This window comes from Simochromis diagramma, unplaced genomic scaffold, assembly GCF_900408965.1.
Source record: "Simochromis diagramma unplaced genomic scaffold, fSimDia1.1 OVJJ01000304.1, whole genome shotgun sequence".
In the NCBI taxonomy this organism is placed as follows: Eukaryota; Metazoa; Chordata; class Actinopteri; order Cichliformes; family Cichlidae; genus Simochromis; species Simochromis diagramma.
Genome location: NW_024387030.1, coordinates 7040320 through 7098792, shown reverse-complemented (window position 1 = coordinate 7098792; position 58473 = coordinate 7040320). Strand labels below are relative to the sequence as shown.

The window sequence follows — 58473 nt, the reverse complement described above, 5'->3', positions numbered from 1 at the left end:
AAAACTTTTGGAGATAACACTTCAAACACAGTGGCCTTTTTACAAGTCAGTACGCACTAAGCACTAATGTTAAAATCATCATAACGGGCCTGCAAAGGTTATAACAAGTGCTGACACCACTAATGTGTTGTGCATCACAAAGACAAATTACTGTTGATTAAATACATATGTGACAAATATCATTTTTACAATACTTCCAACCACAGTATTACAGAGGATCACTCTCTTAATTTCCTGGAAAAAGGCCACGTTAAAGTGAAGTGTTACACTCACTTATTGATGTATTGGTGACATATTGTACCTGTTTTTAGCATATTTCACTGTTCTTCTCTATTTTCATTCCACAGTAAAAAAAACAAAAACAAAAAAAGAAAAACATTTTGAAATAAAGAGCCAGTTATGCTCAAGCAAGGTGTGCAGCACGAATAAAATAACAATATTTCTACATCTAGGCAAATACCATACATGAGCAAGTATATACAGCAAAATAACAAAATTGTCAGCATTTTCTCCACCCGCCTTGAGTGTTTAAATTAAGTTTGCCACTGCTGATTTATCTATACAGACGCACAAGCATTAGAAATCCCACACCAAGGGAGATCATATCCACAAACCTGATTTTTGGGGAGGAAATGCTGATTCACGCAGTAGGAAGTGACTTCAGACCTTCATTGGAAGTGAAAAGATCTTAATTTACCAACAAGGATTATAGAGGAATTATATATGATTCTCTTTTCTTTAGGTTTGATTTTAAGTGCTGTACACTGTTATTACTTTATATCCAGGTGGTTTTCGAGTGCTTTGCCTTGGAAACAAGTCAGGTTGATTTATATAAAGTATAATTCAAAAATCACTCTATATCTTCTTACTAAAACTATACATGTTCATTTCTAGTTCTTAAATCTGAGTGTGTTCAGTAATAAAAGTACAGTTTCATATAAAATAGTTACTGTAAGTTGCATTTCCCTGCCACATGTGCATAAATGCCAAATAGGAGGTACTCTACATCAAATGATTATTATTAGCGCCCTTTTTCTTCTTTTTCTTCTTCTTTTTTTGCTGTTAAACCATAACTGATTAGGACCAATAATAAAAAGTGTCAGTCTAAAGCACAACAGTCATTATGTTCTAAAAAAAATAGCAACATTCATTTTCCCTCCTCAAAAAAAACAAAAAGAAAAAAAAAAAAACTAGACGCATATATATATTTTAAAAAATATATCACACTAATCTAGCCAAGTGCAAACACTGCCAGTTTTCATTTCTCACATATCTGACAACATTTGATTGAAAATGGATTGGCATTTCTATGACACAATTGCACAAAACAACTTTTCTTAGATGTTAGTGGAAAAACAAGACCATCCAGTGTAAATCCTTGCCTTTCCCACAACGAACCGATGCTAGAGCCGTTTTCTCCAGAGTGTGACTTAACACGTTTCAGCCTATTATGCACTGATTCTAAAACACTTGCTTCTGCTTTGTGCTGTGACAATACAACTCTAACCATTTTTTTGTTACTGTTAATTTAATATCATCGTACCACTAAACACGAGACACATAGTTTTGAGGGGCCTATGCAGTCATCATGGCAAAAAGCTCCACACCCCTTGCACATGATCATTGCCTTCAGTCGGCAGTAGCATTTAGACTGGACGTCCTCCATGTTGGAGCCCTCAATGAATGACTGTTCAGGTGAGGGCTCGCCCTGGTGGCCGTGGTCTAATGAGTGACCAGCAGGTATGGTGGTGACAGTCACTGAGAAGGACATAACGCTCCCGTGGATGCCACCACCATCAGCTTCTGATGAGGATGTGGAAGAGCCGGTGCCTGCAGTGCTGCGGTTCAAAGTGTGAGGTACGGACATGCTGATAGTGCCACCGTAGCATGACGCTACCGGGGGTTCCTGATTATCGAGTGTTCTCTGGGATTGAAAGGCAGTCGGCCGCTGGTGACTGGGATCCACGTGGGTAAGATATGGCTCGGAGTTTCCTTGATTACTATTGCAGAGTTCGAGGTGCCTTCGGTGTGACTGAGAAAAGGGGCTGGTGTCTTTGGTGGTTGCGCTGGTGTTATTGTTATCACCACCAGCTTCAATATACTCTGATCCAGGCTCAGTCTTTATGTTATAGTGATGCTGAAAGCCCGCTGGTTCATTAGACTTGCCTACTGAGCATCTTTGCTGCTCTGTTTTGACCCCAGAAGGAAACAGAAAAACCTTCCTGGCTGGTTGGCCCTCCTTGGCTGCATCCTCTGCTTCTGTGGTTTCCCTTTTTGTGCTGGTTACAGTTGTGTTTGGAATGGCAGACAGGTGAAGTCTCCTGCTCTCTGATCCTCTGCCATACGTGGAGACATTGAGCAGGTAATGTCCTGTCATGGCAGGCCTTGGCATCCTCCTTCGACCCAAAAAACCAACAGAAATCCTGGATTGATCCTGTCGCTCTTCTGCGTGCATCAGTTGCTGAACTTTGTACTGAGGTGACTGAGGCCCTACACCCCCTCCATAAGGCTGACTTTGTTGGACTTTCCTCTGCATTAGAGCCTGTAGGATCTGCTCCTGAGTCTCCTTGTCAGGAAGTTCCCTGTGATGTTTTGTGTTTTCTGAGAAAACACCAGCTCGGCCTGATGTATTGAACTTCTCAGCCCTGTGCTCAGCAGAATGTGACGCCTTTCCCATACTACCAGAGGAGAAGTTTGACATCTTTACTTCCACCTTGGATAGCGGTTTTGGGAGGATCTGCTCCAGTGGAACTTCTTTGCCCTGCAGAAGCTGAGTGACCAGCGGGTTGTTTGCAGGGATGCAGGAGCTGATTCTGGTTGTTGATCCAGCAGTTAATGGGATTTCCTGTTCCTTTGAAGCATGCACCAATGATGGTTGTGCTGATACACTTGAACTCTTTTGGACGCTATGGATTCCTGTACTGACAGTACCAGCAGAAAGACTTGTATGTTTTTCTTCAGTTTTGCTTAAGTACTTCTGAGACTGGTTTGGGCTACATGGACCAAAAGAGTCCACTTGGCAAGGAGAAGATATACTAAACTGTGTGGCTGCTAACCTAGCAGATCCCTGTGGGGATGTCGGGCTGGATAAGTGGTGTATCTGCTCACTACTGCCTCCACCTGGCCCTGGGCCTGGCACCGCTCCCTTTGAAGCAGATGATGCTGCTGCTGCTGCTGCACGTTGTGCTCGGGCAAGCTGAGCTTTGGCTTTGATATCTGCCAAAGTGCGAGCACCAGTACGGCATGGGCTACTAAGTGGGCTTGGGAGGGGAGTCCTCGGTGAGATCTGGCTAGGTGACACAGGCAAGGGAAGAATTCGTGATACTGGGATCTGCAAAATGGGAAAAAAAACAAAACGGAGATGAATTCCCATTTGTATATCTAAAAAATATAAATAAAAAAAAACATATAACAATATAAATAGGCTTCAAGCTGTATCCTATTTTATTTTCCCACACGTACAAAACAACAAACTCTGGGATTTACTGGGAAAACTCTAAGTCTTTGGAGCATAGTGAGACTAACAATATACTCAGCAAGTATAGTTTCCCAACTCTGAAAAGATAAAGCTACAGACCTGTCAGGTCCGCTCAGAAAATAGAGTGATCTGAGCAGACTTTGAGCTGCCACATTTATTCCTACCTTTAGTGGTGGAACCCTCTGACTTGTTGTTGAAGTTGGTGTAGCAGGGCTGGATATGGATGATGCTGAGGGAGACGCAGATGAGAATGAAGACACTGAAGAAACTGAAGACATGCGGGGTCTTTTCTCTGGTGTTAATTCACCCTCTATCTCACTGAGAGACTTCCTTTTCAGTGGCTCTGAGGAGCCACTGGGCTCAGAGATGACCTCTTCGCTCTCTGCAGCAGGCTTAACCATAGACACCGACTGAACTTCTTTCAACTCTGAACTAGCCTTTGGTGGAGGGCTGCTGTCCACAGACAACTGGGAGCGTTCAGTTTTCTCCTCCTTCATGTCTTCCTTGCGCTCCTTTTCTGGCATTGTACATGCTGCACTCCATTCACCACGTTTCTCAACCTCTGGTGCTCTCACTGCAGCCGCCAGTCCAGTATTTGCAGTTGTATTCATCTTCCGATCCTCAGCATACTGTGAGCGTCGCGTCTTCATGGGTTCTGCAGTAAAGACAGGCTCTTTTTGAGCAGGCAGTGCTTTCAGAGGCTCCTGTGACGATGTCTGCGCTGGCTTTACGTCTTTTGCAGGAGCATCAGTCAGGCTGCTGTCCTTGGTGCACTTAGATTCCTCTAGTGCTTGAGCGACAGGTCCTGTCTGATGAGAGGGGGACTGAGGCCTGGCAGACTCCTGATTCAAATCAGCCTTTGTCAGCTCTTTGGATTCCTCATAGCTGAGCCCCGAACTGTACAATAGAAAGGGAGACAAAGAAAAAGGGAGAAAACCCCCCCCATAAATCTATGAATTAAGTCTTTCTTGAATGAGGAAAAAGTCATTAAACACTTATCTTTTAAATTCTTTTTTAAAAAATACACAAGAAGAGTTTTGAAAATGACAATAGCCCAAACAAACTAAAAACTATTAATCAGCTAGTATTGTTTTATTCATTGTAGTATTTTACTTTTCAATCTGTTCTTTTTCTTATGAATTGCTTAATTTTTAACAACAAACTTGACAACAAATGACAAATCTTTGAATCACAGAATCTAATCTGAAGTTGTGCATTAAAAGTGAAACTGTTGGAAAAAATTCATACATCCATAAAACTAATGACACTTATGAGCGCTATCTGGGCATTGCACTGACATGCTATTTTGCCCTGTTTGGTTAATCTGTTCCAATATGTTATACAGAAAGTAAATATCCTTTAGAAACAGATATTCAATCAATATTCTTAAGAAAAGTGACTGTTCCATTTTCCTTTTGTAAATACTACAAGTACTAAGATTTTAGTCTTTTTTGATATTTAAGAAAAAAATACTACACTGCAAGCTAAGGGAGAGTGTAACCTAGGCCAGTTTTTGTAGATATAATTTCCTGATGTCCCCTAAAGTTCCCCTAGAGGATGATGGAAAAGATGACAGCTGTAAAAGTGAACTAACTGAAGGTGTGTGTGACTGTGCCATGGCTGGTTAGACCAGGCATGAGTGACTGATGTCATTTGATACAGGACACCAAGGACAGTATATAAAGAAAATTAAATAAAACCTGTCCTGATATCTTATTAAAAACTCTGCCAGGTCAGGATTAGATGACCTTTGGTAAGACTGAGAACTCTTTTTGGCTCTCATTTTCTTTGAAAGCCTTCAAAGGGCTTTCTGAGAGTGAAGACATGGGGTTTTTTACAGTTAAAGTAAGAAGTTGGTTTAGGTTAAGGTTTGGATAAAGATGTCACACTTATTTGTGATGGTTAAACTTGGGATTAGGTGGGGTTAGAGTCTCGGGAAAGCAATAACACCAATACATGTCCTCACAAGAAAAGCCAAGCAAACATGCCTCATACTCATTCTCCCTGAACACAGAAATTCTAAAATTTTAGCTAAAATATTAGAATTGGTCATCTAAACAACCCCAAACCTACGACACACTTATTCGGGGCTAAAGATCTTCACCTGCCAAGTGGAGACCGAACAGCTGGACTGACAGATTAGCAAGATACTGTATGATGTCCAAGTTCATGAGAACTAGGTAGGATTAGTGGATCAAGAAATTATAAATGAAACAGAGAACCTACTTCTCCCCATAATAGTTTTCAAAGAAGGCTTCCTTCCAGTGCTCAACTTTCTTTTCCTTCTCAATTTCTTGGCGCATTCGGAGCTGCAATTCAGGAGTGAATTCCCCTAAAAATGGAAGAGTCACAAAAGAGCAAATGTAAACCTTGGTGTTGTGCTTTTTTTTTAATGTGAATTGAATTTTGCAGTTATGAACTGAAAGCTTTTGAACTAACCCTCAGCCAGCCTGTCTTTCCAAGACTGAGCTGCTGATGTGAAAAACTCATTGTTTAAGGCAGAGCTAGTGACCTTCAGAAGGCCGTCCATGCAAGCCTGAGGAGAGAAGGCACAATGTTATGACTAACAGCATGACGATCAACATCACTGCATCGGTACATTGACCTTATTTGGATTCTGCCTATGATATAGAATTTGCATCAAGAATCATACAAATGTTTTACAGAGATTAAAAAGATATTTTATGAGGCATATATCAAATAATGACTGACAGATACTGCACACAGCAACAATTTTACTTACACATTTACATTTAATGTAATATAAATAGCAAACGTTATAACATATGTATAATTTTAGGGCTACCTGGCGGTCTACTTCTGGCAGAAGTTTGACCAGCCTTTGCTGGCAGTCTGGAGGCAAGACAGAGAAAGTGTGCTTGTTGATGATTGCTCGCAGGTTGGTGTTAACCAAAATAGAGTCTGGCGTCTCCACGTCTATTTTATACTTGGCACGTTTTATCTGCCCTGCGATACAAACAAAACAGGAAACAGATGTAAACCAAGGGAGATTCAATAATGCAAAGAAACAACTGTGAATTATGTAGTTCACTTTTAAATGTAGTAAAATAATTTGTTTTACTTAACTGTTTTCTGTCAAAGTAGAATAATTTTACTTACACCTAAGAAATAACTATGCAGACAATTAATTCTAGATTACAAGCAGACACAGAAAAGCTGAACATATAAAGTTAAACCCAACTGTCAGATTATTCTTAACACTCGAAACAAAAATTCTTACTGTAAATAATTTGGTTAACCCGATGTTAGAAAATTTCACTCACATATGAATTAATAGTGCGTGTGTGACTGTTTGTGGCATACTAATGGATATTTGTGCTATCAGGCTGATTAATGTGGGAGTGATTTAAAATACACTAAGAGGTTCTTATTGTGTGCCATTGTGCTCCTAACTGTCCTAAAGAGTATTTTTATTTGCTTCTTAAAAACAAAGCAGGACTACAGGGAAACTTAATTTTGTTAGTGTGATCTACTAATTGCTAACTTTTTTCTGTTAAATATTATAATTAAATCATAAACATTTCCACACAACTGATTTAAATAAAAGCAGTTGTCTGAATTACCTGCACTGAGGCGACTGGACCTTTGGGGAACCTTTCTGGGTACGACTGGGTGGCATAAATCTGTTTGGAAAGAAGAAGAGGAGCTAAAGGAAATGCTCTGAGAAATGAAAGCCAGAGATCTGACTGCTTCAGTTTCCACATTAAAGCTGCCAATTATATGAGTCATGTTTGGATGATGATGATACATAACCTTTTGTAGTCTAGCTATAAAAACCTGCAATAATAAACAGGATAATTCCCAGAACTACATCACTATCCATCATCTATCTACAAAACTGTGAGTAATATCATGCAATTACCATCAGTAAACTATCCAACAATTTGGCAATGTAAGAGTTACCACCTACCAGTTTTTGTTGTAATGTTATCTGCCATGTCTTTAAGGGTTTTCAGAAGCAGTCTTGGACTGGAGGAGGTTGGCATTCCCCCCTGTCTACGCTGGTTTCTCTGCTGCTGCTGCTTTAGGGCCTTAAAATGAACAACACAGAAAGATGCAAATAGCCAGCAGTATGAGAAAAACAGAGTGTGAATATGTGTAACCCTCTGTTTCCCTGCAATTGCTCCCCAAGGGCCACTTGCCTGGTTAAATAACAGCTAAATAACAGCAGAGCAATGGAACATAGGTTGCATAACAGAGGCATAAATCATCGCCTTGCTGTAAATCTGAGAACAAGTCAGATCAAATTTGTCACAAATTTCTCTACACATTTAAAGAAGCAAAGAAAGGAGGTCCACCACAATAAGATATAAAATAGGAAACAATAAACAGATCCGTCCAGTAATGTTTCAGTAGTGTTACCTACGCCCAAATAATGAATACAAATTCACACCAGCACAGATGGAGTGAATTACAATGTGTGCAATCAAATTAAATCTAATTAAATGGAACACAAAAGGCAAAAGACAGCCAATGGGAAATGGGTTCTTTGAAAACATTAATACTGTAAAAACAACAAAAAAAACAGCTACAGGCATTTCTCCCTGATGTTTGAAATAATCAGCAAGATGTCAGACAGAGAACAAAAAAAACAAATAACACCAGCTGAAACACTACCATTGAGTTATGTGGTGCCAATTAAAACAATTTAATTGCTCATTGTAGCCCAAAAAGAGCCCAAGTCTAAGACTCCACACTCTGTATACCAATGTAAAAACAAAAGGGTGGATTTGCATAGTGCAGAACACAGAGGGAGTGATTTATATGGGAGTGGGGTGTGGCAGGAACTCATGTTACTCATCTGAGTAGGGAGGATAAGTTAACAACTTAAATGTATGTTTAAAAAAGAAAAACAACAAGAAATATATGTTGTTTGCTGTACCTGTTTCAAAGCTTTCTTGCTGTGTTTCTGCGAGGGAGAGATGAGCTTACTGGTGGGGACAGACGGCGACGAGCATCGAGGCTGTGGAGACGACGGCTGTGACTGCAGCTTGGAGGGAACTATGAAATACAGAAGCACAAAACAGATGTTACCAAATACATTTCCTGAGGGCGGTGTGCAGACTTTATAACATTGTGCTTTTGTTTTGGGGAAACTGAAACCAATTCTGTAGACAAAGAAGCAGATTACATTACCTTACTAAAATATCATATTGTTAAAAATGAGCTCAACTTCAGAACAATCCCCCTCCTACTATCTGCCTTCTGTTTCTTACAGAACATCTTTCTACATTCTGCAGCAGTTCCTTCCCAGTGCTGCCTAATTTGCATTTGACTTTGCAGTCCTTTGCATCGATTATTTCAAAAATAAAGCAATATCAGAGCCCTCCTACTCAGCTGTAAACCAAGGTTATTTGCTTGGTACTTTTAAGTTGTGCATAATGAGGAAGTGGTCACGGGTCATACTGAGAAAATTCAGTTTCCTGTTTTAACCGTCACTTAAGTTATTCAAGTGGCAGTGAGAAATAATAAGAATCGGTAAGACCACAACCTGAGAAAACAAAATAATTGGCACTTGATGAAAAGCTCCCTCTCTCAAACTGCATTGCAATCAGGCACAATCAGGTGTTCATTTCACAATAAAGCAATATCTTAACCCCACAGAATCACAAAAGATCAGAAACCGTTGTAATGTGGCTTTTGTGCGCTGCCAGCAGGCTCTCGGTGAACAATTATCAGACAGCATTAAGGACAAAGTAAAGCTCAAAGATAAAACCCACCTTTCGCTATCATCATGTTCAGTGCTGTGTGTATTCCAGGAAATGTTTTTGATGAGGTGGTGTATTTTATGTTTGTGGTAAAGCCACTTTCCAACTTGGCATGTCTAGTGCGACTTGAGCTAGTTTCCGGTGTTTCCACAATAACCTACATCATCAGCTGACAGGGGGGTGTTAACTCTAACTGGCATAACCAATCAGCTACAATCACCTAAAAAAAAAAAAAAAGCCAAACATTATTGCATTATGATCTGTTGATGGGGTTTTTTCCTTCTCTGTTGACTGATGAACAGTGATGACACTTCAGCAAAAAACACACGCTTACTCTTTAATAAACGTTAACAGGGGTTGCATCTAAAGGTGTTTAAGGAGTTAGTAAAGACATATTTCAGTGCTTTATTAAGTAGTATTCACTGTTAATCTACATAGGTGGTCTGGAAGTTAGATAATGGTGATATATTTCAAATCTATATAAGTGTTTTGGTACTTTTTCAAAATTTACTTTTTGACCCCAAATCTGAAAACAATTTTCATCTGGTTAAGCCATTCCAAGTACTGGACAACTGGGATGACTGAACACACACAGCAATGTGTTTCAACATTTAAGATGTAAGTTTGGTCTCGAGAAAAGTGAAGCCAAAATCAACAAAGATGTTTTTGTTAGTCCTGAAATCCGTGAACTGATGGTTGACGATGAGTTTGAAAGGAAATTGTAGCCAGCTGGATCAGCAGCACAGGAAACATTTGTGGAAGTAGCCAGAATTTTCTTGGCAATCTCAGAGCAGAGAACTTGTGTTTAACATGCTCAAATCATATCAGTTAATAATATGATGTTATTGTTTTCTCAACGTTCTTTCCATCAAATCTGAGCGATGTCAGTGATGAGCATGGTGAAAAATTTAATCAAGATATTAAAGTGATGGAAAACTGATATCAGGAAAAATTTGATCTGAGGATGAAGGGTGATTACTGTTAATTCTTGCAAGGAGAGACAGATATACAAGCAAAAAACCAAGTGCCTCGAACATTTTTAAGTGCGCTGAAAATGTGCTTTATTGTGTCTCTCATATCACCTTCTTGTTTATTTTCAGAAAAAAACCACATAAAAACTGTTTTAATGGGAAATAGTTAACATTCCAGAGATTGCACTGATACATTATAATGATATTCAAGTGTTAAAAGAATATGGTGGGTACTTCCAAAATCTTATGCGCAAACGTTAATTAGATTTCATATCTAAAATCAGCTTCTCACTGCAAACTCCAGCTTCCTTCCATAGTCCAAAGACATGCAACTAAAACTAGCTTAACCAGGTTAGCTAGTTTGAGTTAGTTCTACTGGAAATCTAAGGTGTAATGTTGAATGTGAGCACAAATGGTTGTGTGGCTCCATCAACTAGCTCTGCGATAGACTGGCAACCTGTTTAGGGTGTACCCAACCTTTCATCTGTAATAGCTGGATTAGGTTCCAGCCCCACTGCAACCCGAAATTGGATAAGCAGAGGAAGATGGGTGGATAATTTTGTTTGAAATCTGCAGGAAATATAAGCTAAATATGTAATCGAGCTATTAAGAATGAGACCCTTTCTTCATGGCAGACAATCTGACTGTTCAAACTGCCCATTTATTCACTCTGTAGTATACTATTCAGTAGAGTAAATCAGCCATTCTGCAGTGCATTTCAAAATTACAGCTGCAAATTTCATCTACTACAAGTATACACTGGCACAGTTCATACACTGACTTGGACCATAATGTCTGAGCAGTCTGCTGTCACAAGTTAAAAAACAAATACTCATTAAATATTGATAGAATATGATTTTCTTACCCTCTGAGAATTCCTGGTGAACACTTAAAACTAAAAAACCTACCAAAACTGTATTTGAGACATCAGGTACAACTAAATTTTTGGCATGTCTGAAATGTGATGCTAAGTAGCCTGCTTATCAAATATTTACTTTAACGGAATTTACTGCTTTACATCAATTATGTTCATTCACAGTTACAGCTAAAATCTTCATCATTCTTAGCTAAATAAAAAATACTTTATATAAAGCACACATTTTTGTGTTATGAAGTATTTCAATGCAATGGTAAGTTATGATAATTACAATGAGTACTTTTTTTTTTTTTTAAAAAGTCATAATTACAAATTAGATTACAAACAGACAGCACATATTAATGTTGTGGCAGTAAAGGTAGGACCAAATTATCTTGCAACAAAGAAATGTCTGGAAACTCATTCCAAACAAGTGACTTTAAAATTTATGGTCATGTGTAAGTTAATTAAAGAACCTGTATGCAAGGGCACAATACCTCTTCGCATCCACCTTCCTCTCCTGCCCTCTTGACTGATAGCACTACTGTTGTTTTCTGAGCTTCGAGAGTCAGAAAGATTGTCACTGCTCTCCTCAGAGCCCTCTTCAGACAGCTCCTTCACCACATCTGAGATGTCCTTCTATATGAAAAACAGAGCAAAAGACTCCATGTTATTTTTATGCAGCAAACAGAGTGGAGGAACAGTTAAGCAGAAGTAAATAAGAAAATGACCAGCTACGGCATGTATATTCATAACTTAATTTGTGTCCAGGTACCCGAAAAGCTGCAATTAGCAAAGAAAAACATGTGCTAGTTCTTTTTTCCTGTATTGGCTGAGTAATAAACAGTGCCTTGTGTCTCACAAACCTTTAATGTGTAGACTCCCATTCTGCCCGGAACTTTGTAGAAGATTCCCTCCTCACCACGAGAGTTCGTGTGCAGCATTGCATTCAGACACGCCAGCGGTGAAGTTCCGCTGGATCACAAGAGGAAAAACACAGTTTACACATCTGTTCCCCCATAAATCAGATGGCTGGGAAAAGACGAAGGAAGGGGAGAGGTTGGTCTGGTAACTTGGGAGAAGCTGCTATCATGCATCAGGAAAACATGTGTGAGTTTAGGTCAGATTTGCATCAGTGCTGTTAGAGGGGAAATTTGCTCTGTGCTTTATGAGAAATCAGCTGCAGAAAACTGATCCAATGCTCATCTAATTAAAGTGATGGACCGATATTCACAGAATAAAGGGGTCTGACATAAAAATGCCTGTTGCAAAAAAATTAATCTGTCAAGCTTTGCTTAAGTCATGCACAAATCTAGACTGACAAATTGAACCTTACTTTTTTTTTTTTGTCAAATTGCATTTGTGCTGCTTTACACAGTATAACACATAAGGCTTTGAACAATATAATTACTAGAAAAAACAAAAGTCTATTTTTAATTTTTGGGAAATTACTCTAGTTATGCTTAAATATTTCTAATTTTTATTTTGTTAATTACTCGGAAAAAAAAATGAAAATGTAATTTTTATGCAACAGGTGGCTGTGGAAGCTCAAACTATGAACGTAGCATTGCATTTTTATGCAACCTCACCTAGAACATGTTATTCCTATTAACATGCAAAAAGGCAACTCCAAACAAACCTGCATTGCTGTGAGTTTGTTAAGATAAGCGGTGGGGGCTACTTTTTCTTACCTTCTGGATGAGAATAGTGTAAGTGAAACAAAAAGAAATAAAACAATTATTAATTGAGTAAAGTAACTGTGACTATGTGAATAACAAAAAGGCACATGATATGAGCAGCTGAGAAATGACAGATGACACCTGTTGTGCTCTCATGAAAATGTCTCAGATATGAAGTGTATCTGCAGCTCCAAAGCTATGACAACAAGGACCTGTGTACCTTATTTCCTTAAGTCTTTCTCTTTGGATCACTTGCAAGATCTCTTTATGGCTCATAGGTGTATTAGGGTACTTCTCCAGAACCTAGAAAATAAAAATGCAGATGATTATATTTTGCTGATAGATTATTTAAAGGAAAAATATTCAGAAATTAAGAGGCAGCCCAAAGGTTACTTCATTAAAGATATTTTTTACACATCAGTAAAATTAAATTAAAATAAATAACCATAGGAACAACACTCCTCACTCCCCAAGATATTTCTGTACTGTTCGGCAAGCTAACAGGATTTTATCTGTAGTAGGAGGTACAGGCTCCCCTTATGTAAGTATAACCACTATAAATATCCATTTGTTTCTCTGTCAGTTAAACTGCAAAGTGCTCATGACTGACTGACAGAGAAGTGGCAAAGGTTTTGAAGCTTTTTTTTAATCTACTAATTGTTATTTGTTCTAATGACTGTGTGCCTTTTTAGGGTTTTTGTCTTGATTTTTATTGATTTTCGATGCAAGACTTGCCTGATCCAGGACGATTTCCTCAATCTTAGCTTAAAGCCTGAGCAATTTATGCAAAAACTCAACTAGTTTGTACTATGGTTAAAATGATCCAGTCAACAAGCACAGCACAGTTGTGTTTTGTATTTCTTTCTTTTTTCCACTATTAGAAATATATTTGGCATGAATATTTTGCAGTCTCTGGAGAAAATGCACAGAATCCGTCTAGTAATAAATAAGGGGTGGTAAATTATTAGGCTGTAAGTTTCATTTGGGTTTGAAGTGGATGCACCACCTTATGCTGTAACATCTCACTTCTCTGAATGTTGGCTGAAAAAAAACATGACAATAAAAGCTTCTCATAACAGTATAATAATAATAATAATAATAATAATAATAATAATAATAATAATAACATCATATCAGCAACTTTAAATCGGTAATTTAAAAATATACTATGGGTGACCTTAAGATGTAGCGCTTACACTTTTTACCTTGAATTACTTTAGCTAGTGTTTTGAGCACTGCAATGAAACATAACTTTATGAGTCCTACAAACGTTATCGCTATTTATTTTCTATGCAGTTAGCATACTACACGCTGTGCGCAAACTATTAAGTGTAAATACCTGTATGAAGCTAACGCAACGCGTTACAGCCGATTGCAATGTGCTTAAATTATAAATTACTATTGGACGTTTTGATAATTTTATACTCGTTAGCATGCTATGCTGTCAGCTAGCTCAATGCTAACAACATATATTGTACTCTTGCAAAACGCTGGCATGACTAGACGGACTTTGTCATCGATTTTGTAGTTAAGTAGTTTGCTCTTGGGTTGCTTTAACTACGGAAACAGGAGGTTTTGTAGTGGTTTATTTCCAAATAATACAAATCAAACTTGTTGACGAACAGAGTTGCGTTAGCAGGCGTTAGCCCATGCTAGTCGCGCTAGCGCGCAACATTGGCGTGATTACTTCACGGTTACTTCATTGGACTTAATATCCTACGAGACCTGTCAGCCTTACTATCCCCACAAAACACATACAGTGGGTTCAGAGGCATGCTTGGGTGCACATGACTTATATTTATTTCGCTGTATTTATGCTTTGAGGTGCCACTTGATAAAAGCTACAAGGCTAGTAGTGACAGCGGTCTTTCCAAATGTCGAACCGTCAACACAGGCCTTGCGCGGTGCACGCAACATTTCATCTTCACCAGCAGGTCGTGAACTCATAAACACAGTTGTACAAGTGGGAGCGTTCAAGGAAAACAACCACAACAAACGCTACATAAAACACCAAGAATACCGTTTTCGCTGCTTCCGCCCACGTCCTCCCCTTCTTCTTCTTCTGTCTCTCCCTCATTGCGAATGTCCTGTTGCAGAGTAGTCTTCAATTTCTGTTTCAGTTAAAATGTTGCTTTAGTTACCGCGTAAGATCCACTCCGTCTGCCATGTTGGACTTACTGTAAAAGAGTCATGTGACTCTAAAAGAAACGTCATCTTACTGTATGTAGCTGTCATTCCAAGTCCTCAACTTTCCCACATGTATTTACACATTTGCCAGCTGCAATTATGACGAGTAAGGAGGATATATATATATATATATAATAATGAGTTTAAGACTGTTTAAGTCTCTTTATTTTCATGTGTAAGCAAATGGACTTTGCACAATTTCACAACTATGAAAAAATAAGGCAGCTGATATAGAGAGCACTGCAAGCTTTCTTCACATTTTTGGCTTACAATTACACTGGCTACAAACTGAAGCAACAATTCATCAAGCATACAGGCTAAACCAAAGTGGTCTTGCAGACACTCCCCACCTCCATTACCCTTCAGTGTTTTGGCAAAGACTGATATATGGCTAAACAGAAAAAAATAAGTATTTAAGTCTTCTTATTGGGGGGGGGGACGACAGATTCAGTAAATACAAACTGGACTAAAATACACCCCTATTAGCTGAAAAAAGCCTGGAAGCCTCGTCTGTGCTATTTTGATAGGGCAGTGTAAGCCAAGAAAATTGCATGGCTTAGGCAACAAAGAAATAAGCCAAATCTTATTAAGCCAGACAGCAAACTATCACTTTTAAGAGTCAGGCATTTGAAAAAAATCAATAAAGGTTAACTTCTGGGTTAAGCTGAACACATGCTTACTTCACCGTTTTGCATAAGAGAACTTAAAGCAATCTAAAGTCAAGACATATAGCCCCCGCCCCCCCATCTCTCCCAGACGTTACTGGTGCCACCATTAATTAAGGCCGGCCCTACAGTACAGGTGTAATCGACATAAATCAGGGGCTTGTCTGAGTTGGACTTCCCAGTGGAAGATAGGCAGCTGAGGAAGGTCTTTGTCGCTGAGACGGAGAGAAGTTCTGAAGTTCTGATGTCAGAGTGGTGGACGAAGAAGATGATGTGACAGATGCTGCTTGTGGTGCCTGATACCTGCAAACCATTGCAAAAACCACTGACTATATTTTAATCTTTAATATCACAGAATGATGCACAAGATTTAATAGGTGAGATATAAAAAAACAAAACAAAATATGTGACTTGTATTTAAAGCAGAATGGTGCAATGTATGGTAAAGTGCATGGACATGTTTTCAGGAAATCCAATTTATTAAAGAGGAAAACTGAAGACAAAATTACAAAATTATTCTTCTAAAATTTTGCTGCAAAATTCAGTTAGAGCCATAAATAAAGAAATTATCTACTTGCTGTTCTCTTACCAGGACTTGGATTTCCTGACCCTTGGTGATGCAGTCCTTTCTCTAAAGAAAACATTTGCCAGGGGATCGTGTATTAGCCTCGGTGTAAAGGCTCTCTCCAGGTGAGTACCATCAAGATTTAACGTGAACATGGTTGGGGGAGACATGTCTAACTCCAAAAGCATGATGTTCTCAGCCTGTAAGGACATACAACAATAAAAATGTAGTTAAAAAACACATTTACTTGCACAAAAAACCCCAGCCTCCACTCTAAGCCAGTTTCCATGGAGAAGCACATTAGATTTAATCTGAACAGTCACAAGAGACCAAGATATCCCAGCTCAGTCTAATGTTGGGTTACCTTGACACTGATGCAATCCTTATAAAAATATTCGTTTTGCTGGATATAAGGATATCAATATGATCCCTATGGTGGTTATTACTCCTTGGTTGTGCTGCACAGCCTGAAATCAGTGTTAGACTCTTCCATGGTGCTGACTGGTCTTCCCTGCCGTGAGTGTATTTGAACTGAGAACCCAGTGTTAAAGACCACTGCTGTAAAATACCTGTCTATATTTAAAGAAGATGGCTATCAGGTAATCAGATATTTCTAACAGTCTGTTAGTACACTTAATCAGACAGCTATAATATTTACCAGACAACTGCATTAAAAAGACTCCATAAAACACCAACGCCACAGACATAGATCCAATCCAGTGACATGAATTAGCTGAAGTGATGCCTAGATGCAGAGTTAAAAGTTTGGACCCAGCCAAATTCTTTGCGATTCAAAAATGGTCTGCAACTGTTGCACACCAAAAACCTTCCATCATTTTATGCAAATAGTTTTCTCCCTTTCCAGTAAAGGCTTCTGTTGTAAAGCTTCTGCTCTTTAATGTCTTATTAACAGTATCTTAACACTGATAAAACATGGAACATTAAACAGCCATAGAGTGATGAGTGATTCTTCTGAAATGTAAACTGTATGCTTTCTTACAATAATGGCTCACTGGCTAAAGATGCGAAAGTTAAATCTGTGAATAGTTTCCATGGCTACAATGGTCTCCGCATCCTTCAGCAAAGGTTGGTGGTTGTGAACATGAAAATGGAAATTAGATCACAACTTCCCTGTTTCGCTGCTGTTTCTGCCAACTGGCCTTGTGAATTTCCAAACACTGACCTGGTATCGAGATGGGGCCCCGGTAGCTGTGGCAACAGCCATTTGTGCATATTGGCTGACTGGCCTCTTGTAACCCAAAGCTGAGAGAGGCCTTCTCCTGACCTGAGTGGGTGTACTGGAAAAAAAAAAACCATAGGAAAGGATGAATTTCTGCAGTTAAATACACTTAGGGTGGATGTCACCTGAGATGTAAACCTTTTTGAGACCCATGTTCCCCATAGATAGCCAGCTAATTAGCTTGTAGCAATATTTCTCAACATGGCAAATGTCCCAGGTTAGGAAATAAAAATACACCACATTCATGAGAATTCATAATATATCATTATCTGTAATCCTTAAGACCAGAGCCATTGTCATGTGAAGGATTTTTTTTTTACTTTAGTGACTCCCAGTGGTAGCTAAAATTATTGTGGCTGAAAAATACCAGATATGCTGTTAGATGTTATAATTTAGACACAAATTCTATCAATATAGTCAGTATATGAAGTGCTAAAATATCTTTTGGCCAGATCCACTTTTCTGGTTATGTGCTTCTGTTACTTAATTCCTATATTTTCCAGGGGGTTGAATGAGAGCCCATAGGAAAGAAATGTGCAGGTGCATTTAAGTGTAAAGCATGCAGATCAAAAGAACTCTAATAGCTACAGTAGAAAAAGCACATGTATATCCCTTATTTAAAACCTTACACATTCCAGGTACACAGCGGCTGGTGTTTTTCTGTTTCAGTGATGGATTTCTTGCGTGCTCACAATTTCTTTATGAGAATGTTCTTTCTTTAATGTACCATTTACAGATACAGATATTTAATTTACTGACCTCTCTGATGGAATAACTGGTCGGAGTCTCCACTGGTCCTCCTCGCTGTCAAAGTACAGCCTATTTATAATTTTGTTCTTTTCCTCGGGAGGTATAAAATTCTCAATCAAGAGATATCTGTAATACAGAAGACAAGCGGGTGCAAATTGAAATCAGCCAAAATAATACAAATTAAATTCCTGTATAAAATGGTGTAAAATGGAAACAAAAACTTGGGCATATGTGTGTTTCATTAGGATAGTCTTAGAGTACCTTTAGATAATTGTTGTTTTGAATGAAGGTGAGACATCTGTTTAACTTGATATATATTAATGATATTATAGTGATACAGTATAACAGGAAGACACCTCAATGATGGCGTAAAATTTAAAAGCTTAGATTGTATATCTCCAGGTGAGGTCTAAAACAAGTTGCACCAATGAACAACAAAAAATATTATCTTGGTTACAAGCATGCATGAATAATTTGCATTCCTGATGACTAAGAAAGAACAACGCTAAAGGCCCCAACTCATGAAAAAGTTTATTAGTTTATCAAATAAAACTTGCCAAATAAAAATGCATTATAGCCAAAATTGGGTGGATTTCTTTCTTCTTTCTTTCTAAAAAGAAAAATTCCATCATGTATGTTTTATGTACTACTTACTTGTACTTGAGCTCTCGGGTGAGCTCATTCTGCGTCTGTTCAAGTTCCTGTCTTGTTGTGATGTGTTCGTCAATGATTTCTTTCATCTCTCTCTTCAGTATCTGTAGTTTGGTACACAACTGTACAGAAAGGACAGAACAGAGGTCTGCATCACGAAACCTGGAGTAGCAAAATGTTTGCATGAAAACAGTGATGGTTTATGCAAATGTAAAATACCCCCGCACAAGAAAAGTCATTAAAACCTCAAATTTAAGTGCACAATAACAATGGCTAATCTGTACTAAGTATTTTACTGACATTGCCTGTGTAAAAAGGATTGTTTATAGTAAATAAGACTAATAGTTAATTGATTTTCCAATAATGCCATTGGGACGCATTAGTGGGTGAGTCATCTTACTCTTTTCAGCTTCTTTGTCTTAAGTTCGATCTCCTGCTGCAGGGAGGAGTATGTTTCTTTCATTTCCACGGTCTCCTCATCCTGCAGCATCATCTGCTGTTGGATCTCTCGCTCTTGTCTTATCTGCAAATTAAACATTCCAAGCTGAATAAAAGCAACAAAAAAGTTTCTTTATTATTGATTTGATTTTAGACGCAATTAATAACCTGTTCTGCAATTTCTTGTCTCTTCTGCTCAAGCATTTTTTGTTGTTCATTGGTGTGATCGATTATAGTCTTTCCCCCAACTAACAGTTTGCTCTCCATGGCCTGTGAACAAAGATGCAATTAATTATTTATGCAGATTTCTTTTGTTCCACCAGTGTCTCGTTAATCTGAAATTTTACTGATTAATTCACTGGTTTCACACTTACAATACCTTATATTTCTCTATGATCTTCTCCACAGAATCTTGATCCCACTGCATGTCCTCCACGCTTCTTCTGTTTTCATTCAGGTGCTTTAGCTTTTCACTGCTTCCCTGGCAAGCCAGGACTATTGGGATGTCACCTGCATCTTTCAAGTTCCCATCTGGTTCCTCTTCAACAGTCTTCCACACATCAGCATCCCTCTCTCTAAGGACGTCCTCCTCCATGCCAGCCAAACTTTTACTCAATCTTTTGCTATTCCTCCTCCTTCTTCTCTCTTTTGCGAGCATCCCCCGCTCCTCTAGCTGAGCTTTCAAGCGTGCGATCTCCTCCTGAAACTCCCTCAGCAGGGCATCTTTGGGGTCCTCATTAATCCGTGGTTTGTTCTTTATTTTCTTGGCTCTGCTGGCGTATCTCAGCGTGGCCTGGGATTCATCAAAATTCTTGTGCGAAGGCCCCACTGTTGCTATCATGACAGTCTTTGCATTGCCACCCAGGGAGTCCTGGAGCAAGCGGGTCAGTTTGGAGTCTCTGTACGGGACATGGGTGCTCTTCCCATCCACCAGAGCTGAAATGACATTCCCCAGCGCAGAAAGGGACAGGTTGATTTTGGCAGCTTCCTTCAGACGCTTCCCCTTGGCGCCTGTCTTGCTCTGGCGCTCGCTGCCAGCCAGGTCAACCATGTTCAGCTTCCCAACTCGGATGTGGTCCTCACCGTCTGGCCCTACTTCGCTGCACTCCACAGTGATGACAAAAATTGCATGAGACCTAGAGCTGCGTTCATTCATGTTGGTGAATCCCACAGACCTGGACTGGTTGCCTATGTTCATCACATGTTCAATCTCTGTGGCATTCTTGGTCACCACTGAAGACAGGTCTTTAACATACACGCCAAAGTCTGGGCTTTCTTTAAGTTCCAGTTTCCTGTTGTTATCTTTGCACAGCAGGTCTCGGATTTCCTCCTGGTAGATCTCGAGATAGGATGACCTCACCAGGTATTTCTGATTCTGGGTTCTGGATATTTGTGTGAAAATGTGCTGAAATGAATTAGGTATGACACCTCTCCTCTCTGGGTCGTTTGAAACCCCTTGCATGGTGTGGGTTTTACCTGTCCCAGTTTGTCCGTAAGCAAATATAGTCCCGTTGAAGCCTTGGAGGACGGACTCCACCAAAGGTCTCACCGCATCGTCATAAATGTCGCTTTGCTTTGAATTCCATCCGTAAACAGAATCAAACGTGAATACTTTCATTGGCTCATCAGGTGGTGCCTTCGGGTTCCTGATGGTGATCTGCCCCAGTTTGTCATCAATCTCTAAAATGTTTTCAGACCCCCCTATCTCTTCTCTCCTGCTGAACGGCCGGCAGCGGACCACTACCCTGACCGCCTCACAATGTTTGGTTTTGGACATTTTATCTTAAAAAAAAGCTAACATCCCCTCACCACGTTAAAAAAGCAATTATCTCGCGCTGAGTCCACATAATTTCTCTTCTCCGTACAGGTGCAGCAACTCCCATTTTATTTAGTGAAGAAAGGCAAACAAGTCAGACACGCCTTATGTGAGCCGCTTTCATCACCCACCGATGACCGCAGCGTCTCCTCCGCCCCGAGCATCTCTCAGAAAAGAGGCGATGTCACAAGCTTGTAGAGGAGGCTGATGAAGAGGGGAAAAAACCCCACAGAATATCCATCCATCCAGACCCAGCCCACACGTCCCCGGTACACACCCTGCTCTGCGGACAATGGAAATAAGACATGTGACTTGCGCAACGAATTAGATTTCAGTAAACCTTGTGGCCCACAGACGCGGCTCGTTTCCCATCTAAGCAGGACGTGAACGCACCTTGCAAAAGACAACGCAGGTTTATTTCATTCAAGCTTTTATTTCACATCACATTGTCCAGACCAAACCAGAAAATCTTCCACGTAGAAAAAAGAATGAAAAGGCATTCGCTGAAACATACTTGTAGACATTCATTATAGAGGAATTTCATTGTTACCATTTGGAGCAGTTTATTTTACATCTACAGTGTTTTTACATATGCAATGTGTAAATAATTAGCCCCTATCACACCTATGCAATTTTTTTTGTTAATGATAAAAAACAACTTCAATTTTAGATCATCCGTTGCCAGTTTATTAGATAGACCTAACAAAAACCAATGCAGTCTGATCTCCATGAAGATGGAAATTTTCCAGTTTTTCTGACCGTTTTAAAGAGGTATTGATTGTGTTTTATGATCATTTGGGATGCTTTTGTGCACACACACACCGTGGGAAAGAATTCAACACACCTCAGATTGCATCCTGTCAAATAATCACAAAACTACACCACTTTAAAACACATTAAAAAAACCAAAACATTACAAATTTCATGAAGGCAGAATTTACTGTAGGACTATTACATTAAACAGCATTACTTAAGGTTAGGTCAAGGTTTACACTCAGTGCGTTTCCCCACCCTATACCGATATAAATGTTAGGCACATTCAAATGGCAGGCTGGAGTTTTTACTATGAGCTACTGGCACAGCATGGTGATTCGGTCACTTGTGAAATTTCTTGCTGGAATCTTTTGCATGGTCCAGTAGAAGCTGGCATGGTGCAAACTGATTCCCGTAGACGGCCTCGTATTGCCTCATCTTGTTCACCAGTTTGTCAGCACCAAAGCTGTCCACAAAACGGAAAGGTCCTGGAAGCAGCAAGATGTATGAGAAATATTAGTATTACATACATTAAACAGGAGTAACTGCAAGATGAGTATTCAGTTGTGAAGTGTCTTTGTAATCAAATCTGACCTCCAAGGCAGGGGGGGAATCCAAGACCAAACACTGCTCCGATGTCTCCTTCCAAGGGGTTGTTCAAAATACCTTCTTGCAAACACATCACAGCTTCGTTGACAAATCGAGAGACAAGTCTGTACTGCACTTCAGAGTCTGATGAACTGTGAGAAACAGGAGTGGTTAAACATTCCAAACTCAAGAAGCAAGTAGAGCACTGCATGAACTTTTAGATTTAGACCTGCAATGATAGCACTTTCTCTCCCCCCCCCCCTTTTTTTTTTAATAAGAAAAGTCTGAACTGAATGTCCTTTTTACTACTACTACTACTACCTCTATAACTGTCAACTTACACAGAAGGGTTTGGTGTCAACTTATATTTCTCAAGAATGTCTCCAATATCCGGGTTCACATCTCTGACTTTAGTTCCTGGCTGGTAGACGTAGCAACCCTTTCCTGATTTGCGGCCTTGAGAATAATAAAGAAAACATTAACACAATTGATAATCAAGTAAAATTAAAACTTAAGCCCTTAAGTCACTCACCATATTTCAGTAAGAAGTGAAGTACATACCCTTGAATCCAAGGTCCACCATAGTCTTCAAAACCTCCACATTTCCACCACCAAAGCGGGAGCCAAAAGCTTTCCCAAGGTCCTCTGCCACATGGGCTGCAACGTCAATGCCAACTTCATCAGCCAGTGTGGCCAAACCCACGGGGAACCCAAAACCTGTGGTGAGTGCATCCAGTTTCTTGGGGCCAACACCTTCCTGTAAATGCGGAAAGATAAATTAACATATTCTCTATTAAATATTGATGCTGTTACATCATTTACAGCAGTCAGCACTGAACTCCGAGCTGGAATTTGTTACTGGAACAACACTAACCTGAAGTAATCGCACTGCCTCAGCCAACATGGGAGCCAGGCATCTTGTTGTGTAGAATCCGGGTCCATCCTGCAAAAACATGTTACATTTTAAGTTAAACCGTTGTTAGTTTTAGTTTAAACTAAGAGGGGAAAGAACACACATGGCGCCAAATCTCACCCCAACAACTATGATGACTTTTCCTTGCTTCAGGCCAACTGCCACAGCGGAGGCAGTGGTGTCCTTTGATGTCTTATCAGTGGTTATAATCTCAAGGAGCTGCATCTTGTCCACTGGAGAGAAGTAGTGCATTCCAATCACCTAAGAATGGAGAAATAAAACAAATCAAAACTTTCTGATTTCAGGTTAGGTCAACATCAGCACCATTTTTATGGATTTTTGTATACAGGATTATTTGAAAGGTGGATCTTAGGAAGTTAAACTCAAGTACAGACCTTTTCTGGTCTTTTGCTGGCAGCTGCGATGTCCTTTATGGGCAGAGCAGATGTGTTGCTGGCAAATATGCAGTGAGGGGGGATCACCTGAGGACAAAAGCAAGATCACAGCTCAAAGTTACAGTTAGTGCTACAAATGCTTACAAACCAAGTATAAATCACATGGTTTAAAAAAAAAAATTATACTCACAGCTTCCACCTCCTTTATAACTTTATGCTTGATGTTTATGTCTTCAAACACAGCTTCAATAACCATGTCGGCCTTTTCAAAACCCTTGTACTCCAACTGGCCAGTCAGGTTAGACAGTATAGAGTCTCTCTCAAACGATGTAATGCTCTTCTTTTTAGTCTTATCATTGAGCCTTGTTTTAAAAGAAAGAAGTCATACGAGTCAGCAAAAAAAGCTATAACATTACCAGAGGTGACCTGACCGTTATTTTATCATGGCTGTGTCACTGCATCCACTGTATTTCCCATCAGGAGGTGGGTTCGGTGCTGGGTGATATAGAAATGAGCTCACCCTTTGTAAACCTGCTGTTCGCCTCTTGCCAGTCCTTCCACTGTGGTGTCTTTCAGGATTGTATGCACACCTTTGTCCACGCTCACTTGAGCAATACCTGCTCCCATAAGACCTGCTCCCAAGATGGCAAGAGTCCTAGTGGTAAAGAAAGACAACCTAGATGTTAACTTACTGTCATGAGGGTCAATGTGTCATATTATTTAAAAAAAAAAAAAAAAAAAAAATCAGCAGCAAGAATTCACACAGGACTAAAACTCATTAAAAAAAAATATCATGGGCAGGACATTAGCAACTTTAATTATTAAAAGAGGAAGACTTGCTTGGGAATGTTCATGTGGGTTGTACTTTTTTGAAAGCTTTTGGCTTGTTTATAGTTCTGTTTTGACTTCTGGCAAATTACCAGTTGCGTTAAAATTCTTTATGTTTAAACAAAGCAAAATAAAATAAAGCTGTTTTGTTTTTAAATTGCTGGATGCAAATATGCTAACTCCCTTCCCATCTGCATTACACTTACTTCACTTCTCTTTCAGGGGTTCCAAAGCGATTCTTCTTGCATGCAACCTGACCATGGTACAGACCAATCAGGGCTGCCGATTCTGAAGTTTTAGCCAACTGACCAAAATTCTGTGATGAACATGGATATTGATGCCATTTATAAACACATTTTATTAATGTAAATATTTAGGGTGCCAATAATTTAGGAAAACAACCTCACCTGAGACTCCGCTAAGTATCCAGCAACAGGTCCTTGTTCAACTCCAGTTTTCACACACTAAGAGGAGGAAAAAATATATAATAAAAATGTTATATTATTTTCTTAAAAAATCTCGTCGTAGAAGCCAAAAGGTGCAGATTGCATGAGAAAGGTTTACCCAAAAGCGATGCCATGACTTTGACTTCTCTGTACTATTCATATCTTTCACTGTATTTCCTAAAACATATTCATTAGAAGGCGCTTTTACTTACTTCGATGATTTTCAGGGGTGCTGGATAAAGTCCTTTGCTCTGCTTCATAACTTTGCCTTGGACCGTTTTGTAAATCTGATTCCGGACAAAGGGGAAGCTCATAACATAGTCTTGAATCTCTATGGAGACAAGAACAGAAATTTTATTACGATAAAACAAGCAAGAGTGACTACAGAATCAAATGATAAACAAATCCAATACAACTTACTCTGCATTGTACCCTTTTCTTTGCGAAGAGAAATCTTTTTGTTGGCAATCCCTTTGGCACAGTCAATGGCAACTTCCTCAAGGTATTCTATTGTTCTTTCCTCTGGACTCTTCAGTCCTGGTCCTTTAATACAAACAGAAATAATCTCATCCTCAGACTGAACAACGTACACTCAAATACTTACCAAACTGCACAGATTACAGCAAATTATAATACTTCAAATTACCCACATGTTCACCATTTTTTAATTTTACTTGGGTAGCATTAGAGTTTTACCTAGAGGATCTACAAGTTGGTCAACAAGCCTCATCTTCTTGGCTTTATCTGCTCGGATATTTCGTCCTGTCAGCATCATGTCAAAAGCAGAGGGGAGGCCAACCTACAGGTAAAGAAAGCAGATCAATAATGCACTGAATAATCATCACTATTTAATGTGTGGAGAAAGAAAAATACACTAATACATTTTTTTAATTTTTAATTTTTATAGAGGTTATAATGTGGTCCACACTAGAAAACAGCACATGATGAACTGGAGTGATAATCAGTCTGCAAAGTCTCCAACAGCTTAAACCAATTACGAGCATTACCTGACTGCTCTGTATTAGAGCTTTGCCAATAAAGAACATCGTTGCTGCTATTTCACAAGTATCTCCCTGAATGCCACTTTTTTAAGTGAATAAAGTTCAACAAAATCAAAGACAATTTGGGGAATAAATTCCAGTACTAACCATTTTGGGGAGTCTTTGTGTACCACCAGCTCCAGGTAGAAGACCCAGCATCACCTCTGGAGTCCCGAGAACTGTTTTTTTGCTCTTTGTTGCAACTCTGTACTGGCAGGCAACAGCAAACTGAAATGCAACACAAAGAGCAGGTTAGAGAACACATTATCATCATCGATCCCTGTTAAACACAGCAAGCTGCTAAAAATAACACTTATTTACCTCTAAGCCTCCTCCTAAGCAAGAACCATTGATGGCAGCGACAATGGGCTTTGGAGATTTTTCAATCTGCTCAAACATTTTCTGTCCTTCCTGAGAAAGTTTGGTAACCTCTTCTGGGGTTTTGCAGCCCTGGATCATACTGAATCAGATGTAGAATATTTTAAATAAAATGACAAGCCACTTGGACTCATTATTCAGAACCGTCACTCATTTTAGGGTCACGCTTTGTGTCTGCACTACCACCCTTAAGGAGTTTGTGCTTACTTGATATCAGCTCCTGCAATGAAACATCCCGGCTTTGATGAGATAAGAACAGCACTGTTAATGGCATTGTTTTCCCACACTTCATTCATGACCTCTGTCATCTCTTTTTGCATTTGAATAGACAGTGTGTTGACCTAGAGGGAAACATAATTATAGTTACATTTAACCTGCACGATGCAAGACTGTAAAATAAACTAACTGTCTGTTACTGAGCTCACACCTTTGAGTTTGGGTCATTAATCCGTACAACAGCGACGTCTCCCTTGACTTCATAGTTCACATGTGTTCGGGCTGCAAACACAGAAAGAAAAGAGTGTAATTAGGTTCAGCGAGTGTCTGACATATTTTTATACAGATGATTGACAGTATGATTGTTCTGAAATTACCTAGCATGGCAGGAGATACTGAGAAGGAGCGATAAGATGGGCCTGTAAAAACCAAGGGAAAAGACAGTGCATTATTAGTTTATGTGCCAAGTTAGTTTACTATTGGGTTTTTCCATCACAAATCTCTGTATGACTTCTGCTGATCCATGTCCCATCTGCCTGAAAATTTTATGATCTAAAGTTAGGATAAATACACTGATTGCTGTTCAATTTTAGCTTTATATAGGAAATCCATTTAAGATGCACTTTTTTGAAAAATGGTCCAATCCTTTTCCAACATTTTTTCCCCACAAAGTTAATTCTCAGGTAGTATTTGTACATGAATATAAATATTACCATAAAGTTCAATCAGAGCCAGGGGTCTTGGCCTTGGAATACTACTGACACGAAAGAAGCTACTAATCCCCCTTTTATTGCTGTTAATTACTCGGATATACATTTATTTTTTTATGTAGAAAAATATTTACATTATACTTTCTGAGCCCTTGAAATCTCTTGGTATATGTTAAACTTAACCTGAATTAACACAATCCTCCAGGGTAGCAGATGTCAAAATGGTTGGTATAGGATGTATTGAAAAGGATATGAAATATGCATGATTTCACAAAATCATTTTCTTAGTTATAATTAGAGTAAAATCTGGAAAAATCACAAATTTTGTTTTTCTGGAATAGCTACAGATATTTCTTTTTTATTGTACAACTTGTCATATTAGCTCAATCCTGCACCAGAGTTAAGTAAGTTGATTATTCATTTCACGTTCAAAAGTATTATAGGAGTTTTGTTTTGCATAATCGAGAAATACAAGTATATATTATTTAGAAACAGTCACGTTGTCTTTTTTTATATAAAGGTTTATATTAGTGTGAGCTCAAATGTAACACTTTCTAAGACTGCTTAAATTTATTTTTTCATATTTGAACTAAAAATGCAGATATATCTGTCCCATGTTACAGCTTCTGTTTCAATGTTATAGTAAGAAAGAATTTCAGGGTTTTACCTTTAATAGTTTTTGAGATATTAATGTTCAATGGCGTCAGATTTCAATGTGCGGGAAAAAAAAGCCTGAAACTGGATGGGCAGGCCTTCTATAACAAAAATCTCTCTTTCTACATATACACATACACATACGTGCGTGAAGCTAAACTTTCACAACAAGCATTATGTATGTTCAAATCTTGGGGCATAAAAGACAAATAAGAAATGATCTAACAGAAAAAAATGTCATGATCCGAGATGGAATAACCCTGTTGTAACCAGTTTTTAAAACATTTTGAAATATTTTAAACAATATCTTTTGCGTACAGATTTAAGAGTCAATGTCATATTTAAAAGGAACTTAAACCGAATGTCCTCGTGCATTAAATACATCTGATGTATATGAGACGTTCACACAACATTTCCGTGACCTCAGTGCACAGCGACCTTTCACCTACATTCTCCCCTCACCAGTAGGACAGAAACCGCGGTCATCACAATTGAGAATACTGTACACAAGCCTTTAAATCTCAGTCTGAACTGTCTTAATCACTACAATGTAAGGCTTAAAAGTGAAGCAAATCGATTTACAGCTTTGATCCTCTCCCACTTTAACTTATGGGATTCCGTAGCAGTAGGCTAGCTAGCGCTAGTGTTCTCGTTGCACAGATAAAGGTTTAGGAGTGTCGCGCACTTTGAAATTCTGGTTAACCTTTAATTGAGATATACGTTTACTGACTCAAAATTAGCGTTATTTAACCTGCACTACCACACGTTTATGCAGGGCATTCATTGGCGATAAGAGCTAGTCGCAAGCTAATTATACATTTACGACACTTAAATACATTTGGACTCTCGCTGTCATTCTCTCTTCCGACTTTGCTTAAAATGTCTGCATGAAACAAGTGTATAGTCTACCTGTAAAAACGTTATATCTCCTTAATGTGAGTCTGGAGAGAACACCAACAGCTCGTACACCGGCCATCTTGGGAGCGTAGGTCAGTCTGCGGTGGCGTGAAGTGAAGCTAGCTAACTAGGAGGTGCTTTAGAAGAGAAGAACAAGACTTGTACTACTTCCTGAAAGCGGTCAAACGGACAAGGTACTTATTGGCTGTCTTTCAACAAACCCCCACAGCATTGGTCAAATCTCAGGAACTCGCACCTAATTGGACGCCCAAAGACTACAAAACGCCTCTTAACTAAACTGTTAAAAATGAACCAAACGTAAGTACTGCCGGCTGGTTTTCATCCACACTGTCCATATACATTTTTTTAAAATACAAATTTCAAGCAATTACTACTATTGTTATTACTATTTTGTGTATAGCGAAAAATTTCAATTTTAAAGTTAACAATCACACCGTATTCATGATGCAATCGCAGCATGCTACCACAAGGTAGAGGCAGAAATCAGTGAATACAAACATAACCAGAATATTTGCACTGAGTTCTTTAAATAGCAGAGATATTTATCCATGTAAATTTTTTTCTTTTTCTTTTTTTTTAAAATTTATTTGCCTTAAGCTACAGTCTTCTGCATAGATAAAGGAAGCACATTTCTTCAGGTAGCCAACAATTTTGTGGTAGTCTGCATGAATGATCAGTGCAGATTTGCTCTAAGAAAAATGTATTTTTTACATTAAGAAATATTTACACAGGAGATATTACAAATACAATTTACTGAACAATAAAAAGGAAAAAATATTTACAATTACTGTCTACGTGTTTGTGGAGTATTACTTGTCACTGCACAAGGTTGAGTTCTCCACAGTAACAGCACAAGGGCGACACCCCGTGGGCAGTTAACTGAATTGCATTAGATTGACAGGTTACATTACAACCATGCACTTGAAGTTAACATACTAGCCTAACAGTTTTGCAGTTAATTCAATATTTATTAATGTTATAATGTTCACATTTGTGTTGAATCCGTTTTTGAGAGATTTCCTTTCAGAAGTGCGATCGTTTTGGATAAGGTGGTTTGTGTTTCTGAGGAACTGCTCTACCTCAACTAACAGGAACTGATCACTTTCATGATATGCTGTTTGTGGCAAGACCAGATGAGGGGATAAAAGAAAATCTAAAAGAAAAGTAACTATAATTCCTTTTAGACATGTGCATAATAGTGAAACAATAAAATATTACTATCCTTAGGCAAAAGTCATACCAGCTCTGTATTGTTGGATTATCTCTTGAACCTCTTAAATGCACCATATTCCGTATTATGGTTATATGTTAAATCTGATACATTTTTCTTCATTCTAACTTTATTATCTTATTGACAGTAAGTAGGATAGGACTGAAGAGGTTTCATCAGAAAACTGAAGTGGAAAATCTAAAGTGAGATCTGCACCTAACACTGTAGGCCTGCATTAATTTATTACATTAGGACATGCGTGTAGTTTGTATTCATATGTATATGCTGTCTAAACTGATAAGAAGTATTTATTATACTTACATTCTGACCTTTGGCACAGCTTGTTAACACGGACATTTGAAGGCAGCACCAATATACTGGAGAAGGCGGGATTATGTGTCGTTACGACGAAAGAATCCAATCAGAGGCCAGCTTTTCACATAGTAACCCCAATCAGCGAATAGGGACTGGCTGGTTGCGAAGGTAGTGGTCGTGGTGGTGTACTGGAAGAAGCAAGTGTTTCCTCTGGGCTTGTTAGCTGCAAGGTTTAGTAACAACCTTTTACTCGTGTATCTGTCAGGTTAGGCGCCGAACTTATCGGCGTTTGATCCCTTTGTTATGCATTATTTGGTTTCTGCATGCTAATTTTGCAATCTAGCTTGGCAGGTGAATCTAAATCTGTCTGAAAGCATATTTGAATATAATAGGGACACGAAATTACGATGCCATCCCCGATGGAGGGATCTTCCAGAGAAGGTGACCTGTTTACTGTGAAACACGAGCTGAAAAATGGTAAGTTAGCTGGGAGCCGGTAAAACTCAATGCTGTGAATTTCATTCGATATTTATGTTTTGGAGACACGTGTCGGAGCGAGAAAAATGTTAGCTGGGCTAGCTTAGGGGAGGCAATTGTCACTGTCAGTGATCGTTTGTAGTAAGCACTAACATCAACGTTACACAAGTTCAAACATGGCAGAGGAAAGCTAACATCCGACTGTCATTACTACTTATAACGTTACCGCGAACTCACACAAACTAACGTTATCTGACCATATTATTACGGCGAGCTAGCGGCTAGCGTTTGTTATAAACCGAACTCAACCAGGGAAATAACATTAGCTTAAGCTAGTTGTCAGCGTGTAACCAGGTTAAAAACAGAGCATCGATGAAGATTTCACTAAGTTAATGCCATTGTCAACGCCTTAACTTATTTTGCTGGGTTTTCCTGCTGTTGCCTGTGTGTGACTGTTTTTGCTGTCACAGCTAACTTCTCCTCAGTCAAAAAAGGCAGAGCCAGCTGCAGTGATGTCAAGTCCAACACGCTAATGTTAGCCTATAGTTTCATTCTGCATATTACACAATAGTTAAGATCACCTGTAACCTTAGCTACAGCTGTTGCTTCTAACAGTGCATGCAATGACATATTAATCTCCTGAGCAGCCTGGTTAACTTTATACTACTAAGCCTCATCCCTAAAAGGGTAATCTACTGAAGGACAGTATAGTGTGAGTTCACTAAGAATTTACAGTAAATCTAGGCAGGATTCACAAATAAACAGAGATTTTAATGTTAGTGTTCGAAAGAGGGTTTCTGTGAAGAAGTGAAGAAGACTGCTTAGTGAAGTTGGACAGTGGACAACTAGGTTATAATGATACAGGGCTCCTGTTCAGGCTCCAACATGACTATGCTGCACCCCGATTATTGCCCTGCCCTAAAAATGCAGTCTGTCTAGTTGTCACTTTTTTCCCCTGTGTGTTTCATTTAACACAGTGAAACTTATGGCTACTTTGCATCCAGCTGTACCATTTTGTCTGTGGAGATGTCTTAGTCCAGAACAACCACACAGTTGTCCAAGCTCATATGTCAATATAAAAATATGTCAATATCAGTTGTCATTGCACCTCCCTGTCTTCCTGTTGGAGATCAAGGCAGAGCTGTATTAAATGTGGCTATGTTATCATAAAATGAGTAATCATGCTTGTGCTGGCAGTTGCACAATAAAAGAATATTCTTGCTTGTCCGGGGCTTGTATTAGATGTTGGGTCTTTAACAACAATTGCTCAGGAAACCAACCAAGCACAAAGTTTAACAGATCTGTTTTTTTTTTTTTTAAGTTTTTAATTTATTTACTTTTTTTAAAGGAAGCATAATTTCCCTCCAATAAAGCAAAGGGATTCCTAGGACTCCTCTGTTAGGCTATTAATAAACACCAAAATCAAACTGGGCCTTGGCAGGGTAAGCTTGACAAGGGTGTTATGCAACCTGAATCTCTGACCTTAAATTTGAAGGACAGCTTTGTTGTTCTGAAATGATACAGTGTGCGCTCAAATTGCCTAACAGTTGCAGCATTTTGTCTTGTGTGTAACTGGAGAAGCAGAGGAAAAGATTAAATCAGCCGCTTTAATTGCTCAGTACCCTATTTCCAGAGTGTGAGACAGAAGGAATGTGTTCACTACAATGGACATGCATGTCTAAGAGTGTGCCATGCTCAGTCAGCTGTACTGGGAGACCATGATTTAGTGAGACACAGGGAGTCACAGACAGTGTGTGCTGAATTCAGTGAAGATCTTTAATGGAAGATAATGACCTTTTGCTGGTTAATTTAGCGAGTTTGCTTGCAGTGGAAGGGATGATTATTTTGTAGTGCTGCATATTTAGGAGACAGGAAGAGCAAATGTGTTTTTGTAACACTTGTTTACATGGAGGAAGTTTGGTAATCATGCATGTGTTATTTGCGGTCATTTTTTTTAACGTAATGGTGAAGTGAAATCACCATAACAATGCTACCAGTCTGCTGCTGTTGGTGTTTTGTTGTCTCTTGTTTTAATTTGATGGTTCTTCATTTGAAAGCCCAATTCTCCAGCTTTTAAACCTTTTCATTAAGTCTCAGTTAAGTCACATAGTAAAGTGCATCAGAATTCAAACTTGACCCCAATCTACAAAACAAGTGTACCAAAAAATGTCTACTGGTAGACATGCAGTGTTGATAACTCAACAGTAGTTAAAAACAAATTAAGATTTGTTTTGTTGATTAATAATAGATAAGAGGAGAATTTTTTACTCATAGTCCTTTATTTCATCCCCAATAGAGCATACGAGCATGGTAGTTAACAAACCATCTTTAATCCTTATTATTTAAGACTGGAAACAGATATATTATAGAGCTGTGGGGTATAGATCGGACCAGAAATTAGACCCTTCAGTTTTCTATTACAATGTGTATCCACAGTTTGTGCTTCTTTGAATCTTAGGTATCTTGACTTTAGTATGTAATCTTTAGCCATTAATAGTTATTTCCAGGTACTGAAAAATGCCAGGTGGGAGCTTCATAGTGCAACTGCATACAGTCAGGCTGTGAGTATAAACAAGGATGCACTATGGGAAGCACTGAGACATTTGCTGAACATTGGTATTAGCCTATATTAGCCTTATTAACTGGTACTGGGATATTGCTAAACAAAATCGCATTTGCAAATATCAGTGGCCAATATTTATGTGTTCTATCTGTTTTGCACTGGCCTGCCTGTTTCCCTAGAGCAAAAGGTGGAATAAAAAACAACAAAAACCAAATGAAAAATGAAAAATAGTCATATCCAGAATTTCAGAGCATCCCTAAATATAAAGTTTTTCTTGTAGTAAGCATTAAGTGATCTTTCAGTGCTAATAAACTTTACCTTATGTGATTTAATTGCTTTGGAGAAATCTTAAAAATATAATTTCACTGACAATTACTTTTCATGCCAAATATACAGTATGAATATATTTTAAAGTGTCTGTGTATATTGACAATCAAGCCATCTTTATTATTTCAAGTATTCACTACAAATATATTAATATTGTTATTTTTACTTTGACTTCAGCCAACCTGACGGGCCATGTAGAGAGGGTGGGGATAGAAAACTTTGAGCTATTAAAGGTGCTGGGTACCGGAGGTAAGTGCAGTGTTACTTTCCCTTAATGTAAACTTGAACATTCAGAAATTTGTTTGCACGCCATTCTGTCATCCAACAAAAGCGTGTTTTTGGAATGCTAAGCGTGTCGAACGAGTCTTTTCTGTTTACCCACCTTCATTGAACTTTGCCCTGTCTGTGATTATTTTCCTGCCAGCATATGGAAAGGTGTTCCTCGTGAGAAAAGTCAGTGGCCATGATGCAGGAAAGCTTTATGCCATGAAGGTTTTGAAGAAGGCCACTATTGTACAGAAGGCCAAGACTGCAGAACACACGCGGACCGAGCGGCAGGTGTTGGAGCACATTCGCCAGTCTCCATTCCTTGTCACACTTCACTATGCCTTCCAAACAGAAACCAAGCTGCACCTCATTCTTGGTGAGGATATTTGATAATAATTTTTTAAATTTTAAGATAAATTCAGATTTTAAATTGTTACATCAAAGATTTAAGGCCTATGGCAACTGTCTGAACCCAGTGCAAAACCCCCACATTTTTAACAGCTAAATATATTAATGTATTCAGAGAATAAAAATTGTCTTTCCTTGTAGGGACATTAACCAACTTACATAACAAACATGATGTTTTCCTTTATAGATTATGTAAATGGTGGGGAGCTCTTCACGCACTTGGTGCAAAGGGTGCGGTTTAAGGAGCAAGAAGTAGCCCTGTATAGCGGAGAGATTGTCTTGGCACTAGAACATCTACACGAGGTGACCTTCAGATTTAGCTCAACAGTAAACAGTAGCGCTTCTTCCGTCCTTGATGATTAACCTGTGTTTCATTTTCTTGTTCCAGCTTGGGATTGTCTATCGGGACCTTAAACTTGAGAATATTCTACTAGATTCAAACGGTCACATAGTTCTCACAGATTTCGGCCTTAGTAAAGAATTTGATCAGGTACAGTTTGCCTTTATGTGTTTAAACCTCTCAAACCTTTTCTATTCTCAAAATACGTTTTAGCTAATAAAACCCCAAAAAAGACATTTTGGTTTTTCTTTAATGCCCTCAAAAACCCAACTGTGAAGCCAGATTTTTACTTTAAATAATGTGGGTTTGGGTATTTCACATTAGAGATATTTTTTCATCAGTATAGAGAAATAACCACTTCTCACTTCCTCATTACAAATGCAGAGAAATATTAGGATGCAGTGTCTGTTAGGATAGAGTATTTTATCTCTATTCTGTGTCATATTTGTCTTACGAAATGTTTGGTTTTGTTTTTAAAAAATAGGCTGAAAGAGCTTTCTCTGTCTGTGGCACCATTGAATATATGGCTCCAGAAATTGTGGAAGGAGGAGAGTCTGGACATGACAAGGTAAATTGTAGTTTCATGTCATTGCCTGTTTGATCAAATCATGTTGCACACTCTCCAGTGAGAAGTCACGGTTAGGTGCTTTCATGCATTCCAGGCGGTGGACTGGTGGAGCCTCGGCGTGCTGATGTATGAGCTTTTGACTGGTGGGTCGCCCTTCACTGTTGATGGAGATGAGAACTCGCACACGGACATTGCCAAGTATGAATTCTCCTTGATCATCAGCCTCAGCTTGCAGCTATATTTCAGTTATAATCAGTCTATAATGCTGCTGTATATCTCTCGCACATCACAGGAGGATTGCCAAAAAAGATCCTCCTTTCCCTAAAGACATGGGACCACTGGCCAAAGACCTAATCCAGCGACTCCTCATTAAAGATCCAAAGAAGAGATTAGGGTCGGGGCCTAATGGAGCGGAGAATGTGAAGAAACACCCATTTTACCAGGTGGATTTCATTGCCTGTCTTGTAATGGTCACGATATTTAATATAACTAATGGACTGAGATGTCATTGTTTTGTACTGAGTATTTCTACATGGTTTTCGCATTAGAAAATTAACTGGGAGGACTTGGCAGCCAAGAAGGTGCCTGCGCCGTTCAAGCCAGTGATTCGGGATGAGCTGGACGTCAGCAACTTTGCAGACGAGTTCACAGAGATGGACCCCACCTACTCTCCCGCAGCTCTGCCTCAGAACTGTGACCGCATCTTCCAGGTGGGAGGGAAGGAAGACATCTTAGACAAGCAGACTGTGTTTTGTTGTGACTCATGCTGCTGTTGTTTGCAGACAGGAATATTTCTTTGTGCTCCTTGCAGGTCATCGCACAGGACACCGTTTATCGGCATTTGTTTAGAGCCCGTGTTTGTCTGGGCTTTGGTAGCAGGCAGTGTGAGATGTTGACACGGATGAAAAATCGCATTATACATTATCCGCTTTTTGTCTGTGACTATATTTGACATACTTCACAGCAATTGAAGTAATCAAGTGAAGTTTTGAATGTCCTCAAAAGGTTGCTGTAAGTCAACATGAGTCTGTCTGTGTGCATTGGTATTCAAATTGACTAAAGGGTCTTTTATTGAAGTAATTGCTGCCATATGCAGCTCTTATTGAAGTAACAGATGTGAATGACTATTTTTGATGTAGCTTTGAACCATAATATGGCCCACAACTCCATGCCAGCTGATGGCTGTCTGATGTATTGCATGAAATTTCAACTCTGATTGCCTTCTGGATCCTTGAGCATGCTAGATCAATAGATCCATTAACGGGCTTCTCTCATGGAATAAAAGGTTACACTTTGAGAGCATCACCACGTCTGTCTCGGTTACGCCTTCAGTCTTTGATTGCCAACTTCATCTTGGCTTTTTTCACTCTCAGCTGCCATTCATGTAGTCTGAAATTTTGTGGTCTTTATAATTTGCAAGCCTAGCAATCTCTGCGATAACGACAGCAATCCCAGTTTTAAACCGTGCACTTGCTCCCCCGCCGTGTCGCACAAAACAAAATTAAAATTGCATTAAGAGCGCCAAGATGTAATTTCACAGCAGAGCAATCAAATATTCAAGCCCGGCAATTTAGGGCATCTCATTCATTCAACACCCATCCTTCCGTCCATCCATTGCTGTCACTACATATCACACAGCTGTGTGTGTGCCGGTGTAAAAGAGAGAGGGAGAGATTAATGCCAGCTCAAAGCTCTGTGCTCCCCACAGCTGGAATTAAGCAGGCAGCGCTCCACAATGACAGGCCTAACAATAGGAACAGCTGGACAGCCACTGTCAGTCACACATGAAGAGAATTGGGCTTATTGTTGAGCTGACAGGCTGGTTTTGATAGATTTAAAGAAAACTACGCAATTTTGTTTTATTTTAAGGGACTCTATTTTTCTGTGGCAGTGGAGGAAGTTTCCTTTTCTCCTGCCCTAGTCCATCTCTCGCTTTATGTCTTAGTAAAATGTAAACACCTAGGGCTCTTGTGTTTTTATTTGCAGGGTTACTCTTTTATGGCCCCCTCCATCCTGTTCAAAAGGAATGTGGTGATGGATGACCCTGTCCAGCTGTGTGGGGGTTCTGAAAAGCCAGGCTCAGCTGCGGTGGCCCGCAGCGCCATGATGAAGGTAAAATGAATGGACTTGGTTCTCCGAGCACAAACACACTTAAGCTAATGGATGCTGTCACAGACAGATGAGAATTTTTCCTTCCTTTCCATTCCACTTGAACTTTATTTTTCTTCTGTGCTAGTTTTACTGCACTCACGTTCCGTTTCAGGCTTAATCCTGTTTATTTAATAGCGTTTGTTCGTGAATACAGTTGCGTGTCTTTGCAGCATAATGCTTTTTGAAAAGGTAGCAGTGCTTTTTGTGCGCTCAGTTAGCTTAAAGCTTTCTCATCAACATCCTGGGAAACTGAGCTGTTTTGCAAACCTTAGCATTTTCTATTTATTATGAGATTAGTCATAATGCTGAAAGGTATTGTAATTATTTATCTTAGTCCTTTTCAGTTTGCTGCTTCAATAATCCAAGAAAACGGAGGGAAAAACAAGAAATTGGGCTTTTAAATTGTATCTAAACAATGAAGGAAATTAGTGGTTTAACTAGCTGGCTTTTCTTTTCTAAAGTTTCCACTGGGTGCACATTATAGGTTTTAAACCAGATTCTGGTTAGCAAACAGGAAGCTTATTAACGGTATTTCTGTCTTATCATGTGACGATCTTAACTCTTTTAGTTCAGATCTAAAGTCGAGACTTTCAGTGCTATTTTTTTTAAAGTCCTCGTCACATTTGTATTTCTTCTTTTCGATTTTGCATGTGAAGTGTACAGGGTTGGTGTGATGATATACTTAAAAACAACCCTTTGTGTAGCATAAAACTAGAATGAGAGAAGAATTATTATGAACATTATTATGGTTGAAAAGAGGAATAGCTTTGGGGATTCTAGCTGTAATTGAATCAGGATTTTTAATATAAATTCTGCATAAAACCTCCAGAAAAGACTTGACTAAAAGAAAGGGAATAGAAAGAATGAAGAATGTCAAGTGTACCAAGTATTCTCTGTAGAAAACTGAAAGCAACTAAGGCCCTGAGATAATACTCAGATAATTGGCAAATTAATTTGGTCATAAGTAATGTAGGAACTTGCAAAATCTCTACTTTAATTCTACGAACAAACATCCTATATCGGGCTATAATATTTAATGTGAATTTTATTTGCGTGATAATAAAATATACACATAATTCTAATCACAAATTGTGATTATTTTTATGCGTATTTGCAGGACTCGCCTTTCTATATGAGTTATGAGATGGACCTGAAGGAAAGTGCTCTGGGGGAGGGTAGCTTCTCGATCTGCAGACGGTGCACACACAAGAAGACTGGGCAGAAATATGCAGTCAAGATTGTCAGCAAGAGGTACGAGTTCACTGGGTGCACACATGTGTTTGTCAACTCAGATGCTTTTGGCTCTGTCTTTTGTTTATAGATTTACTGGATCAGTTGGACCGCCACCCTCCTCCACTCCCCAGCTCAGCCAAGTCTGAAGCCAGTCTGAGAAGACTAATAAATGTTAAACTAACAAAGGCCAAATAATGTCATAATTCGACCTGATTACATATTTTCCTGATTTTTTTTTCCTATGAAAAATCCAGGTTATACAAGTAGATCACTTGGTTGTTTTTACTGCCACGTCCTATAAACTCCCATGTATGCTTATAATACACTCCTCCACAGTTTGGCACCCAGTATTATAGTTCTGATTATAGTTGACATTAGGACTGATGCAAGGCAAACCCATGTCCAGTATTTTCTAGCTCTTCGTTGGTTAGAGCAAAACTGCCCTAAAGTATTTTGGAAATTCCCCTAAAGTAAACAAAAGAAATAAAAGAAAGCTAATTCAACACAGTCTGCTGTTAGTGATTTGTGGTGATATTTTCCAGTGTGTTCTGGGTTATAAAAGGATTTTTTTTATTTTTTTTTTTTTTATACTGTGTTGTGCGTGTTATAACAAAACGTTAACGTGGTACAACTAATAGTGTTGTAATGTGTGTAAATGTTTTGTCTTCTTTAAAAAAAAAGAAAATCTTAGCATATTGTGCTCCTAAACACGTAATGCAAAAGTAGGAAAATGTTCCACTTCTCCTGTGTGTGTATATGTGACTGCCTTTGCTGTAGGATGGAGGCCCAGACTCAGCGGGAAATAGCCGCCCTGAAGCTCTGCGACGGTCACCCCAACATTGTCAAGTTACATGAAATTTACCACGATCAGGTAAAGATAATCGCGTCCGTTACATTTGCCTCCATAAATTCTGTTTTCCATAGCTCTCTGCCTAGTCTGTGGGGACTGCAGCCTTATTAAGTCGAGGAAATGGAACAAGGCAGATTAATGGGGATGCTGGTAGCCCTCTGGGTGTTTCTTTATCTCTTTGCATATTGTTTCATGAACATCTCACACTGTGCTCAATATTTCGCCTCAGATTTATTTCTAAACTGCAGCTGCACAAACATCCATTTTTCGCCACTGAATAGTAACAACCTAGATTCACTTGTTTTGCTAATCGAGCCACACACTTAACCCAAACTAAGCACGCATATGTTCTAAATGTAGCTTACCCCCCGGTATATGGAAGGTGTGACCGTGTGTGTGACTGTGTACAGCTTCATTAGCCTCGGTCCTTCATGCCCAGGAGCACCACTTTAGTCCTGATGAGCTCAGTGGGGTTATTACTGTACCTCACAGGTCTGTGACCCAGATCAAAGCAGCGCTGCCTCACCCGCCTCAGCTGAGTCCTGTCTTTGTTCCCTAGATCCTGCACTAATGAGAAGCTCAACCCCGCTGCTCTGGCACATCATTCTCCTGCCACTTTGTTTGGCCCCTTTCATTTTTACTTAATACCAATGTGGTTTAATGTCACCATCATGAGATCAAGGATGTTTTTGTGTGTGTGTTTGTTTCTGTTTGTTACGCAATAGAAAAATTACAGTTTAATGTTTCACCCATCACTTTTCAGTTGTTTTCAATGTGGTGTTCAAGCTTTGAAAGCAACATTGATGATATTTTAGGAAAGACAAACTTTCCAATATTTATTTAATTGCCAAACATTTAAGAGTGTTTGTGCATACCGAGCTAATTCAAGGGTTGTTAAAGAATATAGGTTAAGAGTGGGTGTAACAGATGTAACCTTATCCTGTATGTGTTTGCTGTAGCTTCACACATACCTGGTTCTGGAGCTGCTTGGTGGAGGGGAGTTGCTGGAGAGAATCCGCCGGAAACAACATTTCAGCGAAACGGAGGCCAGCCGGATCATGCGCAAACTGGTGTCTGCTGTCAGTCACATGCATGACGTAGGAGTTGTGCACAGGGATCTTAAACCGGAGGTATTGGAGAGCTTCTCGGCCGAGCTATTGCCAGAGATTTCTTTCTGTCCAAGCACAGTTTGTGTCTTTGTGATGAATGCAGGCTGGCTGGATCGTACGTTTCTGAAAGAGAATTACTGTGTTTTTCTGAACTTTGTATGATCTGTCCTTCTGTCGTTCTCACTCTGCTATTTTTTACAAAACAAGAGTAAAATTGTTTGACCCCAACGTGGGTCACAAGTACCTGGTCAGTCATGATGTACAATTTACTACTTGAGTGAACCAGTTCTGCTGAGCTGAGAAAAATGATTGCTGTGCGTGTCTCAAATTGCTTTGTAGAACCTGCTCTTCACAGATGAGAGTGAGAACTCTGAGATAAAAATCATAGACTTTGGCTTCGCTCGACTGAAACCACCAGACAATCAGCTCCTAAAGACTCCCTGCTTCACCCTGCAGTATGCTGCACCAGAGATACTCAAATATGATGGCTATGATGAGTCCTGTGACCTGTGGAGTCTAGGGGTCATCCTGGTGAGTGGAGCAGCCACGCTCAGGTTAAATCAAAGCACTATTAATTTGACCGAGGATCATTGATTGTTCAGCAATCGGGGAGAGAACAACGAGCAAACCGTTATCTGAGTTTTTGAATGGTGAACAAGCTGTTTATGCTAACGTTACCATTTACACTATATGAATGATAGATTGTAGTGCATTTATTGACGTTCATGTGGTGAGCCTAGGCCTGTTGCATTGTTTGTAGGGTTGAGTTGGCTGGAAATGGAAGGATATTGGATCTTTAAATTACTTTAAATCCTGACTTAAGGCTTTAATTTGAATTCCATTAACCTGTTCTATTATTAATATTTTTAGGTACAATTGTTAATTACAGTTATAGCTGATTATATAATGAATCTTTTTTTATGATTATATAATTAATAGATTAGTAGGCCTTCTTTTTTTATAGATCAGTACATTTTAATGGCCATGTTCAGAGCATCGCATTGCATGCCGACCACTGTGTAGTAGGGTAATGCACTAACATGGATCAGTTCCTCATGCAGCTCCACTTAAGAAGATCCATACCAAACCTGTCATCCTTAGTAGTATCTGTTATCCAAAGAATGGTTGGCTGTTCATAGGTGTGGTGCTTTTTCGTAAAAAAAGGCAGAATATAAATTCCAGGGTATATTAGTGCGTTAAGTTATTTTGCTTGTTGAAATGCTATATTCTTGGCAAGTAAAATTTCATGTAGCTCAAAGACATTATGAAAGTATTGCTCTGTACATGAAAGGTAGATTTTTGATGAAACTCATGGCTCTCACAGGTTGTAATAGAACTAAATAACTGATCATTGATTAGCCCTATTCAGGAGCATCCTTCTTTGTGACTTAACGCCATCACTTTCCACAATGCTCCAGGAAAGTGACCTGATTATATAAATGTATAATTTACACAAATCTTTTCAGAACCCAGATTCCCACTTTAAAGCTTGTCTAAAAATGCTTTTGACTGAAGTGTTTCTATAACCAAATAAATGTTTAATCAGAAGCTTCATATACTCTTGATTTGCACATCTTATCCAGTTTGAGGATTAAACATTTGACACAGGCCACTCTGATTAAGCAATCAGCTGTTATTTTAACTGATTTTGGTAGTAGTTTAGGCTAATCTGTGTTGGATGATATTCATCTCCTCTTGTTCAGCGGTACAAACTTCAGCATCCTGTGGTGAGCTGACACAGTTTACGCTCACCACAAAAAGAAGCAAAACCTGCCCCACTCTTAGACCTGGTAAAGGCTATGCGGATATGTCATCCTCATTCAACTTTTTTTTGCATGGAAGAAAAGAATTAAAAGGAGAGGTAGACAGGATAAGGAAAGGACACATAGTTGAGAGAAAGATTTCTGTAGTTGGCCAGTCATCCGTACAGAGCCATGGCTCTATGTTTAAGTGCTGCTTCCCACCGTCGCCCCCTGGGGGGATATGGGTGTACTGTGCCTCTTGGAGTTTTGATGAAATGGCTACTGACATGCTTTGTGCACAATGCCCTGGAAGCCAACTGAGTTGAGATATAGAGGGAGAGAGAGATCACAGCACAACAGAGCCTTTGCTGCCAAAAGGGTTGTTCCCAACTACTGTCATTTTAATGAGAAATATGAGGGCAGATGCATTCAGGCCAAGGTGAGAGAATCCTGTTCTTTCAGCTGAGCACAAACCGCTCTTCTCTTGAGTGCTAGTTCAGCCATGGTCAACAACTTGCAGCATAACAATGGAAAAATGTGGACAGTCGTGATCGGTCAAGGGCGCTTTTAAAACATGTTATTTTAACAGTAAATGTGTTTAAACACTTACGTCTAGTTACTTAACCAGCTTATTGAAGGTAGTGTGGCACTGACAAAAACGAGCACGTAGTGTTTTTTCATCCGCAGCTGTTGTATAAAGTGTCTAAATTAGATTTTCACTAGAGATACCTGATTTCTGAGGACAAAGGCATTAGAGATTTAAATGGAGAAAAAAGATAGTTGGGATGTTTTAGAAGATGTAAATATATATATATATATATAAAGATATATATATTTATATACACATATAAAGATAAAAGAAAAATGTCAAACCGCTTAAAATATCTGTTCATTTCAAATTTAATGACAGCATGTTTAAAAGGCCAGTTAGGATCCTTGAATGTTTTACTACAGAGCCACATTGATCTGTGCAGAATGGGGTTTGATGTTGTGTTGCTAGAATAGCCAAGATCTTCCCCGAAAAAGAGGTTTTCCTGATGAGAGTATTTGTCGCTACCAAACCTGTATACATAATCTGCATTAATGGTGCCTTTACACATGTCTATGTAGCTAATTCTATATGCACTATTGCTCCCAATTATCACAGATGCTGGTTTTAAATAGTGTGTTGTGTAGTTTGCAGAACGCAGCATCCATGAGTCTCAAAGAGATGTTCAGATTTTTCATATTTACTGTGAAAAAATGAGTTTAGTGAGAGTGCAATGTCTCTTTCAAGATTATATTGTTCTTTGTTTTATTTAGGCCTTATATAATCTTCAAAATCATTGGATTATTGTGATATTTTGGTGATATACATTTTACACAGCATTCCAGTTCCTGGAAATCAAAGTTGCAGAGTGTGTTGTACTGAAAACGGAAAATAATGGAGTCGTTATTAACTTTGTGGTAAAGCTTTTCACAAAAACACTACTTAGCTACACACTACTGTTCACGTTTTGACACAGTTGTGCTATTTGTGCTACCCAATTTTGTCAAACTAGCATCTTTCACATTTAATTCTATTTTATTTATACAGCACCAAATCACATCAACAGTCACCTCAAGGCACTTTATATTGTAAGGTAAAGACCCTACAATAATACAGAGGAAAATTCCAGCAATCAGACCCCTTTTAAGAAAGCACTTGGTGACAGTGGGAAGCAAAACCTCTCTTTTAACAGGAAGTAGGTGTCAGAGGTGCGTCTACACTTTGTGGCGAGCTATGGTTGAGTCGCCACAGTTTGATGATGTGGCAGCTATTGTTAGCTCAGAGACAGAGAAGAGCTGAGAAAAATTAAAAAATTAAAAATTTAATAATTATTAATTCTAGGTGACCAACAGTTGGCCTCACTCCAAGACTTTTCTCAACAATGTAACGAAAACCTAAATAAACGTTGTTCTCTCTTTAAAGTCTATAACTGAAAAGCTAAGCGAGCGCTATTATAAACTGGTAAGCCAGTCTAAATGTGACTGTATTGTAAAAATTGCATTGAGATCTCTAAATCATCTTTATTTTAATATGTTTATGTTCATAGCAGATTGCATGGTCTTCCTTTGTTTGCAGTACACCATGCTGTCCGGCCAGGTGCCTTTTCAGTGCCAGGAGAAGAGCCTGACCCACACCAGTGCTGAAGAGATTATGCGTAAAATCAAACAGGGAGATTTCTCTTTTCAAGGAGAGGCCTGGAGAAACGTGTCCCAGCAAGCTAAGGACCTCATACAAGGTGAGGGGAAAAAACTGGCTCATTTTCTTTTGAATAACTTGAGCTTCGGTTTCTTTTTTTCCCCATTAAAAACATAGAAACATAGTGCACTAAATTTATAAAATTCCACTTAAATAGTACTACAAATTTTAGGATATGGTTATGAAAGTGAGTAGTGTTAGCTTGCAGCTCCAAGACTTCTGTTATCGGTAGATTCTTTGTTCCAGGCTCATTTTTTCAGAATAAAATATCGACTTTCAAAATAAAGTAGTCCAGAGCAGGAGGTATGAACTGTTTTTGTGAAATTGTAAATTAGTTAAATAAATAAAATTAGGTTTATGCAAAAGCTTTGAGTCGTGTTTAGGGCAGATTTTGATGGTGCTGGTAGAGTCTGGAAGAAGAAATGGACAAGTAGTGCTCCATTAGTGCAATGTCAGTAAGTGATGACGTGTTTCGGATGAACTTTCTACTCACAAAGCAGCTTTCAGAGATCAGGTTTCCTAAAGAGGAAATAACTTCCTGCCTGTGTCTCACCTTTTCCCACCTGGATTAAGAGCGTTAAAGGTAATTATCTGCGTCTTGTTCCTGTAGAGCTGCTGACGGTCGACCCTAACAAGAGGATTAAGATGTGTGGCCTCCGTTACAACGCCTGGCTCCAGGACGACAGCCAGTTGTCCTCCAACCCACTTATGACCCCAGACATTCTTGGATCCTCCACTGCCTCTGTCCACACTTGTGTCAAAGCTACTTTTAATGTATGAAATGTTCAGAAGGGTGCTAATGTTAGATAGTAGGTCAGAATGTTCCAACCTAGTGTAAAATTTGGATTGTGTAGCTTCTGCTAAGTGTCAACCGGCTGTTATTAATAGAGATGGAGACCACATTATATTAACCGTATTGTGGGAAGATTAATTCAAACAAATGCTAAAGATATTAGTAATTTAAAATGCATCAAAAGGCACTTTGATACTGCAACAAAGCGCAGATGCTAGTTTTTGTCTTACTTGAGGTTGGATTTGTGTTGTTATTGCGATTTATCAAAATGCTGAATGGATATTAATGCGACTAATGATATAATTATGTGACCTGGGTTTTGGCCAAATATTGATGGGATCTGAAACGTAAGATCCCTTGAAAAAAGATGAGAGCAGTGCATTTCTTGGAAACTAAAATTTAAAAGTCTAACCAAACATCTGTTTTGTACTCGCAGGCATTTAACAAATGTAAGCGGGAAGGGTTCCGCCTCCAGACGGTGGACAAGGCGCCTCTAGCCAAGAGGAGGAAGATGAAAAAAACAAGTACCAGCACAGAGACCCGCAGCAGTTCCAGCGAGAGTACCCATTCGTCCTCCTCCTCCTCCCAGTCACAGGAGAAGACTTTTCAAGAAGGAGACCCAAATCGACAGCACTCTAACATCACTCCTGTCATCACCCCTGTCAACACACCGGTGCCCTCTGGAACAGATTCTGGGCACCAGCCAGCACCTCCAGCCTTTCCCTTCTCAGAAGGACAGTAAGACAGCCTGAGGAGAATCCAGATTCAGACAGTTGGGTCTGAAAAAAAAAAAGAAGAAGAAGTTTGGCTTGGACTAGTATAGAGACATCCTTCTTCTTTCTCTCTGTCTCTGGCTCAATTGCATGGATGTCAGCACGTCTCTAAAACCAAGCATGCAGCAGGAGCAGCACTGTCACCTCTATATCAATCAATCAATCAATCAATCAATCAATCAATCATCACTAGCAATAGCCTATCCTATCTTTTGCTCTGACTTTCTCACACAGACTATCAATCAGGGACTGGACCAGGAAGAAGTGTCACCAGTGTCCTAAAAGAAAAGGGCTGCCCTACTGCCCCCGGTCCAGAGAATGGAGAGACATCTTCAGTCTCGTCATTAAATCACAACATCTGTCCTCTCCTTTTCTGTCTTTGTCCGAGTTTTTAGAGATTTAAAGGGAAAGTCAGCGTTTACACCACTGATGCTTTGTAATTTCTGTCAAAAGGAGAGAGAAACAAAAGGCCACATGCCGGAGGATAATCTTACGTCTCTGCTATACGGAGCAGCTTATTTATATGTGAATTTTGCAGACTGAAATTTATTTATGATAAGCTATATTATTAACTTATTTATGGTTCATTATGATCTGAAAAGAAATAATGGATACAGTGAGACTAAAAAAAAAGAAGATATTTTGTGTATGTGTGTGTGTGTGTTTTCCTATCAGCTCAAAAAACTTTCCATATAGTGAAATGGTCTTTCATATATCTTTCTAGTTAGACACATCGAAGAGTCTAGTAGGTCAGTTTTAGTTTGTTTTGTATACATCGTAAGAGTCAAAGTCATGAAACCAGAGTTCTTTATAGGTACTGCTAATTATTTAAGGTGAATTTTAAGATTGATATTTGTTTAGTGGCTTAAAAAAATATACATTTCCTGATTCATATAAAAGATGAAAATGTGTGCACATCTTTTTGTAAGAACCAAATGTGGATGTAGTATGTTCAGCCAAATCTGTGATTTTTATCAGCGAGTACTGCTGCCTGAGGCAGTGCAACCTGACTAGAACAGCTATATTTAGACTTTTTTTTTGTCTCTTATGTGGGAGTATGGCTACTGCCGGACTTAGCATTGCTGCTGTTCCATGTGGTCTGATCCTGAAGTCAGTATTTAGCCAAGCAGTAGAGACTTAATTGTCTCATTATCACTACAACCAATTGGATTGAGCAGAATGTCCCAAATGGAAAATGAAGATCAGCTTAGCGTAAGGGTTGAATGCGTCAAGTAGTTTGAGATTTGAGCCTTCTTGGAACCAAGATGCCTGAGGGCAGTTTCAAGTGACCTCTTTTTTTTTTTTTTTTTTTTCTTTTAGATTAAAAAATATTAATTAAAGGAAGGCTTATGTGCCAAACTGCATTTGAATGGTAATGTTTGCGTTTAAAGACGGTCAGACACTAGGACATTTGGAGACAATGTAGAGCAAAAGTAGCCCCGTTTTGTCTTCAGTCATAAAACTACTGCAAAATGCCTAACTTTGATGATTACAAGTTGTTGAGCACAAATTAGGGATGCACTGATTGATTATATTAGCCAAATGTTGGTATCTGGCTGTTGTGGGTCTTGTTGACTCATTTCAGCAATTTAAAAATGTCTGATGTGCGAATCATATCAGTGTTTAACTGGCTTATTGTTCAAGTATAGTGTGATGAAGCGTTGAAAGACTTCAAGTTCAGTTATGCTTGTTTATAGTGAAGATTTCTTTGCTTCCCTGGAACAGAAGGTGGAATAAGTACATCAGAATTTGCCAGTCGGCCCAGAAGTTAACAATCAGTGCATCCCTACCACATGCTTCTTTTTACTATTGATGCCGTCCTTGCTCTATTTACCATGTTGTACTGCATGACTGAAAAGGTGATCTTTGCACTGTGTGACAGCTCGCACTTTGAGGCAGATATCTTGTTAGTATTAGGTCCCCAGTGCATGATATGACCCGAAACATCAACCACTTCCTTTATTTGCCTTTGTGGGCTTTTTTGGGGGGCAGATTCTTACTTGATTTAATGTGAGTTTGTTTACTTGCTTAACCAATTTTCAATTCGGGACTTTTACTGTTTAAAATTGTGATGGGTGTACAAAACCCCTTGTTACAATAGCCTAAATATTGTAATATCCCAGTGTTACAATTCTGGTGTTAGTTGGGATAGTTAGGGGGAAAAAAATGCCATGCTCTGTTAACTGTTTTTTTTTTTTTTTTTTAATTATGTCTTTGTCTGTTTTCATTGTAATAATTGAAATACTGTATTTTGCTGTTGTGTGGGGTACTTGGTGATCCGTATGTGAAGCTACCTAGAATCAGATCCTCCTGCTCAGCCAGGATACAGATTTTCAGTTGGACTACTGTGTGCATTTAAACACACGCCGTCATCCTCTTCCATTTTTACTCTGAATCAGAACCAAAGCATTAACTTCAAGGTAGCTGCTTTAAGCTGCATGAGACATGACCTTTCATGCAAATATGCAAAGAAATGCTTCATATATCACATTTTCTGTTTGTTCGGGTTTCTTTTTCTTGGTCCATTCAATGAACGATATTTTTTTAGTACAGATTTTTTTTTTTTTTTAACAGCACACAATGTGTTTTCTTCAGAGATTCTTTATGGAATCAATAATATCAATACCCAGCACATTATCATGCTTAAATCTATGCATCTCTTTTACACTTTTGTGTTGCTTGTTTTGCCATTTCACAAAGACCTCATTGAATGGGTTTAAGCAGAGTGCTTAAAAAGGTGTAACAAAATTTCTATACGCTGATCGTCTACAACACCAAATATTGTGTAATGTCCAGCTTGTGCCAGAAGAAACAGCTCTGACATGTTGGAGAACAGACGTGAGATGCTGTTAGTTTCTGGGACAGAGCAGATGGACTGCTGTCAGTCAGTTTGGAGACCAGTTTAAGACCTTGGGCTCTTGATCATGTTTTTTGTTTAATTTTTGTGGTGTGGCAAGGTGCACTGTCCTGCTGGGAAAAGCAGTTATTTCGGTGGGAAGCGTACGGTGAAGGAACATCCACACGAATGGCACGATCCAAGGTTTCTCAGCAGAACATTGCAGAGAGTGTTTTTAATGTTTTGGCTGATCAGTGTTTACTGTACTTTTACTCCCATAACGTCAGCCACTGTAGAAATGGAACAGATGGAAAAGATTCCCAGTATGAAAAAGCTGGAATCCTTGGAGCTAAACACTACAAAGCTCTCGTCTAACTTAGTTCGCATGAGTTCCCCGTTGCTGCCTCATTAAGCCTCTTTTCTTTTGTTTGGGTGTATTAATAGCTCAAGTGGAGGAAGAGGAAGAGTGTCCTATATTGAGCTCCCCTCTGGGAGCCAGGCTCTATTAGCTGATGTGCTGCAGTGCTGTTTGTTCCAAAGAAAATACCGTACTCTACTCACTGCCTCTGTGGGACCCAGCTCACTTTCTTTGTAGGGAAAATAACAGTGCATCGCAGGAAAGGGTTGGTTTAGTATCAATGTCTCTTGGGGCTGATTTCCAAACTAGGCTTTCCTTCTTTTGATGAACATCTTGTTTATTGTGCCACCACGAGGAAGAGAGACAGAGGGAGGCCGGTTCTTATTTTAGGCCTTGTTGCCTTTGATACATTATTTTGTCAGTTCCCTTAAATTTTAACGAAAGTTCCTTTTCTGCCTACAGTGCTTCCTCGTTTCTAAGCCTGAAAGCGTCACACCTAATGATGCTAAACCTTTTTAGCATTTTTCCAACACTTAATTAGAGGGCTGGTAGTTTGAATTGTTTTGTGTAAACCAGCGACTGCTGTTGTACACGGTAGTCAGAGAAATTGGCTTGGGATGTTGCGGTGTGTTTTTAGTGCTCCGGTCCATGAAGTCACGCATGGGATTAAGACACTAAGCGCAGCGTTGAGTGACATCCTGTACTGATTCTCAGTATGGTGCTCTTGTGCATGTGTTGTTTGTGAACGTCGAACATTTTGGACACACCTTGCAGCTAGTGTTGTTCTTTTTTGTCAACATTAAGGACGTGTACAGTACTGTGCAAGAGTCTTGAGCCAAGCTTCATTTCTCTATATTTTGCCAGGAAAATTGGAAATATGTGCAGTGAATTATCGGACACATAGAAACTAACTTGGAAATACAGTATATAGGCAAAATCAGAGTTGGTACAAAATGTTTCATTGTATGATCTTTCTTGGATGATCTTACCACATTAACAGTGTGTTTGGGGATCATTGTCATGCTGAAACTTGAAACCAGTGCCGATGAGATGCTTTTTGTTTTTGCATGGTGGATAAAATCTGATGCTACTTGTCTGCATTCATGATTCCATTAGTTTTGAAAAGATCGCCAACACCACTTGCTGAAATCAAACCCAAAACAATGGCTGAACCTTCACTGTGTTTTACAGATGGCTGTAAAGACTGTTGTACCTCTCTCCTGACTTCCAAAATGTTAAAATTTGGATTCATCATTCCATAAGACCTTCCCACTTATTTTTAGTCCAGTACTTGTATAGTTGACACACCTCAGTCTTTTCTCCCAGTTTCCCTCCTTTAAGAGTGGTTTCTTTAGTCACTATTCATTTGAGATCATTTCTAATGATCAACTATAGGACCAGATGTCTATCTCAGGTCCTGCGTTAGGTCTTTGTTGGATTTTTCTTTTTTCTTGTCTAAAAAATGAATGAAAAAGCAGCCAGTGTCCACAGACCAACTTTTAGAAAGATTACAGAACTTTTGCTCTAGAAAATGTTAAAAAAGTTAACAAAGTATGTTTCCTTGGAAGCAAAATACAAAGAAGTGATGGGTGACTCAAGACATGTTGATTGGTCACTGCCTTATGTATGGAGCTGTCCAAGGTGCTGAAGTGCTCAAACTATCAGTTGTTTGAGAGAAGCGTAATAGTGCGATCCTTTAAAATGACCATGATGATTGTTAAGTGGCTCAACGAATCCACGGAAAAAGTGCTTCAAAACAAACAAAATCTCCCGCTATGGCTAATGATAAGTATATTTATTGATACAATTTAGAGCACTTCCAAGTAAGGTAGAGCTTTCATCAGTCATGAGTCAGGTGTAGCAGCTTTGATCAAGAGCGAGAAAAGAAAGAGTGAATGGTTAAAATGTCCAGCTTTGCTGTGCTTCTGTGTTGTAGATGTTTATATCAAAGTCTAAAATACTTCAATGTCTGAACATGTAATCTCTGCGTGGCAAAAGCTCAGACTTCAGACCGCTCTGAATTCTTGGTTTCTTTTTTTTTTTTTTTTTTTTTGGTCTATTGGTCTTTGAACCTGACATTTTATGATGTCAGTGAGAGCAGATATCCCAGATATGGGCAGCCAATCAACAGAAAGTTGGCTTGAAGGGAGCGGGAAGGGAGAAAAGCTCAGTATATGATAAAAAAAAGAGATTCATTTGAAAGGTGAATCATGCAAAGGCACCCTGGTAGTGTCCACAAATGGCACTACTGAGATAAAAAGGACCTAATACGCTCCACTTTGGATACAAATAATGGAATTAATAATGTTAAATAATATCCAGAATCATTTCAGCCAGGAAATGAAATATGTGAACTTTTTTTGTTTTAATTTGGGAGTATATGCTAACAGTTACTTTGATTAAAAGTATCCAACTACAACTACACTGATATCTCTGGGGCAGTGACAGCCATATGTATATATACCCCCCTTACAGTTCAGCCTTTTAAAAGCAAGTGGTCAGCTACAAAGTGGCCTTGCTGAGCTACACTTACCTGCATGAGGACGTGTTCTCTTGCGTTAATTTATTTGACTCGGCGAGTGTTGCTCTATGTAAAGTTGGTAACAGATATTAATGCTTCCACATCCATGGGTTGTAAGGGATGTAAAGGCATCATCCTCATCATCGTGATCATCATCATTTTCGTCACCAGTGCAGCCATCATGCATGTGCTGATGTTGCTTGATTCCTGTCAATCTTTCTGTTCTTATCAAAACTTGTCCAAATGTACTGTAGCAGTGAATCCCTTTGAGATTGGTCACTAAACTGGTTTAAAACACAACATCAAGCTTTAAGGGCAAAACTTTGCACTTACATGTTGATTTAGTCACGCATATGTTGCAGGAAAAATGTCCTCTTTTGTGCAGGTTCAAATGTTTCTCATCTTTCTGTTTCTCTTGATGGTTGTTGTCAGATAATTCTAAGATAAAATAAACCTCAGCAGTAGTACTTTTTAGATACGGCGAGGAGACACCATGTGCGTACCTGCTTCTTAAGGCACTGTGAAAATCATCCTTCAGGACTTTTGGGCACACCGTCGATAGTATGAGGGGAAAAAACCCTCGATTTGCTTCAATAAATGCTTTACGTGCTAGCTGAATACATGTGTACGTTTGATAATCTGATACCAGTAATGAGTCTTTTAATAGATCCTCTGCTTCATTGTATTTTTAAGTGTTTACGTCATTAATGAAGATATTTTGTGATACCAGGATTTGTGTGTATGAGTTGTCAAAAAGACAATAAACGTACGATTTCCTGTTCACTTGATGATTTTGATTTTAATAAATCAGGTGTGAACATGTCATGTTGACAAGGGTTTTAAAAGTATGTCAGACGGCAGCCACCAGATGGCAGTGTTTAATAAAGTTTAACCAGAAGAGCAGTTTACTGTTCAATAAGCCTTTAGAAACAAGTAGAAAATTATGTTTAGCATATATTATCTTGAACATTGCTACAATAAATTGTGTCTTCAAGGTTTATGCCATGGGTGCCCTAAATTAACATTATTGATAATTACCAAAATAATTTTGTATATTTCTTTAATGGTTAATTCACCAGTTAAGCTCTTAATATGAAGTGAATTTTCAAATTTCTTGTTTATCAAAAACATAAAGATAGTATTAGTAGTAATAGTAATAATATTTTTTTTTCTTTTTGAAGGGGTTGAATATTAAGATTGATTCATTTCAGATTTAGGCATAAAAACAAGAATTCAATTTATTTGCCTCATAAATAACAATATAGTTTTTACTTTTAAAAACACATTTGATGGATTTAAAATAGTAATAATTGTGTTTTCTTGCATTTATTACAGTTTGTCTTTTGCATTTGTTAAGCACCCTAAGACTGTTTCTCTCCATAAATATGCCAGTCTCCTGTTATATCATTTTTATGTTTTGATTTACTTAGTTGCATACAGGGCAGTATTTATAGATATAAGACAAATGTAATAATTTAATCATCTGGAAATATGTGAAAAAAGGGTTCTCAGAATATTTAAAAGCAAAATTATTACTGTTTGTGTTTAGTGTAAGAATGATGTTTATTAAACCAGCTTTATCTGTTTTCCTCAATACCAACATATTAAATGTCTTTTCCACTAAATTGTAAATTATTTGTAAATCATTAGCATTTTTTACTCATTTGTCGATTAAGTTATTAATCATAGTATACGTGCCACAATTCAGAATCGGTGAAGTATGAATATAGTTTTTGAAATAGTTTTCTGCCACTTTACTTAGCTGGATGTTACTGTGTAATATCATATGCTACCAGGAGAGGATGCTCTACACCTCTCACCGAAGAGGACTCTATGTCCAGTATAATTCATCTACATCTTCTGAAAAAAGTCCCAGAAAAGTGAAGGAGACTGAGTTTTATATATTTAGGCAAAAGAATGTACAACACCAGTCACAGTTTCTTTTGCATCAGTATTCTTTATAACAAAATACAACATGTTTACATTAAATATTCGTCATAACAGTTATGACAAATATTTCATGTAAACATGTTGTATTTTGTAGCTATAGGGTTGTTTTTTGAAGGACATGGCAGCAGAAATTCTACAGGAAAACCGCACTTGTTCATGCAAATGTTTACTTTGCAGGGTGTTCAAAAAGATACTGTTCCCTTTATACTTTCCTTTTTCCACCATCAAATCAAATGCCATTTTAATACAAGCCAGTAGGCAGGTCATGTTTTTGAGTGTAAGCTGGCTTCTGCAGGACACAGACTGATACAGTACTCCTGCATAATATTTAAAAAACAAAGCAGATTTTTCCTATTCATGGCTTTCAATCCACTTATTGTGGTTTCACCCCACTTGCTACTATATGCAACAATACAGATGGTGCACTTACGGAGCACTTTTGCCTGGCTAATTTTGCAACATGGACGCTCTGCAGGAGAAACTCATTATACAGTGTGTGTGTGTCTGTGTGGGGATCTGTGTGCGTGTCTGTGTGTGTACATGGACATGGACATGATATCTCTTTTCTTTGAAATCTCTCTCTCCACTAACATGCTAGCCATTACTAAACAATGTGTGGTATACAGTAGGTAAGTATTCAGATGGAAGGTCTGTGCTCTAAAACCCATAACTGAGAACTATTTGCCAATACATCAAAAAAGACAAAAATAAACACAGAAAGCAGAACATCTTATAATCATTTGCTGCATAATCACAAGGGTGCCTGAGTGTAAGATATGGTTTATGGTAGACATGTAGTGGCACAGTGATTAAAATTCAAAGCACCAGAAATTCAGCTAACTGTAGTAAAGTGAAAACAATGTAGACCTTTGTATGATACAGCACAATTTATGCAAAGCCTTTTTTGTTCACCTTCAAAGAGCACAACCTGAAACAATGTTACTTTTGTTTGTGTCCGCATTTCGTCTCTCCTCATCTGCCACTACTCAGCACTACGCAAAATGTTAAAAATGATTACAGACATTTCTCAAAGATAATTCATGCAGTTAGGCACATGGCTTATTTTATGCATCGCCACGCTGAAATAACGTCTCAGATTAGAAACAAAACCTGCTTAAAATGCCAATTACAATTAAAACAAGACTAAATGTGCAATAATTTAAATATGATATTGCTATAATTTGTCAGTCTATAAAGAAGGTTACAATTTAAGAGATATGCCAAGTATTTAATCGTTCCAGGCCTTCATTTTTTTTCAAATGAGAAAATTTGTTGTTATACTTCTACTTGTTTTTTCTTAATAGAAACAGTTTTAAACTTGATGGAGCCAAGGACCTGGATAAAATATTCCAAGTGATCCAAATGTTCAAAGGCCCCCCTCTTAAATAAACAATAACCAATAATTTTACTAGAATTTTAAGATGCCATGAGAATAATTTGTTTACTCAACTTTCTTATACTCTAAATACTTTGGATGTGACATGATGCATCATGTTTATCCTAGAATTTCTAGTTCCTAAATATAACATAAGTGGGAAATTTGGACATATAATTATTGTTTTGTCATTCTTAATAGTGATTTAGATTTTAACTTTATAAAATTACATCATAGTTTTTAAATTTTTAGCAAATTATTTTTTCACATCCCTTGCTTGGGCTCTACTGTCCCAGTAGTACTAGTATTGAATATTTTTTTCATATATTTTGCAGTAGACTTAATCAGATTAATTAAAGATAATCATTATCAAGAAGAAATAACAAATGCTTTCTGTTATGAATGAAAAGCTGCTTTTAAAAGCAACAAATGCTTTAAGTGAATATTTTAAACCAAAAAGCAAATATACCAACAAATCTCAAAGGTTTTGCACAGCCTCTGATTTAGTTGCAGCTCCTCCCAGGCATGTCCTCAAAGAGGAGAGCAGCGTTTGAGAGATGAATGCAAAATGGGACAGAGGGCAAGGGAGGAGGTTGAACTTGGAGTGTGGTTTTGATGTGTATGTGTGAGATACTTTTACAGGACCAACACTTTTTTATTAACGTTTTTCAGAGAGCTGAGAACTTCCTCAAACTGGAGGATGTTGCAATAAATTAGATGGTGTTGGGGAGTGAGCATGGCGAATCATGGCAGAATCTTTTTGTGTAGCTCTGTTATGATGTCATGATTCACTGCTTTAGATCTAAAAATCTTAATAAGTTGAAGTTTAGAAGGAAGTAAATATAAACCGAGGCATTGTTGTCTCTCTGGTATGGGCAAAGTAATGTGTGTGTTTCACCTTGTGTGTGTTTGTACTCCACAGGGTGAGGTTTAAGCTGGACTCCAGAGAGGTGAAGTGCCTTCGATCCCTGGGAGTGGAACGCATTTCCTTTTGTTGCCCTCCAATTTTTGACTGGCTTGCCCCAGCACATGAGGATGATGGGGCTGTTCCTATTATCCAACTTCCCAGACCCCTCCTTCCACCTCACCCCCACCCTACCCTGCTCTGCCTGTTCCCAAAGCGACTGGCATTCCTGGGGGCCACCAGTGAAGCAGCTTTTAGAGGGAAGGCCCGCTGGCTCCTGGGTGGCCTCTTGTGCACAGGCTCCAAGGGGAGGAGACAATGTCTTATTAATTGACTGGGTGTCTTGGGCAGAGTGCAGGAATTTGCAGAAGGGGGATCGATGGAGGGGCGGGATGACTGAGGAAGATTCACAGTCCACCAACAGAGATTCATTGACCTCTGTTTCAGATTTATGTCCGTTTGATTTACACTGCGGCGAGGAGGACAAGATAGGAGGCAATGCGGAGGTGGCTGCACTGCAGAAACACAGAAACTATTTTTTAAAATAACTTTTAAGTTCTGCAATATGAAAACTTTCCAATTTGGCTGCAATTAGATATTTTTCAAAAAGTCTTAGAGTCCAACCTAATTTCACAACATAGATAATATTTCTGAGATGTATAATACACTAATTTTAGTTTATTTGGACCAAAATAACACATTTTTCTTCTCAAAAAAATTGACATATCCGTTTTCATTTAATCCTAGTGTACTTCTACTTTCCTGCACATTTTATTTCAAGTTTAGCCTGACTTTATTTCATTCAATATTACATCAGTTTTATAAAGCAGCTCCAAATACAGGATGACAACACTACTTCCTGTTAATGCAGTTCACTTTGGTTATTTGTCCCTTCTTCCCCAGTGGCTATTGGTTAAATACATGATGTTCAACATCATTCACCATAAAGATTTGTTTGGCGTTACCTTTAGGCTTTTTAAAAAAATAATAATTAGATGAATTTGAGTATGGTGGCATAGTTTTCTGTTGACGCTAAGGTGCTGAAAAATGTCAAACATCAATGTCAAACAAAGACCGTTCTGCATATGACTTGTGGGTTTGTGCAAGTTTGATGGAGTGGGACAGGACAGGGAGGGGTTGTTTGGGTGGGGGGTGGTGAGGGGGCTGGGATGGGGATGAACCATCTCCCCATGTGGTCTCCCCCCAGGTGTCCTCACCCTAATTCTGTTACATGTGTCCCCCATTAGCACTAATGGAGCAGCCATTGTCCCCCCGTTGTGTGCTGTTGCACCCTCGGCCCAGTCACCTTGAGTCAGTAAACTCAGCTCTGTCATGTTTGGACTGCTTCCCACAGCCAGAGGTCTCCATGACGACTGTGGACCCCACTCACTCACACACGCACTGACTCACTCACACTTCATTTTGTATGCATTAAAATGTAAAAATACATTTGCTGCTTTTGGAAGAGCTGACGCCTTAAAACACAATCTAAGATGCATGATGCATGCATGATGATGTTTAGTAAATGACAAATATTAATGACCCTTTCAGCGCATTATTTGGTTTGTGTTACATCAACACTGTTGTGTAAAGTCCAAAAACTTTGTGACACTGCTTTAAAAATATTTATATGTTATTAATAAAGTGTAGAATTTGCTTTGTAGATAAAAAGTGCCTTTATTATCACTTTTATGCTTTAATTTAAACAAAAGTTTCTGCACAAAAATTTGTTAGACCTAAAATGTCCCTAAAATGTTAATTTCTTTATTTTTATTAAAAAATCTTGCTCTGCAAATGTGCAGAAAACACAGATGTTTCCCACACTTCTTGTAGAAAGATAGACAGTTGGATGGGTAAAGTGAGCGGAGACGAGCGCGCATGTAGACATCTTGCTTGGTACATTTTCAGGTGACCTGGCCCCCATGCTGCATCCATCATGTAGAGACTGATTGAGCTGACCTTCAGGCCTGCCCTACCGACCCCTGGGCTTCCTGTTCTTTGTCAGCCTCTCACAATACCACTGGTATCACACAGACAGGGGAGGTCTGAGAACCGACCAGGGGAGTCCACCCAGGCCACGCTGGGGATGCGGGGGGTAGTGATGGGGTGGGGGCAGGAGTAGAGAGGGTCTTTGGGGAGGGAGCTGAGAACCCCCTTTTCAATTTCACCCGGTCTTTCCAAATTAGAGAAAAGGCAGAGAGTGGTGTCCTCTGTCACCCTGCCACACAGGGACCTTTAAAAAGCAGCCTCAGTGGTTTTTCAAGTGAGGTGTCTTCTCAAGAGACAAAAAAAGAGGAGAAGAATAAGTGGGCGAA

The 58473-nt window shown here is 38.8% G+C and overlaps 4 protein-coding genes across 7 annotated transcripts; 1 reads left to right on the top strand and 3 right to left on the bottom strand.

Moving 5' to 3' along the window:
• Window positions 1-794: 794 nt before the first annotated feature.
• On the bottom strand, window positions 795-14955 carry asxl2 (ASXL transcriptional regulator 2). Of its 3 annotated transcripts, XM_040041974.1 has the most exons (13): window positions 14734-14955; window positions 12934-13016; window positions 12726-12728; window positions 11901-12009; window positions 11532-11673; window positions 8382-8500; window positions 7410-7530; window positions 7063-7122; window positions 6285-6445; window positions 5918-6014; window positions 5705-5810; window positions 3643-4375; window positions 795-3331 (listed from the first exon to the last, which is right to left on the bottom strand). In XM_040041974.1, exons 1-13 carry the CDS (start codon window positions 14788-14790, stop codon window positions 1535-1537), a joined length of 3588 nt encoding a protein of 1195 aa, XP_039897908.1. In that variant the 5' UTR covers window positions 14791-14955; the 3' UTR covers window positions 795-1534. The 3 variants fall into 3 exon arrangements, with proteins under 3 accessions (XP_039897908.1, XP_039897910.1, XP_039897911.1); XM_040041976.1 differs by lacking the exon at window positions 12726-12728; XM_040041977.1 differs by lacking the exons at window positions 11532-11673; window positions 11901-12009; window positions 12726-12728; window positions 12934-13016; window positions 14734-14955 and adding an exon at window positions 9220-11281.
• A 121-nt stretch (window positions 14956-15076) lies between these two features.
• Window positions 15077-21329, bottom strand: LOC120739964 (kinesin-like protein KIF3B). The gene is made up of 8 exons (XM_040041989.1): window positions 19589-21329; window positions 19378-19479; window positions 19172-19294; window positions 18775-18893; window positions 18130-18246; window positions 17314-17428; window positions 16155-16330; window positions 15077-15868 (listed from the first exon to the last, which is right to left on the bottom strand). Exons 1-8 carry the CDS (start codon window positions 20984-20986, stop codon window positions 15718-15720), a joined length of 2301 nt encoding a protein of 766 aa, XP_039897923.1. The 5' UTR covers window positions 20987-21329; the 3' UTR covers window positions 15077-15717.
• Window positions 21330-21438: 109 nt separating this feature from the next.
• Window positions 21439-28992, bottom strand: hadhab (hydroxyacyl-CoA dehydrogenase trifunctional multienzyme complex subunit alpha b). Its single transcript, XM_040041990.1, has 20 exons — window positions 28856-28992; window positions 26960-27001; window positions 26794-26864; window positions 26574-26707; window positions 26310-26448; window positions 26097-26216; window positions 25645-25747; window positions 25369-25491; window positions 25161-25279; window positions 24910-24966; window positions 24709-24818; window positions 24195-24329; window positions 23865-24036; window positions 23675-23761; window positions 23400-23540; window positions 23241-23309; window positions 22928-23123; window positions 22708-22822; window positions 22373-22518; window positions 21439-22266 (listed from the first exon to the last, which is right to left on the bottom strand). Exons 1-20 carry the CDS (start codon window positions 28920-28922, stop codon window positions 22121-22123), a joined length of 2292 nt encoding a protein of 763 aa, XP_039897924.1. The 5' UTR covers window positions 28923-28992; the 3' UTR covers window positions 21439-22120.
• Window positions 28993-30405: 1413 nt separating this feature from the next.
• On the top strand, window positions 30406-52712 carry rps6ka5 (ribosomal protein S6 kinase, polypeptide 5). Of its 2 annotated transcripts, XM_040041988.1 has the most exons (18): window positions 30406-30619; window positions 30782-30866; window positions 33934-34005; window positions 34181-34399; window positions 34619-34734; window positions 34820-34921; window positions 35256-35339; window positions 35434-35537; window positions 35632-35782; window positions 35888-36049; window positions 37326-37451; window positions 38608-38741; window positions 39501-39594; window positions 40533-40703; window positions 41022-41213; window positions 44529-44688; window positions 45259-45422; window positions 45878-52712. In XM_040041988.1, the coding sequence occupies exons 2-18, from the start codon at window positions 30797-30799 to the stop codon at window positions 46181-46183; spliced, it is 2427 nt and encodes an 808-aa protein (XP_039897922.1). In that variant the 5' UTR covers window positions 30406-30619; window positions 30782-30796; the 3' UTR covers window positions 46184-52712. The 2 variants fall into 2 exon arrangements, with proteins under 2 accessions (XP_039897922.1, XP_039897921.1); XM_040041987.1 differs by lacking the exon at window positions 30406-30619 and having other exon boundaries at window positions 30626-30866.
• The last annotated feature ends 5761 nt before the right edge of the window (window positions 52713-58473 follow it).

Coding starts and splice junctions, on each gene's coding strand:
- asxl2 (XM_040041974.1), bottom strand. CDS start 14,790: ATGAGGGAGAGACAGAAGAAGAAGAAGGGGAGGACGTGGGCGGAAGCA. Junction 11,674..11,900: donor TGGGAGTCTACACATTAAAG/GTTTGTGAGACA, acceptor TTTTTCATATAG/AAGGACATCTCAGATGTGGT. Junction 6,015..6,284: donor TGCCAGAAGTAGACCGCCAG/GTAGCCCTAAAA, acceptor TTCTCTCCTCAG/GCTTGCATGGACGGCCTTCT.
- LOC120739964 (XM_040041989.1), bottom strand. CDS start 20,986: ATGTCCAAAACCAAACATTGTGAGGCGGTCAGGGTAGTGGTCCGCTGC. Junction 19,295..19,377: donor GACAAGAAATTGCAGAACAG/GTTATTAATTGC, acceptor TTTAATTTGCAG/ATAAGACAAGAGCGAGAGAT. Junction 15,869..16,154: donor GTCAGGAAATCCAAGTCCTG/GTAAGAGAACAG, acceptor AATGGTTTGCAG/GTATCAGGCACCACAAGCAG.
- hadhab (XM_040041990.1), bottom strand. CDS start 28,922: ATGGCCGGTGTACGAGCTGTTGGTGTTCTCTCCAGACTCACATTAAGG. Junction 24,967..25,160: donor CACCCCTGAAAATCATCGAA/GTAAGTAAAAGC, acceptor TCCTCCTCTTAG/TGTGTGAAAACTGGAGTTGA. Junction 22,267..22,372: donor ATTCCCCCCCTGCCTTGGAG/GTCAGATTTGAT, acceptor TGCTGCTTCCAG/GACCTTTCCGTTTTGTGGAC.
- rps6ka5 (XM_040041988.1), top strand. CDS start 30,797: ATGCCATCCCCGATGGAGGGATCTTCCAGAGAAGGTGACCTGTTTACT. Junction 30,867..33,933: donor GAAACACGAGCTGAAAAATG/GTAAGTTAGCTG, acceptor CTTTGACTTCAG/CCAACCTGACGGGCCATGTA. Junction 40,704..41,021: donor ACAGGGATCTTAAACCGGAG/GTATTGGAGAGC, acceptor ATTGCTTTGTAG/AACCTGCTCTTCACAGATGA.